Consider the following 66,808-nt stretch of genomic DNA (forward strand, 5'->3'; position numbering starts at 1 on the left):
AAAGAGATAATCCGCATGGGGATTCCCGTGTTTATATTTACGTTTCAGCAGTCGTATAATCAGATAGTAGAAGCCATCAAAGGTGAACATGTACAGGTACAGGTAGATACAATTATTATTCGGATTCGGCATCTTAAACGAGCAAAAAACTGGGGAAATACAAAGGCAGGATGGACGTAATTGGCTTTTTTCTTTGGATTGATTACCTACATGCGATGCGAAAGGTATTTTAAACACGGGCGTGCGTACCATGGATGGAAGGGAAATACTGCATTCCCTAAAATGTGTTTTAAAAATATACTCACGGACAAAAATATTGCATATGCATGTGGAATGAAATTTTTTGTACTGCCATCCTTAGCCCCCTGTATCATAGGAATAGGATTTATTTTCTGAATGCGATGTTTTAAAGTAGGTATCATATAAATGCTATAATCGGATTTAAATGTGATCTGGGCTATATGCTGGCCAGTATAATTTTTAAATTAAATCTCATCAAGGTAAGTATTCACTATGCTAACGGCACGAGGGCGTGCATTCATGATCTTCTAAAATGTTTTTAATGTACTACATGTGTAGTACCTACTCCAGTACCTGTAGTACTCAATGTAGTACCTACATATCAATTGGCATTCACCTAATCACATCAACGTGTTCGGTATGTCATTTCAAAGCAATACCGTTTTGTAGCACTATGTCGCCACCACCAAAACTAATGCTGTGTATGAGGTTACAACTGACATAGTGTTTGCCATTCTTCTGTAGACAAAGTTTTGTAAATCTTCTACCATATGGTGAACGGTATGGTATGTCAGATGTAAGATGTAACCTCATACAGAGTCAGAGTGTTAATTTTGGTGGTGACTGCATAGTCCTAGGGAGTGCTATTTCTTGGAAAGGAGAGACCGAACTTGTGGAGATGATTGGGTGAATGACAGCTGATAACTATGTACCGGGTGACCCAATAAGAATGGCTCTCGGCCATATCTCAGGAACCGTTTATAGTACAGCTTTGAGAAAAAAATATTTTTAACCAAAGTTGCCTCGGGAAAAGCCTGGAAATTATTTTCATAATTGTAGGTCCACCGCTAGAGGGCGTAATCGAATATCAAAAATTAAAAAATCAAAATTTTACAAAATTTACCTAATAAAAGGGCACTGGAAATCCAATCATCGTATTCTTCATAAATTTCTGCGCATATTTGATTTCACAAGTTTAAGTCTACCTTTGCAAATAAGAGGGGGGGAGTGAGTGGGAATCTTTGAAAAAATGGCTGTAAGTCCGGTTCCGCTAAATCGAATTTTGCATACTTGGCCTTGTTGAAAACAGCTCTTTTTCGTGAATGTAAGTGTCTTATTTTTGAAATAGCCTAGTAAATAATATGCAAACTAGGAGGCGTTATTTAACTATTTTCAGAAATCTGGTTTTCTTTGGAAAATATTAAATACAAGTATGCATTTTTAATTCTGTATTACAAAATAAGACCAAATTAGCAACATAATACCGAAAACCGCATGTTGATACCTTTTTTCTATCTCGAGATATCTTAAGAAATGTGTAAATTTTAAACATAACTGTTACTTTCACCGGTAAACGAGGTTAAGGAAAAGTCGTGTGCTATGGAAAAAACAAATAAACATTTTCCAGATGTAAACGTATATAATTAATTAAACAATAATACAAACAACACTATAAAATATAACAAAGAAATAAAAGCAACTACTTACTTAGTGACTGCCTAAATGTTCAAACTGTTGCCCATCATTTTGGATGCAAGCTTTACTCTTTCAAGAGTAGATTGAATAGCAACAGATTTAACTGTTTCAGACTTTTATTTGTGGGGACGGATTAAAGACCTTGTTTATGCCGCTAGGCCCACTACTCGAGAAAACATGATCTAGAATCTAGAGAATACGAAACGCAATTCAAAGCATTGCGAAAGCAGAAATTGAGACTGCTGTTCAATCTACTCTTGAAAAAGTAAATGCTTGCATCGAAAATGATGGGCAACAATTTGAACATTTAGGTCATCACTAAGTAAGTAGATACTTGCTTTTATTTCTTCGTTATATTTTATAGTGTTGTTTGTCTTATTGTTGTTTTAATTAATTATGTATATACGTATACATCTGGAAAATGTTTCTTTGTTTTTTCCATAGCACACTACTTTTTCTTAACATCGTTTACCGGTGACATTAACAGTTGTTTAAAATTTACACGTTTCTTAAAATATCTCGAGATGGAAAAAAGGTATCGACATGAGGTTTTCAGTATTATGTTGCTAATTTAGTCTAATTTTGTAGTACAGGATTAAAAATGCATATTTGTATTTATTATTCTCCAAAGAAAACTAGATTTCCGAAAATAATTAAATAACGCCTACTAGCTGGCATATTACTTATTAGGCTATTTCGAAAATAAGACTCTTACATTGACGAAAAAGAGCTGTTTTCAACAAGGCCAAGTATGCCAAATTCGATTTAGCAGAACCAGACTTACAGCCATTTTTTCATAAGAAGGTTCCCACTCACCCCCCCCCCCCCCCCTCTTATTTGCAAAGGTAAACTTAAACTTGTGAAATCAAATATGCGCAGAATTTTATGAAGAATACGATGATTGGATTTCGAGTGCCCTTTCATTAGGTAAATTTTGTAAAATTTAGATTTTTTTAATTTTTGAAATTCAATTACGCCATCTAGCGGTGGTCCTACAGTTAGGAAAATAATTTCCAGGCTTTTCCCGAGGCAACTTTTGTTGTAAATATTTTTTTTCTCACAGCTGTACTATAAACGGTTCCTGAGATATGGCCGAGAGTCATTCTTATTGGGACACCCGGTACATTAAAAACATTTTAAGGGTGGACGGTATTACATTTTTACGACTTAGTTTATGGATGCTCCCTTACCCAATTGCCACTGCACGCCTATGATTTTAAATCAACTGTTAGTTCGGGCTACCAAGAAGAATTCTTTATTGATGGACTATAATCATTCGGATACTGTCAGTTTAGGTGTTATTATACAGATATCAAGAAACTCGTGGAAGTTATACCTATTATTTAATAATTACTGATATTATGATAAAAACACAAATTATTATAACTTCCTCATGGTATGTAAATTTAAAATATCTTGTTAATATACAAACATGGTAAAACCTAACATCGAGTAAAATCAGTAATATTTATGGAGTAATATTATTTTAAATTGTTAATAATTAAAAGAATTAACCGTTCAACAATATTAATGACCGCTTAAAATTCTTTTGACTAGAGATAATTAATTATTGATTTAAGACGAGGAAAAAACATTTTTTTAATTAATATTTAGCGGTTTTTACACATAGGTCTGGATCCCGCATATGAAAAAAAAGTTGATTAATAGCAATAGTCCAAGTAATGAAGCTTAAATTAGTTCCAAACCTCGCAATTTTTACAGAATGGATCGATTTCCTTGAAAATTTGAGAATAAGTAGTGGATAGTCCAAGGATCAAAATCTATATGATGCCAAAAGGCGCTTTTACCATGGGGGTGGTTGTCACCCCATGTCGGGGGTGAAAATTTTTTATTATATTTTGACCACAAAAGTTGATAAAAACATTCATTCTAAGCAAAAAATGTTCTATACATTTTTTTGATAAAATTAATAGTTTTCTATTTATTCGCTATCGAAAGTGTTAGTTTTATATTAAAAAAATTAATGTTTTTAATCAGTTTTCTGCAAATAACTCAAAAAGTTTTTGTTTTATCAAAACCACTTTGCTTAAAAAAATGTACCTTTTGAAAAAATCAACAAAACCGTGTTTTTAAATTTTCTTTAAGACCAATAGTAAACCAATAGTAGTCTTCTTCGGCAAATGCTAAATACTGTAGTTTCAAAGTCAAAAGACGGGAAAACTATGCATTTTTCGAGGATCACTTGTTTAAACTAATTTGAAGTATTTAAAAATATATATCTTCAGAAATAAAAAAAAGTCTTTAGCTCAAAATTAGGTGGCTTAAAATGAAAAGAATATCAGACCCTATATTTTTCAGAGAAAAAGTGATCGAAAGCAAATCCCTAATCACCACCCTGATTAAAATTAGTCATTGACCTTATTTCGTCTCCTTTACTTATGTATTATTAATAGGTTCTAGAAGTTTAACTGGTTTAGAATGATTAGTTTTTAAAAAAATGGAGTCAAAAGCAAATATCGAATTTTTGAAGTTTGGTAAAAAATTCCCTTTTCTTCAGAATAGAAAGATTATCATCAGAGATGCAGAAAAATATTTAAATATAAAATTGTAGCTTATTTAATTCCCAAGAAACTGGTTTGCCAAAATTTCCTCTACGGTAAAAATTGAGTGAGCTATTGACAATTAAAACTTGTAATAACATGCAAAAATCACCTTTACCAATCCTTTCAAAGTCACCACTTTTTGAGACTGAGGATTTTAAAAGGATCTGGTATTAACAGTCTTCTAGACCTTGTAAAAACCTACCAAATTATTTTTTAACAAACTTTCTAAGATAAAAATTAAAAAGGTTACGGTTAAAAAATCAATATATTTTTTTCAAAAAAAAAAAGAAATCCAGTTGGAAGCATAATAATATAAGTTAGCTTTGCTTTTAGTCATTCGCCTTATTAATTCTTCTTTATTTATGTATTATTAATAGATTTTAAAAGTTTGACTGGCTTAGAGTGATTAGTTTTTAAAAAACTAGAGTTAAAAGCGAATAACGACTTTTTGTAGTTTGGTAAAAAATGCCATTTTCTTCAAAATAGAAAGATTAGCATCAGACATACGAAAAAATGTTTTAATATCAAATTGTAGGTTATTTAATTCCCAAGAACTTGGTTCGAAAAAATTTTTTCTACCGCAAAAATTGAGTGAATGGTAAATGAGTATATATCGCAAAACATTGATTTTTTCTATATAAAACTAACACTTTCGATAGCGAATAAATCGAAAAGTATTAATTTTATCAAAAAAATGTATAGAACATTTTTTGCTTAGAATGAATGTTTTTATCAACTTTTGCAGTCAAAATTTAATAAAAAATTTCCACCCTTAAGATTGGGTGGCAACCGACCCCATGGTAAAAGCGCCTTTCGGCATCATATAGATTTTGACCCTTGAACTATCCACTACTTATTCTCAAATTTTCAAGCAAATCGATCCATTCTGTAAAAATTGCGAGGTGAAAAGCTTCGGTTCCTGGACTACAAGCTGAAAATTTGTTAATAGTTAAGGGTGTCTAGTCAGATAAACTTTGATATATGGGAACACTGGAACAGGAGCAGTTATTTTAATTGTGGAACAGGTTAAAAATTTGGAACAGTCAGACTAGGAAAACGGCACATTTATTTTGTCCGACAGAACAGACTTTAACTCTCCGAACAGAGATTAAACTCTCATGCAAAAATCAGACTGCTATTTATCACCTGTCATAATTCCTGTCATTTGACATATTCTACATGTTCCACTCATTAAAACGCCCATTTGGTGATAAATAGCAGTCTGATTTTTGCATGAGAGTTAAAGTCTGTTCTGTCGGACAAAATACATGTGCCATTTTCGTGGTCTGACCGTTCCAAATTTTTAACCTGTTCCACAATTAAAACTTCCCCTGTTCCAGTGTTCCCATATATCAAAGTGTCCGACTAGACACCCTTAAGCTATTAACAAATTTTCAGCTTGCTATTAATCAACTTTTTTTTCATACGCGGGATCCAGACCTAACAGTTTAGGTCTTATTTCTGAAAATTGGTTAGGAAAATAATTGTTATGATCTGTGATACAGACCATGGACTAAAGCCTATGAAAATGGTAAAAGGCGAAAAAAAATTTCCCATATAAATAGTTAATCATAAAAATACCACAAAAAAAATAGCTTCAGAACAACAGTGAAAAAAATAGTAACAGGATAAAACCCATTGAAAAAGGAAAAAAATGTAACACAAATTAAAGAAAATATCGATTACGAAAGATCCAATTAGATGCAAGCTCAGGTAGAGGGGAAATCTATATAACAGCTAAACCAGTTCAAATATCTAGGTGTAGACTTATCAAGTTATCTTGACCCAGCCAGAGACCTAAGAGGACAAATAAATAAGGCCGCGCAATCATGTCAGAATGTTTGAGAGATGTGGTCTGGAATAACCCATATATGACAATGGACAGCAAAGTTAGAATTTATAAAACCTATGGTACTGAATCAAGAGAAGAGCTAAATAATACCAAAAGCATGCTACGAATGGCCGAAATGAAGACACTAAGAGCAATAGCAGGGAAGACAAGAAGGGATAGAATACGAAACAACATCATCAGGGAACAATGTGGCGTGCAAGATGTTGTAAGATGGGGTAGGCAAAGACGACGAGAATGATTCAGTCATGTAAAAAGTATGGAAGAGCACAGACTACCAAGAATTTAGCTAGAAGAAAAACCAGCTGGCAAGCGTCCACCAGTTAGACCACCAAAAAGATGGAGAAATCGCTGGCAGTCTACCTCTCAAGAAATACTTCAACGACGGAATTAACAGATCGATAGATCTACAAGTATAAGAAGACGAAAGAAAATAATTTACGGGCGATCTGATGTCGGAAAGTGGAAGGGGGTGAGTTTTTCAGGGTCAAAATCTTTGAATAATTAAGAATTATCTAGCTCGCTTTTTCTTTATTGTTCTGGTATTTTATTGTGTCTTTTAATCTTGTTAATTAATGTTGTCAGTTGATCCATCATTGCCGCTCTACCATATTTCAACAATTCATTTAGGCCTGGTCTTCTCACCTCCGAATAACTGGTTATTGGCAAGTTTATCTGGAAGATTACATGGATTACATGTAAATCTGCCAGATAAACTTCCCGATAACTAGTTATTCGGAGGTGAAAAGACCGGGTCTTAGTATCCCATCTTTACCTCAGAGGCGGCTTTACCTATTGTGTAGGGTGGCGATGCACACGGGCGCCGGGATGTTGGGGACGCCAAGCGCCAAACGGCGGATCCTTTACTTTGTTGCAATATAAAATATGCTTTAAAACGATTAATGAAAAATTATAATGGCACTTTTGGCACATTAGCGCGATCTATAGATTGCCGCCCACCCGGCTGTCCGTCCAACGGACGGGTGCAATCTTTTGATTCTGATCTTTTGATTTGATGTTTCAGAAATCGGTTGTGGAACCTATAAAGGTCAAATTGCTTGGGACTTGCCGGGCATTTTCAAAGGCGCTTGTACACGTGTCGCAGGGTAATTTTGTCAAATAAGCTTTGACGGATTGAATTAAGTATTATACAGGGTGTAACGAAAATACAGGTCATAAATTAAATCACTTATTCTGAGACTAAAAATAGTTCGAATGAACCTATTGCCTTGGTACAAATATGCACATAAAAAAAGTTACAGCCTTTTGAAGTTACAAAATAAAAATCGATTTTTTCGAATATATCGAAAACTATTAGAGATTTTTTGTTGAAAATGGACATGTGGCATTCTTATGGCAGGAACATCTTAAAAAAGAATTATAGTGAAATTTGTGCACCCCATAAAAATTTTATGGGGGTTTTGTTCCCTTAAACCCCCCCCAAACTTTTGTGTACGTTCCAATTAAATTATTATTGTGGTACCATTAGTTAAATTCAATATTTCTAAAACTTTTTTGCCTCTTAGTATTTTTTCGATAAGGCAGTTTTTATCGAGTTGCGTCTTCTTTTTTAATATGTTTACATAAAAATTTTATGGGGGTTTTGTTCCTTTAAACCGCCCAAATGTTTGTGTATGTTCCAATTAAACTTTTAATGCGATACCATTAGTTAAACACAGTGTTTTTAAAACTTTTTTGCCTCTTTGTATTTTTTTGAGAAGGCACTTTTTATCGAGATATTACTTCTTTTTTAATATGGTTCAAAATATACCTAAAAATGTAAATCATAAATAAATTTTCATATTATTACCAAGTCTCCATAATCGTACTTAGCCATATACAAATATGTAGTGGATTTGACAAATATTCAAAATATCTCGATAAAAACTGACTTTTCGAAAAAGTACTGAGAGGCAAAAAAGTTTTTGAAATATTGTGTTTAACTAATGGTACTACAATAATAATTAAATTGGAACGTACACAAAAGTTTGGGGGGGTTAAAGGAACAAAACCCCCATAAAATTTTTTTGGGGTGTCCAAGTTTCACTATAATTTTTTCTTAAAATACTACTACCATAAGAATGCCACATGTCTATTTTCAATAAAAGATCTCTAATAGTTTTCGATATATTGGAAAAAATCGATTTTCATTTTGTAACTTCAAAGGGCTGTAACTTTTTTTATGTGCACATTTGTACTAAGGTAAGTTAGGTTCAATCGAACTATTTTTGGTCCCAGAATATGTGATTAAATTTATGACCTGTATTTTTGTTACACCCTGTATTTAAGTTACCAAGTAAATATAAAGTAAAGCGGCTCTTCTTTTGATTAAAATTATTTAAAAGGAAGATTTTCTTTTATTACTACCACAATTATTGCGACTTTCAGCGGAGTCAGAGCGCGGAGTCAACATTGTCGCAAAGTCGATTGACAAATTTATCACTAGTGACAAGTGATATTATTCAAGATTTTGCTAATGCAAAAGCACGAACAGTATCTTTTTTATAAAAATTCCTGTAGCCTGTAATAATTCGTTGATAAATTATTTTTTTAAATAATCACAAAGTTGTCCTTTGTTGTTCATCTAACCAATTCTTTCCTAAAAGTACTATTTACTCGTGTACTCAAACTTATCAAATTTCCTCAACCAATTTTCAACCTTACCTCATAGATAAGAAAATTCATTTTTAATTAAATATTTTTAACAGATTTGGCTAGGTTGTTATGACGCCGTGAATACCTATTGTCTCCCGACATCAACGGCGTAACCAGTTGAACATCGTTGAATACTCATAATGATGTTAAGCGTATGGAGCCCAAAGTATATCCCAGTGGGGTAGTTATAACCCCCAAACCCCCCCGGTTACGCCACTGTCCGACATTATTTAATATTGCACTATTTGCATCTGGATTTTTGTTTACATTATAAGCGTACCTAATAGCCTCTAATACCCTATGTACTAGTGCTAGGTAGGTACCTATTCGGCTATTCCATTTTGACTGCGCGTCTACCAAAGGGTGCCAGGGCATCGACTGCACACGGGCGCTACATGGGCTCGAGCCACCTCTGACTTTACCTGCAGCTTTTCTGCAGTGTTTGTGGTTCCAATCCAATGTCATTTGCAGTTATCCTATCCTCTGTATATAACTTCTCTAGACTATCAATATTATTAGGTATATTATAGTCAATCCAGGCATCCTTATTTCGATGTGCTTTGAGTCTATAATTCCTTCACCTTCTCTATTTGACCTCTTATAAATGCCCTTATATTTCTTTGTGTAAATCATAAAAATCATGCTCCAGTTCTTTTGAGAAGAGTTTCCAGTGATCGTTTTTAATTCTTCTTATAAGTGTATGTCTTTCATTTCTTATTCTCTTGTTATCTTCGTACACTACTTGTTGTGTCTTGCTGACATGTGTACGCTGTGTACGTACTTTAGGCGCTTTAGGTAAGCTTTTTTTCTTTTCCTTGCATTTTTCTTTCCCCTCTGTATAGAACTACGGAGTTTTTCGGTTTGGAAGAGACTTTGGCAGCCAAGAGGCTTGAAAGAGAGTCTAAGATGTTTAAGTTTTATTTCGGTAGATACGTTATTGTACGCGTTGTACCAACAATTGTTGAATGAAAATAAGTTGTAAAGGACATATAAAAAACGCCATCGAAGAAATGGAAGGATTGTTGGTAATCCATCTTGTAAGAAATATAACAATGAAATTAAACTATCGTAAAAACAACAAGAAGAAGAATTTATTTAAATGTTTTGCAAATCTAAATGGTGACTGTACAGCTTATAACATAAAAGGCTGGAAATTTTTAACTGTCTTCCTGTCTAACAGGAACTACTGCTAACTTCACTTTTATTATGGAATTTAAAAGTAGATAAAAAGTATCATGCATATTTTTAAGTTTTAATAACTATCTTAAAACATGTTTAAGTTTAATTTTAACTCAGACGATAAAGATGATAATAAAGAAGGTAGGTAAATATCTAATGACGTATTATCAGTCAAAATAAACAATTTTGATTTCACTTTGCAACCTCATTAAAATCTGGTTATTTAAAATGTTTAAATGCAATGGTTTTTATGACTAACTAAAGTATGTTAAATTATATACTGGCAATAGAGTGAATAGAGTCCTTTACCTTTTCATATAGGATCACATTGTTATTCTGCAGATAATGAGCTAACAAATACTTGTTTTTGTGCAGTGTTGATTGCTGTACTAGTTTTAAATTTTGTCTTCAGCTTGAGAATATGATACATTTGTGTTATTTCCTTCTTCTTCTAAAGGTGCCTATCTTCTAGTGATGTTAACGACCACATTAACCCATCTTATTCTATTCACACCAGCTCGAAATAGATCAGTTCATGTTGGACCAGTCCATTCCCTAAGATTGGCCAGCTAAGATATATGTCTACACTCAGGGTTTCTCTTGCCTTGTAGAATCAACTGTAGAAGTCTATACTTATTTATTATTAGACATATAATGTGGCCGAAGTAAGCCAATTTTCTGTTCTTTATGGTGTTAATACCAAATAAGTACTTCCAAACTATTTTTGTTAGAGACTTTAATCTGCCAAACATTTTGTGGTCTAATGATGAACTGTCTTCCAATGTTACTTTTACTCAATATTGTACTCCTAATGAAACTCAATCTGCTTGGATATTGTCAAATCTATGTAATTTTCACAATTTATTTCAAATCAACACAATATCCAATTCTCATGGGGTTTTATTGGACTTGATATTTGCTAACGACAGTTCTATTAAAGTTGTAGCTTAGATTAGTTCCATTAGATATGCCTTGAACATTGCCATAAAAGATTTTCATTGTAGTAATAACTGCTCAACAAACCAGAACAGCTCTTACTCTTTGGATATTAATAACACTGATTTTAATGCCTTGAATGATTACCTTTCTTATATTAACTGGGATCAAATTCTTGAAAATCAAAGTCAGATACTATATACATTCTACGAAGTCATGTACTGTGCTTTTGAAATTTTTGTGCCAAAAAAAATAATGTTAACAAAAAAGTTTCCAAAATGGTTCTCGCCAAAACTAAAGAAACTAGTAATTGAAAAAAAGTTATCACATTTAAAATTTAAAGTTAGTTCCTCTCTAAATGATTATAATGCATTCTTGAGCCTTAGAAATAAATGAAAAGCTCTAACAAAAACTTGTCATAATAACTTTATAGAAAAAACTGAGAATTCCATTCATAGTAACATTGAATCGTTTTGGTCATTTATAAATTCTAAATGAACGAGGATGGGTTTACCAAATGAAATGTCTTTGAACAGTATCACTTATACAACTCCAAGTGATATTGCAAATGCATTCGCATTATATTTCTCATCAGTTTATTCTGAGAAAGCAATCAGTAAACGTGTTTCACCTCCCACCACCAATATAACGATTAATTCCTATAATATTACAATATCTCAAGTATACGAAAAATGATGACGTTAGATGTGAACAGAGGTCCTGGTCCTGACAAAATACCTGCTATAGTTTTAAAGAAATGCAGTTTTATTTTGGCAACACCATTGTGGAAAATTTTTAATTCTTCTTTGTATACTGGTTACTTTCCGGATCCTTGGAAATTAAGTTTTTTAACGCCAATACATAAAGCTGGTAGTAGATCCGACATTACAAATTACAGACCAATTTCTATACTAAGTACTATTCCTAAGTTATTTGAAAGCTTAGTGTCGGACTGCCTCTCGGTATGTTTCAAATTGTTTCCAGTAGATGAGCAATATGGTTTTCAGAAACACAAATTATCGGAATTAAATCCTCTTTGCTATTTGGATGCGTTTTCAAGCTCTTTGGAGGGTGGGTATCAAATTGATTCTATTTATACAGACTTCTCCAAGGCATTTGACAGGGTAAATCATAACATCCTATTGTCTAAATTAGAAGCTGCTGGAGTAAATGGGAAACTGCTTGAATGGCTGGAAAGCTACCTAATAGGAAGGCGCCAAGCAGTAAGGATCCAGGATTGCCTATCTCAGGATGTAGTTGTCAGTTCTGGTGTCCCTCAGGGTTCACATCTGGGTCCGCTATTATTTATTATATTTATAAATGATATTGCAGATATAAACTGTGATAAGCTTTTGTTTGCGGATGATTTAAAAATCTTTTCGAAAATATCTAGTCCTGACGATTCCGAAAATCTGCAAATCAATTAAATAAAATACAGCATCAGTGTAAAGAAAATGAAATGGAGCTAAATGTCAAAAAGTGCCATAAAATTAGTTTTTATCAAGGTAGAATGTATATTGTTTGAATATAAACTTGATAACACACCACTAGATTGTGTTAATACAATAAGAGATCTTGGAATACTGTTTGACAAATCGCTAAAATTCGCAGATCATATCGATTCTATCGAAACTATTCTATAAACGAAACTGCTATGGTTTTAAAAGTCTTAATACCCTAAAATTGTTATACTGTTCTCTTGTTAGACCTCACTTGGAATACTGTTGTAGTGTTTGGTCACCTTACTGTAATGTTTACGCAGAAAAAATTGAAAAAGTTCAAAATAAATTCCTTAGGTATTTGGGGTTTAAAAATTAGAGCTATTAATGGAAGTAACAGGTTTTACAGTTATGACGAAATTAGAGCATTTATAAATATCAACACCCTGGAAGAACGTCGTTATCACCATGATTTGAAAATTCTGTATAGTTTGTTAAATGATACAGCAAATAGTCATTATTTATTGTCCAAGGTTGGTTTTAAAGTTCCTTCATACAGTACTCGAAATGCAGTTGAAACCACTTTTCATGTACCATTTTATCAATGTAATTATGGCCTCAATAAACCTATAACTGGAATGTTACGTCTAGCAAATCAAAATACTGAGAAGCTTAATTTTAGTTCCACACCTCAATTTATACGCGACTTGCAACAAATTAATATTGCCCCTTAATTGTTTTGTCTTGTCCATCTTTACCAGTCTGTTTCTAATTTGTTCTGTATGTAATTTAATTCTTTTAACTATTATATTTTATGTGTTATATATATGACTTATATTTAGTATACTAAAATGTTCCAAAATTTGTAAAAAATTGTAACTGTATTGGGCTTGTCCCGTGGAAATAAAAAAACAAACAAAACAAATAATTTCTTTGTCTGTTCTTAGCCTCAGGACGATAGTTACGTTAATTATGTGGTGAATATATGACACCTTTAACTTATGTCAGTAGCACCACACTTTAAATGCCTCTAATGGTTTTACGACATCTTATTCACTTTCTACTCTTTAGTATCCTCCTCTGTAGATACTAAATACGTAACATCTAAGAATTCTTATGTGTATATTGATAAGTTGCAGAGAATCTTCCCAAGATTGTTAAAAGAGCTTCTAGCTTTTTCTATATGAGTTTTTACTTCTTAGCTATGATCCCAGGTATCCTAAATATTGCAGCCCAAATAGCATATTTTCTCCACTCTTTCTAGTGGTGTATCGCTTATTGTAATTTAGGCGTTTATATTGGTGTTTTTACTAATGATCATTATTTTTGTCTTCTTACAATTTAGTTTAAGGCCATATTTATTACATGTTTCTACAATATTATCCATCATCCTTTGGAGTCCCTGTACACTATCTACCAGCAATACTATATTGTCTGCATATCTAATATTGTTTATAAGTCATTTCCATTTACTGCAATATCATCTTCCGATTTGTCTAAGGCTTTTCTAAGGATGTTTCAGAGTATATGTTAAATAATGCTGGTGACAGTATGCGACCCTGTGTGACTCCTTTTCCGACAGTGAAGATCTCAGTAGTTCATTTTCAAATCCCACTGTTGCTTTTTGTTGGAGATATAAGTTTGAGATCAGTCTTATATCCTTACTGTACCGAGAGAATTCTCCACGTTGCAAGTTGCAAAGAACGCCGGTAAAATGTGAAAAGTTTGTTGTGGTGTTTTACGGTAGCTGTTCACTCAAATGTTCATATATTATTCTATTTCTTGCCCGTTTCAAATTCCATTACAGTTCTAACAAAATAGCAAGTGTTTTTTTTAATTAACCAATTCAACAGGCGAGAATTACAGCACCTTATGAAAGTTCATTAAAAGTTTCTCTACGGAGCAATCGAAGGCTAGCGGCACATTGAACTTACTGCAAGTAAAAACCGCTGAAAGAGACACTGTTATCAATTCAAGACTCTCCCTGAAGAGGTATTGAAAACCGGCACCCCTTCACTTACCATTGAGTCCTAATGTTTTTAGGATGTCGATTAGTTTCCCATATGGTACTTTGTGAAATGCCTGTTCGAAATCAATTAATCATGCATACACATCACAGCTGACATCCCTAGCTCTCTTTATTAGAACTTCCAAACTGAAAAGTGCTTCCCTCCTTCAGAGTCCTACTTTGAATCCAAACTGAACTTCACTTAGGTGTTCTTCTAATTTTGTGTAGGTATATACATGAGCTATATACGAATAATAAGGGCGAAAGCAGCATACGTTAGAATGAGACCCATTTTCAACAGTCGAAACATAGCATTAAAAACAATTTACCGTCTGTTGAAATGCTACATATTGTCAGTTCTGCTCTACGGAATGGAAGCAAGGACACTAACTGTTGCATCTATGAATCGGCTGGAGGCTTTCGAAATGTGGTGTTATAGGCGCATCTTACGTATATCCTGGGTTGACCGAATTACCAATGTGGAAGTCCTGCGTAGAATGGGGAAAGAGTGTGAAATTCTCATAACCATAAAAACAAAAAAAATTAGAATATCTACTACATGTAATGAGAAATCAAGAACGTTACGGCCTTCTCCAAGGGAAGGTAAATGGTAAAAGGGGACCGGGAAGAAGACGCATTTCCTGGCTTCAAAATTTACGTAAGTGGTATAACACGACTACCACTGAACTGTTCCGCGCTGCGGTAAACAAAGTCAAGATAGCCATGATGATCGCCAACATCCGGAACGGATAGGCACTTTAAGAAGAGATATACATGAGTGAATGATAGTAGTAATGATACTTTAAGTACATGACTCATCAAACTAATTAATCTATGTTCTTCACATTTCCTAGCGTTGATTTCTTTGGAAAGTGGGATGAATATTGATAGTAGCAAGTCTTGATAAGTGACTAGTCTCATATATGTTGTTGAATAGCTTCGTAAGAGTTATGATTTGGTGTGCCTCTAATAGATTCAAAAGTTCACCACACACATTATCAACTGCACTAACCATTTCTTAGTCCTTTTTAACCATTTATATTCTATGTATTACCTACTTAGAAATGTATTACTGAGTATGATATATAATGTAGATTTGAAGGTTGAAGATGATGGTACATGTTTTGCGGAATGTAAGGAAATACAAGCTTCGGCAAATCGACAATACGATTTAAAGAATGTCAAAACGAAACTCCTAAACATAAACAACACAAACATCCAGTACGTTTGCAATGAATCTTTACTTGATATTTTAAAATCTAATCAAGATTTAAGCGAAGACTCCATATTGAAAGCTGAAGAAAAACACTCCGATCTATTACCCGCAGTATATGAAGGTAATCTATTAAGTTTTACCATATCTTTGACTAATAAGGATATTTTTTAGGTGGTTTGAAGATATGGGAGTGTACTTATGATCTTTTGGATTATCTTTCAGAAAACCAAGTGGATTTTAAAGACAAATCGGTTTTGGATTTAGGATGTGGTGCTGGAATTTTAGGTATATATAGTTTGCTACATCAAGCACGATGTTGTTGGTTTCAGGATTATGTAAGTTGGAGTATGAGAAGATACTAGTTTTTATTTTAAAGTTAATGGTATTTAAAGAAAAATGAATTTTATATAAAATTAGATATATGATATGTGTAGGGGTAGTATCAAGACTTTTTTGTTTTTATTTCATGCTCGAATTTTTGTGCCAAGTAAGTTACAAGGATATTGTTGATATACTTACTACTTACATGAAACGGTGTATCTTAAATTTTTTTATAAGTGGGGGTATGAACACATGCTTTTTTGTGAAGTTTACGACACCGCGCCGGCTGGAAGATGATGTTAAAGCCAATTTATCTAGGATTGGGGTACAACAATGGGAAATGGCAGCGCAAAATCATAGAAGATGGAAGGCTGCAGTGGATGCAGCTAAGATTCACCCCGAGTTGTAAAACCAATCAAGAAGAAGCCTGCTGGAAGGTTAATCTCATTAGCAGTTGAAATTTCAAAAGACCAAGACTCAAAGTGGGCTTAGCAATAATATTGAGGAAAAAATGTTTTGCGCATACTTAAGTATTAATATTTTTTGATAAAGTTTCTATTTGTTTGTGATCTTTTTAGAACCAAGACGTTATAGACAATATAACCATACCGAATATTGAATTAAATTGTAAAGAATCACTGGACAGATGTAGGTTTTTCTCCGGAGATTGGCATTCTTTTGTTGATTTATCAGAAAAGAACTATCCAGACAAAAAATTTGACTATATCCTTACTTCTGAAACCATATACAACACTGGTTATTATAAGAAGCTGCATTTGGTGTTTGAAAAGTTACTTGCCAAAAATGGTGTAGTGTATCCTTACATAAATCTATATACAGTCGAACCCGCTTATTGGAATAGCCTTTGTGCAAGGCAAAAATATTCTTATAACCGGGATATTCTAATAACCGATCATTGGTGGCTAGTCGAAATAAGTGTTACCGAATATACGTAATAATATTATTTACATACTGTGCCAATGTGTAGTTTTACATACTATACCAATATGTAGTTTTATTACATAATATGCCAATATGTCTATCATATTATATGTACCTACATATTCAGTGTATGTAAATGGTTTTAGGTCTTTTTACGTCAATAATACAGTAGTGTAACTAGTACTTATCTATGTATGTGTTAAATACCAAATTACATTACATGTATGTGAATGAATACATTATATAATTAATATGAAATGTATGCAATATGTAGATATGTAAATATTTTCTTATTAAAATGCATACCTATATAACAAAATTACTTTTTTTTTCTTGAGAAATTATTGGTAATTATAGCTTTTTCGTTGTTAATCCGTGTGGTCATCCTTAATCCATTGGTTGAATAGAAGTTTTATTGGCGTCAAGAAATGGATTGTTACATTCTTGTTCTTTTCTCTTCTTTTCGAATTTAACAAAGCCATAATTCCATCTTGCAAACAAGTAGGTACTCTCTGAGTGAATTCTAACTAAACTGCTTCTAACAATTTTATAACAGGCAACAGTGCCTTTGTGTAGACAAATAAAAATTATTTTATGACCCATGCATTTGTCGGCTATGCTAAAGATCGAATTGGTATTCCTAACAAAGTAATAAATATTTATTACCCTAATAATATCTAATCCAGCACTACCGGCCGTTGACGACAAACTATAATACCAAACATAATTTAAATTTTTAGTAAATTGTAAAAAAAATATTCTTTGACCTGCAAAATATGCTAATAAGCGGTATTATCTAGTTAGATCCTATTCCAATAAACAGATAAATTTATTAAGGAGTAAATGGAAATGTTTCGGGAACTTGAATTTATATTCCATAAACCGGGATATTCCTATAACAGGGATGCTAATAAGCGGGTTCGACTGTATATTGAAAATATAAGGCAAATTTTTTTGACGTGGATTAACTAATGCTATTTTTTAGTTGAAAAATCTTCTACTAGATGGCAGTTTGAAACAATAGGGTGGTTTAACATAAAAAATATAAATTAAGTACGAAAATATATGATTATTGTTATTTTCTTTAGTTATTTATTTTTTAACAGTATTTTTCAAGTTTTCATCTCTGTTTAAAAGAAATTTTGGTCAAGATCTTCAAAATTGTGTCAAGTTTCGAATATGAGTTAATTGCTTGTTGTATCACGGAATCTTGCAGTCATTTTTTTGTGTTTGGTAACATGAAACATACAGAGCTAAATGTGACAGGTGCTCGACCAATTCATAAACCAATTAGTGTAATATTCCGAAGTGTTTTGTATATATACGTCAACACTGCTTTTTCATTTTCCTTAATAAAATCTATAGACTTTTGGCAGCCAAATCTTTCTATTTTGGAGTAGGAGGGGGAGTGCATCTTTACCAGGATTTCATGGACAGCCAAAAAGTTCTGAAACATACCAGTTGTTGGCAAAGTACAGAAGGAGTGAAGAGGGAAATTTTAAAACTAGAATTTTTGTAATACTTTTTATACCATCTTAAAATAAACTAGCTATAGAATTTGTTTTAAAGTTACTCTAGAAATCCTTTTACCATTTATGCAGTGAGTTTTTTTGTATTCGGAAATATGGGATATAATATGGGAAAAATACTTCAGAAAACTCTACAAAGGTGAAGAAGCCAATGACTAACACGATTACAAAACAGAGACAGGTATATCACTAAAGAAACTGAAGTAGAATCGAGAATGAAGATCTTAAAGAATAGACGATCGCCAGGTACTGATGGAATACCGAACGAACTGCTGAAATACAGCGGTCAGGAACTCACTAATTGTCTCACAACATTGTTTAACAAAATCTTAGACAAAGCAGAGATACCACAAGATTGGCACACCAGTATCACAATACCGATTTTTAAGAAATGACAGAACATTTACAGAGGAATAACTCTCTTAAATACGACAATGAAATTATTCAGAGGCACACTCAAGGATAAATTGGAAACACAGATAAGAACAGCAATGTAATGAAAGAATGCATTACCACTGCGAAAGATCCAATTAGATGCAAGCTCGTGGTAGAGGGGAAACCCATAGAACAGTTAAACCAGTTCAACAGGGTTGAAAAAAAAAAAACATGTTTTTTTTATTTTATACAAAACAAACGTTTTTTTCGTTTTAAACGTTTTTTTTTTGTTTTAAACATGTTTTATTTTTCGTTTTTATATTACGTGTTTTAAACAAATAAAACGTAGAAAAAAACACTGTTTAAATCATATTTCTTAAAATGAGAAGGATCTGTTTGAGGAATTAGGCAGCAAAGATACATATAATAACTTATGGCTGTTCAGCCCATATTCTGAACTTACTTGCCCACGATATAGGAGTGCCAGGAATAAAGAACAGTGTCAAAAAATTGCAAATATTTCAGAAAAGTACATTTTGCTAGCGCAAAATTCCGAGAAGCTGGTGATTCTGCTCTTGTATTGCATTAGGATGTTCGTTGGAATACTTTATCGGAATGCTTAGAAAGTTAGTTGAAAAACTGGCCAATATTATTTCACATTAATTTGCTCTAAACCTAAACAATAGAATAAGTATTGATAAAGATGTATCAAAGCTTGTAAATGATACAAAGTTAAAGACAAATGCCCAAGACTAGGTATTTATAAAAACTAAAGTATATTGCAGTGCAGGGACAAAGTCCAAACAAATAATACTTGCACTAAAGGAGAGGCTACAGAGATATGGCTAGAACTTCTGGAAGCATTCGAGACTGAACACACAAATGGCGAATTTTTGGTAAATGATACGAATAAAGTCAATGAGCTTATGAAAATGGCTTTGATCCTGGCTCATTTCTTGACAAGTTTGCTTGCTCATCGCTTTAGTGGAAATAAATTTAGTCAAGAGCAAATAAAAACTGGTACGGAATATGTAGAAACTTCACTTCACATCCAGAAGCATTGCCAATTATTATTAATTACCAGGCAAAGTGTGTACCCTTTAATCCATATATATTTTCTAAACATCTAATGTACAACCATTGGCATGGTGGCATTCTATGGTTATACAACATAAAAAAACTCTTCTCATCATACGCTTTAGTCAATTCCAAACTATGTCACCGGCTAGGCAATGTCAAAGCTGCTAAGTTGGTTTCAATTTTTAAAGAGCTTAATTCTATAAGTGACCACGTGGCTGATAAAATTGATGACTTAGATTACAAGATTACTATGAGACTGAAACAATTTGAGAAATTTATTAACTCTTGTATGCAAAATGTTTTGAGTTTTCCAATTTTTGTTGTGTTCCGATTATTAATAAATAAAAATATATTTGTTACAAAGTCTGCATAAAAATATGTATAAGATTTTTTTTCATATTTATGTATTATTCACAAAAAAAATGAAAAAAAACGCTTGTTTAATTTAAGTGTTTTAAACATGTTTAAAACAGTTGTTTAAAACAAAATGTTTAAAACAAAACAACCCTGCAGTTCAAATATCTAGGTATTCATTTATCAAATCATGATCCAGCCATGGATATAAAGGACAAATAAACAAGGCCGCAGTCATGTCCGGATGTTTGAGTGATGTAGTCTGGAATAACTCATAATATATGAGAATGGACAGCAAAATTAGAATTTATAAAACTTGCATCAGACCTGTTATGACCTACGGTATTTAATCAAGAGAAGACACCAATAAAACCAAAAACACGCTACGAACAGCCGAAATGCAGACACTAAGAGCAATAGCAGGGCAACAAGAAGGGCTGGAATATGAAACCATATCATCAGGGAACAATGTGGCGTGCAAGATGGGGTAGGCAAAGACGAACAGAATAGTTCAGTCATGTAAAAAGAATGGAGGAGCACAGACTACCAAGAATTAGGCTAGAAGGAAAATCAACTAGCAAGCGTCCACTAGGGAGACCACCAAAAAGATGGAGAGATAGCCACTAGGAAGACCACCAAAAAGATGGAGAGATAGCTGGCAGTCTACCTCTCGAGAAATACTTCAACGTCGGAATTAACAAGTATAAGAAGAAGAGATTTTTAATACGTAAAATATTGACATTGTCACGGTCCCAGGCCGGCCCTCTTAATTCCGGAAGCTTCTGGCGGCGGACTGTCTGAGACCCTTTCTGTGAGCAAGAGAAACTTACGTACAATCGGCGTATCTAGAAAACCATCGATAAACCTTTTTTTATTGCTCTGTAAATAATATTTACCTTTCGATGTTTCTGGAAATCAGTAGACTAATTGTACATAACTATATAAATAGACATTTTTGGAATTAGAGTTTAGTTGTGAATTTGAAACCGTCGGTGTACTTTGATATGTAACGGGCGCGGTATTTTTGAATTTGTAATTAGATAAATTAGTAGATTTGGTGTAATAAATAAATTAAATATCGTAGTTTGTAAAATAAAAGATATAAATTCAGTGTTTTTCATTTGTTTAGTTGTAAGATATTAAAAATAAATAAAGTCAACTAAAATTAAACATTAGCGCCTAAAAGATCATAGAAAAGTCAAGACAGTTTTGTAACAATATTATCAATTGAGTGGTGGCATTGGGTGTGAAGAGAAAATGATTACAACCACAACTTGTTTAATATATTTAATAAAAGCTTATAATAAAATTTGACAACTACCTACCTCAATCTTATTCAAATAAATGTTTAAAATAAGTCTTCGGATAAATATAGTTTAAGGGTTCAGCCTCTCGTATACCCATCCATCTTCTGCTGGGTGTGTTACAATACCATCTGGTTCATTTGGACAACTAGGTTTTCTAAAGATGATTCTATCGTGAATTCTGTCTGTCTGGCCTTGCCAAAATTCGAAACGTCTAGGTTTTACTAGATAACCACCCCTAAATGAAAAAAAGATATCAATTTTTAGAAAATATTAAGTCACTATTATAAATTTAATAATATTTACAGTCGGAAAAATGAAAGAATACCCATGAACGAACATATAAAACACGCTGTATTTTCCTGTCAGCGTGCCATACAAAAAATTGGCCAGCGCAAGTACATGTAATGATTATTGTTACATGTACTTGCACTGGACAATTTTCTTTGTGACACGGTGACAGGAAAATACAGCGTGTTTTATATGTTCGTTCATGGGTATTCTTTCATTTTTCCGACTGTATAAATTTTTATTAATTGATAATTATGTTCTTTTTGGTAGTTGATTTTCTCGTGATCGGATTAACGGATTCTTATCTTTTGAGCTTATACCGGGTGGAAGAAAGGAAATGTTTTTCTTACGTTAAGTTTGAGACAGATTAAAAAACAGAAAAGCCCCAGGATCCGATGGGATACCAAATGAACTCCTAAAATACGGAGGAGAAACGTTATTCGAAATTCGAGAGATTCTCTTTCAAGAAATAATATGTAGCCAGCGTGTGCTAGACCAGTGGTAAGTTTTTGAATTCCCTCTTGTCTTATTCGCTTCAGCATCCATCTGGTTTGCAATTTTTGGAAGCCATGGAGGTGTTACCTGGAAAATGGTCCAATGTTACCTGGAAAATGGTCCAATAAGTTTTCAATTAAATATTTTTTAGGAATATTTTTCAATATTTTAACATTTCTATTAGGTTGAAAACTTTGACTTTAAATTAAGAATACACAATTAGTGAGGAACCACATGGTTTTCCGAAAAATAGGTCCACAATATACGTCATATTCATATCCAGACAAATTGCTGAGAAAGCACTGGAATATAATAAACCTTCATTTATGTGCTTTATAGATCTGACTAAAGCCTTCGATTGTGTAAGATTAGAAGATGTGCTAAAGGAGAAAAATCAGCCCAATAGATTAGAAGATGTGCTAGAGGAGAAAAATCAGCCCAACAAGATGATAGGATAATTAAAGACATTAATACGAAGAACAAAACCAGAATAAAAGTCGAGAATTAACTAACATCGGAAGTAGAAATCAACTCTGGATAGCTTGAGCCCATTGCTTTTTAATTTGGTAATGGACAAAACCATAGAAGACATTAAAAGTATAGAAAAATGATATAAGATGGCAGAAAAACAAATAAAAATCCTCTGTTATGCTGGCAACGCAATCTTAATCTCCAATAACGAGGATAACCTACAGCGAACGGCACAGACTTGCAATAGATTGGCGAAGAACTACAGCATGAAAATATCAACAGCTATGACCAAATCCCTGGTAGTGTCAATGGAACCCAATAAGATGCAAAATAGTAATTAACAATGAAATAATTGAACAAGTCTCGAGATTCGAATATCTGGGAGTCGAAATATGTAGTTTAGGGTGGCCCTTAACATATGTGAGAAAATTTAAATTTTGAAATTTCACCCTCTCACCCCCCAAAAGTGTTCCATTATACATCAAACTGCAACGTACGAAATTTCATAAAAATCGGTGAATATTTAGAGGTGGCCCCGGGTCTGGAAGTTTCGTATATTCGTTATTCATGTTAGTATATTGCCATAATAAAATAATGGGATATATAAAATAATTTTAATAATTTATTAATAAAAATAAATAATTTCTATGATCTTTAACACCTATAAGAAAGATTCACTACAGTTATTACTTCTTATGTTGTTTTGTTTTCAAGATTTCGCTTTTTATAGAGCCCGGAAACATTTTTCGATGCTCCGCGACTACTTGCAAGAGGTATTGTAACTGTTCTTCCTTATTAATGAGTTTTTATTAATGTCTTCAATTAGTGCAACTCCTCTTTCTGTCCTTGTGCAACCCCAATCATTTGTCGTCACGAAATTCTTCACCATCTTTTAAGCTGCCTTGAAAGTTTCATCATCTCTCCATTGAACCGGATCTCTTTTTAAAAAGTCATCAGGAAGTCCAAGCATGTTGAAGAATTGTTTGGAGTTTACAGTAAAAACTTCTCCAGGCCTTTGCTCTCCAAAAATGCACAAGATTTCATATCAGTAGGACGTTTTAGAGGGTGTTTAGCAGCTTCATTCTCCATAACTGCAACCATTAATCTTTTGGTTTCTGGAAGTATCCTGGAATCAAAAAGACTCATCGGAAATAGATGTTCAGATAGATGTCATAAGTGTTTTTGAAGTTTTTGGCTCGTTACGATGGCACTTCTTTCGTTAAGGAGCTGCTTCCTAAGTCGAAATCATTGAATGGCGCTTCAATAGTTAATGGTGCTTGTATCTAATCCCTCAAGTATACGCTGACTGCGAAGAGCGCTGATTTACAATTCCCTTCGGTTCCGAAGCTGTGATTAATTGGCTGTGAAGCAACCACATCTTAATAGCATAAATAACTTTAGACCTCCATCTCGCCTCTGCATGGCTCCAGGATAGAAACGAACCAGTTGGAAGCCAGTTTAAAAGTATTTTTGTCTATAATTGAACAGCTGCCTCGAATCTTTCGAAAATACTTATTTGGAGGCTAGATGATTTACTACTCATTACCTCATCAAACACAGATCCAACTGTAAGTTCCGAAATGTGGTGGCGGCAGGCTAAAAAAAGTAAGTCCTTTCTGGAGTTATGCTGAAGAATGGTACATGTTCCAGACTTCGGCCCTGAGTCGCATACAGTAGTATCGAAACATAGACCTGCGACTTCATGAATAATACCCCATTCCTACAAACATTCCAAAATGGCATTTGCCTGGGCAATTCCCCTCCCATTGTGTAATTTTGGAACACCCAGCAGCTGTTCATATCCACAATTGACATTTGACACAACAACAGAAAGGCGATCCACATGTTTCTTGGAAGTTAAGTCATCCATTAGCTTACCGTCCAAATGAACAATAACAGGTCCAGAAATTAAAAAGTCTTTTTTTAAATTTTGTTGCAATCTTGAATCGAGTTATCTCTCTCTCGCGCTGAATATAGTTGCGATTGATGACTAACGAGCTTACATCATGACCAAGACTGGATACTACATCACTAATAATAAATTTGGCTGTCTTGTACGATACATGGGTTCTATCGAGGGAAGACGAAAGTTCAGAAGTCATGATTTTGATTCGTGCTCTTTTAGGTAAGGTTTCACCTTCAGAAGTCACAGCCGCACCAACGTTAGCATCATCATTGTTGTCTAAGTCCATTTAACCTTCACTAATTCAAATATTCTTAATTCCTGTGCTTAATTGTAACTGATAGGCGATTAATTATTAATATCTTTAACATTATTGGCAGAAATTCGTAGTACATGGCTAATTTCAATTGCATGGGGTCTCAGGGGCCCGGGGCCACCTTTAAATATTTTCAGATTTCAATAAAAATTTATATTTTTAAGTTTCTCCATAATTGGAACAATTTTAGGGGGTGAGAGGTAACAATCGTTAAATTTCATTTTTAAGGGCCAGCCTAAATGTAGTTATGGAGAGGTTAAAGAGACCGTCCGAAAGCAAGCAAATAGAGCCAATTACGTATCAGGATGTCTAAGAGATGTCATCTGGAGAAATAAAATTATGAGCCTGGAAGGGAAAGTACCTACGCATACACAAATCATGACGTACGCGATAGAAACAATAGAAAGCAAGAGGATATTGAGAACATACGAAATGAAAACGTTGAGATCAATAACTGGGAAAACACTGAGAGACAGAATACCGAGAAGTGTACATTGAACAAACAAGTAAAACATATCTTCAGATACCCAAATGGTGTTAGAAAAAACAACAATTACCATAATGGTGGCCTTGGTACTTGTCCCTCGCTATATTTACTAGCTAGTTCTTCAGCTTTTTGTTCTAGTATGTGGCGTCCTTCAACCGGTATACTTTGGTTACTACAAAGAGCTCCAATCTGGCTTCTGTATGGTCGTTTACTAAAGTATTCATCTGCATCACTAAATGGTAACTTTTCTACATCACCTTCAATCCTAACCTAGAATAATTAATGTAATGGTAGAAATGCAATTACATTTAATATTTTCTGTATGTATTTTTACAATAACTTTTATATGATAATAATAGTTTACCTTTTATACCGCTAACGCGGTTTTGGGATTGTAGCAAGCAAGTCTGCTATAGACGAGTCTGACATATAAGAGGGCTCTGCACAAGAGATTTGAAGTTGGAGCTAAGAGTTAAGTTGGTTAGGTATATTTTCTCGAATTTGTTTTATGGAGTGGAAGCTTGGACCTTGAATGCAGCATCGATGGAAAACGAATCATTCGAGCTGTGGGTGTACAGAAGAATTCTGAAAATATCGTGGACAGGACAAAACATGTCACACAGGAGTTTGAGAAAGATGAATAAAGAAATAAAAATCTTAAATACTATCAAAACAAAAAAAATTGTAATATTTCGGACATATTACATGTGGACAGAGATACAACTTGCTCCAATTGATTATGCAGGGAAAGATTCATGGAAAAAGAAGCATATAGAGACGTAGAATATCAAATGAAATTTTCAGAGCAGCCGTCTCTAAGTCCGAATAGCTATGATGATTGCCGACCTCCGTCGCGGAGATGACACTTGAAGAATCTGCTATCTCTAGGGCCTACGGTATACAAGGAAGGTAGCAGGGCCAGTGCTACACTTCAAGTGTCTATTATCACCCTTGGTTTTACCCAAGATACTCGTTTTATTCAGGTTGAGTCCACCTGGGGCCTGTAGACATTTTTAAAGATGTCTACATGTTCTCGCCTGCGCTGGGATTCGATCCCCAGCCTTCTGTATGGAAGTCAGACATTCTACTGCCTGAGTTATCCTGTCCAGCATATAACTTTTATTATAAAAGTTAAAATATTGAATAAAAACTAGTAGTATAGGAAAATCAGTATTAAAAATCTTAGGGCCGGTTGTTCGAACGTTAATCAAAAATGATCATTATCAAATATTTAATTACTGTCACCAACTGTCAATGTCAACTTTGTTTGGGTTGCTGAAAACATAATTATGGATTAAAATTATGAAATTAGTTAATCAATTATGTTAATAATTGTTATGTTAATTGATTAACTAATCTCATAATTATAATCAATTATGTTTTCAGCAACCCAATTAAAGTTGACATTGACAGTTGGTGACAGTAATTAACTATTTGATAGTTATCATTGTTGATTAGCGTTCGAACAACCGGCCCTAAGATAGCTAACTTTTTAACGATTCTAAATATACTTACTGATCTATTGAAGTGTTCCCAATAAAATGTAAGAGCTGCACGAGGGTTTTCCTCCTAAAAACACAAATTGGAGCAAAAATCCCACTATAGTTCGTTTGCTTTGAAGGTAAGCTAAGACACCGGTTTCAGACGTCTGACCGGTGGCTTTGTCTTGTCGTCGCAATCTTGTCATTGATTAGAAATTAATTAAAATTGGTTAGAAATTTCTAACCAATGACAAGCTGTGACGAAATTTCTAAACAATTTTAATTAATTTCTAACCAATGAGAAGCTGTGACTATACGACAAACCCACCCATCAAGTGTCTGAAACAGACGTCTAAGCTTCAGAGTTGGCAGCTTTAAACCAACATGCTTGAAACTTTGGTTTGAACCAACTGGTTTTTTAAGAAAAAAGGTATTTTTGTATTTTTGAAGTTATACTTCTTTAGGCACGAGGGTAAATGTTTACATTCCCTGGCGCATGCGCACACCAACATTAGTCGCTCAAACGTTATACGGGATCTGATTGGGTGTTAAAATCAGCTGTCAATTGTTCAATATGAAGATTATAGATAAACAAAAATGTTGTGTATATTAGTTTTTATTGTTGTGATGGCAGAGAAAAAAGCAAGTTTATAATTGTAGTGACTTTTTAAATAGTTTTTAAAAGCGACAGGTACGTAATAATTATTGTAAATGTTTCAGTATCCGAATACAAAATTACATAGGTACCTACCTATTTGGAAAATTTAAAATGAACCTACCAAAATAGTATATGTAATGCTTTGATTTTCCGAGGCAAATGTTCAGGTTCTATCTATAAAAAGGAGACAAACTCCAGTGCAAAAACTACCGTGGAATCTCTCTACTATGTACAGCATATAAAGTCCTCACGTATATTATAAACCAGCGGCTCCAACTACTAGCAGAAAATATTATCGGAGAGTATCAGACGGGCTTCCGACGAGGAAGATCGACACTGGATCAAATATTTACAGTCAAACAGATCTTGAGCAAAGCATGGGAACACGATGTTGATGTTCACAACGTGTTTGTAGACTTCAAACAGGCATACGACTCAGTCAAAAGGAACAAACTGTACTATATATTGGTTGAATTGGCAATACCACACAAGCTAATAAGACTCATTAAAGCCACAATGGATGAAACTCAGGCATGTGTACGAATACAAAACCACCGGACAGACTTTTTCAACATTTCGCAGGGACTAAAGCAGGGAGATGGGCTGGCCCCAACATTGTTTAACCTGGCACTGGAGTATGCGGTTAGGCAAATGCAAACTGGACGAGGAAATCTACTGACCAACCGAAAGGTTCAACTGGCCGCTTATGCTGATGATATTAATATTATGAGTAGAACATCAACAGGAGCACAGGAAACATATGCAGAGTTAAAAACACAAACAAAAAGGCTAGGTCTGGAAATTAACACAGAAAAAAACAAAAATAATGACTCAGACGAGAAGAAATATAGTCCCAGAAAACATTATACATGCAGATGGCATTGAAACGGTTGAAAAGTTTACATACCTGGGAGTAGAAATATATGCCGACGGATCAGAAGATGGAGAAATACGGAAGAGAATAACGCAGGCAAACAGAGCTTATTTTGCCCTCTCCCATATATTTCGGTCTAAAAGTGTCCACCGAAATACAAAGATGAGAATCTATAAAACCTTAATTCTACCAATAACATGCTATGGCAGTGAAGCCTGGGTCCTGAAAGAAACATCCAAAAACAAACTCGACACATTCGAAAGGAAAGTACTTAGGAAAATACTAGGACCTGTGAGGGAAAACGGAATCTTCAGAAGTCGATACAACAACGAGCTTTATCAGGAATCAACTTTATAAGGAAACGCCCCTGTCAGACTTCATCAGAATACAAAGATTGTAATGGGCCTGACATGTGATAAGAATGGGAGAGGATAGGCTACCAAAACGAGCACTGAATGCTAGAATGCAAGGAAAGAGACCGGTTGGGAAGCCACGAAAGCGCTGGGAAGACACAGTAAACAGCGACGCACAAGCCCTTTTAGGAGTCCGTGTATGGAGAAGAGCAGCCACAGACAGGCAAGGGTGGAGGCAAAAAATAAAGGAGGCCAAGGCTCAATTTGGGCTGTAGTGCCGTAGAAGAAGAAGAAGAATGCTTTGATTTTACATACTTTGATTACCATCAAAATTTCTACCAATATTCACCTAATATATTGTTATTTCAAAATGGTACATATAAAAACACTAAAGACATGGTATTTCAAAACAAAAGCCGCCTGAAAGGTTCCAAAATGTTAATTACGGAGCTACTCACAAAGGAAAATTTAGAAATCTATAAAAGTGCTAGGGAATTATTTAAAAATTCGGCATGGTCGTATAATGGACTGGTATATATTTCAGATTCTGTCGGATCGAAAAAACTAATTCGCAAATTTCCAGAACTTGATGTTTATCGCAACTAAAACAATATAAACAACAATGGTGGCTAAATATTTGTGTGCGTAAATTGGTGTACGCGAGTGATGTGCCATAAAGTATAAGTTTGGATTATAATACCATCAAGGTCTGTACGTGAATATTTATAAATAACATTTTTTTGCATCACTACATTATTAAAACTCATTTGTTCGATCTGCAAAATAATTCGTAACATAACTGCCTGTTTTTAGTATATTTATATTGGTCTGTATTACTTATGTTGGGTTTATTTATTATTATATACTATTTTGGAACACCGCTAATTGTGCTATAAGGGACAGTGCGATCTGTTGTTTTATATTTCTTTTTTATATTGCAGTTTTTTTATTCTTTTAAGACGTAAACACACTTAAAACCAAGTACTCTTTAGTTCTTCTTAATTCTTTTGGAGCTAAGCCCATCCGAATTGTGTATTTTGTGTGGCTGAATTGCGCAGCAGTGTTGATTGTAGTTTATGTTTATCGAGTTTCTTACACCTTGCAACAATAAAGTTTTACCTACTTAACGTTTCTCCGTGCAGCAATATGTACAAAACAGAACAGAACATTAGCTTATCATGATTTCTCCTTTTTGTTATTCTTGAGTTGATTAGTAAAATTATATTATGAAATTTGCACATATTAATATTAGGTCATTACTCCCAAGCTTCAATGAGCTTTCAAATTTAATTCGTAGTCAATATTATGATGTAGTACTAATAACAGAAACTTGGCTTTCTTCTAACATCGATAGTAACACTGTAAAAATTGATGGTTATAATTTTTTTAGAGCGGACAGGCAAACTAGAGGGGGTGGTGTAGGTGCTTACATAAGAAATACATTACAAACGCAAGTTATAAATTTCAGCTTTCAAATAAATCCAATTTTGGAGTACTTGTTTCTTCAAATTTCACTTTATATGAAACAAATTGTGGTTGGTGCGTTCTATAGACCGCCTAACTCAAATCCTAACTCTTTTATATCTGATTTTGATAATATTTTTTCATATATTTGTCCTATCTTTGATCAAATCGTTATTCTGGGAGATTTAAACATAAATTTTTTCAATTTAAACTCTCCTATTTTAAACTGTTTTGAGTCTTATGGTCTACTGCAAATTCTTAATGAACCCACCCGCATAACAAGGACAACGAGCACACTTATTGATCCTGTTTTTGTAAATTGTCCGGACGTTGTTGTTAACCAAGGTACTCTTCCTACAGATAATATTTCTGATCACAATCTTGTGTATCTAACGCTTAATCTTAAATCACATAAACCACCACCTAAATTTATAGAATATCGCTGCTTCAAAAATCTTAATTATCAACAATTTTATAATGATTTAATCGAACTTAACTGGAATAACATTTTTAGAATACCAAATATTGACAAAAAGATCGAATACTTTAACACACTATTAATTGAACTTTTTGGTGTTCATGCCCCATATAAAAGATGTCGAGTAACAAAAAATAAAGCACCTTGGTTGACGGATGATATTAGACTTTTGCAGAAGCAGAGATCAAAGGCGTTGCAAAAATTTAAAAAAAGTAAGGATCAGGAAGATAGAGATAATTATAAACTACTAAGAAATAGAGTTGTAAACTTAACTAGAACTGCCAAAAAGAATTACTTAGAAAATATATGTTATGAAAAAAATTCAAATAAAACTTGGAATGCAATAAAAAATTTAAATATTCGAACTAATAAAAACTACGATCTTCCTCCTAAATTAGCTGACCCCGAAGCTATTAATAAGTATTTTGAACAATATTTGTCCAATGTTTCTAATAAGGGTAAAAATAAAGTACAATTTTACAATAGTAACAAATTTAATAATAATCTAAATTTCGCTTTTTCGCTCACCTCACTGAATAGCATCAACTTGGCATTGCATTCCATTAAAACAAACTCTTGCGGAGTAGATAACATATCAGCGAAAATGCTTCAACTTTGTAGCCCCTTCATAGATATTTATATTCTCCATATAGTAAACTCTTGTATAGAAAAAACATATTTTCCCTATTTATGGAAAATGGCTATTGGTAAACCATTAGCCAAAAACAACAATCCTCAGACTTTCTCTGATTTACGAATTATAAGTATACTTCCAGCCCTTTCCAAGGTATTGGAAAGGATTCTATATGATCAAATATATCTTTACTTTACAAACAATAAAATACTGTCTGATAAACAATGTGGATTCCGGAAAAACTATAGCACAGCTACTGCTTTGGTAACGGTTATGGATGAGATCCTAAGAGCATCTGATAAAGGTCAAATAAGTCTGCTCGTTCTTTTAGATTTCTCCAAAGCGTTCGATACCGTAGACCATGAGTTGTTATGTTCAAAATTACGATACTATGGGTTTGAGGCAGAGTCTGTAAACCTAATACAATCTTTTTTATTAAATAGAACACAAAAAATATCTGTAGATAACAAACAATCTACCCCAATAAATATTCTTTCAGGTGTACCCCAAGGGTCAATTCTTTCTCCATTATTGTTTTTAATTTACACTACTGATATTATTAACTCTTTACAATACTGCAGCATAGTTGCTTACGCTGACGACACTCAATTGTACCTTAGTTTCGATAAAGAAGATTTATTTAATGCTTTGGATAAAATTAATTCTGATCTTGAAATAATAAAAGAACTCTCTGACGAACACAACTTAAAACTTAATTCCACCAAATCAAAACTATTATGTATCGCAAATGAAGTCCAACGTCAACTTGTAAAAAACAATTCAAGCATAAAAATCGATCACGTTAGTTTACCATTCACAGCCTCAGCTAGAAACCTTGGAATTATATTTGACGAAAATCTAAGATTTCAGGAACATGTCAAAACAAAAAAGCTTTTTCATCATTGAAACTCATTTTTATGAATCGTCACATTTTAAGTAAAGACTTAAAAAAGCTTCTTTGTGAGAGCCTTGTCCTGTCTCATTACTCTTATGGTGATTTTATTTTTATGCCATGTCTACTGGAGGCGGAGAAGAATAGGATACAGAAAATGCAAAACTCCTGTTGTAGACTGATTTACGGGATTAGAAAATATGACCACATTTCACATAAAATAAAAGAATGCGGTTGGCTTAATATGAAAAATAGAAGCACATATCATCTGGGTAACTTTATTCACAAGTTACTTCTGATGCCAAACACCTCCACTATCCTTAAACAAAAGCTCGTCCGAAGAAAGGAAATCCATATGCGAGACGTGAGATTGAAAGACACTTTCACAATGCCACAACACAGATCAGCCTGGTTCCAAAGGAGTTTTACCTACAACGCAGTAAAGCTGTATAATTCAATTCCTCATAATATTAAACTATATTCAATTAATCAATTCAAGTATAAATTTCGTTTATATCTTTTTGATAAACAATAACATTGCTTAACAATTGTGTTGTGCATTGAGCTTCACGGACATATTTTTGGTTGGGCTGTTTTGAAAGAATTTTTTTCCCAATGATGAGTTTGAAAAAAAATATTTTTTTTTAGTACTTGGTTAATATTTAGTTTTTTCCCCACCTTTTTTTGTAAGTTAGGTTCCTTTTTAATTAGTTAGTTTAGGTTTATTTTTAGATTAATTAGAAGCGTCGGGGATTAACATTTGGTTAAGTAAGAGTAGCTTTAGCTAGACTTCGCCAGATGTTATCCCAATAGGGTTTAACTTGTTTGCTTTTGTTCTATACTCTTCAATGTGCTGTAACTATATGCTTATTTGTTTTACATACCAAATGAATAAAAAGTCTTTATTATTATTATTCCATAAAATATTCCTTTAATTCCACAAAAATCAAACTAATTTGATTAAATTCATATACAGTCGGAAAAATAAAAGAATTCACAGTCATTTGTTTCGACCTTCTGTCATGTGTCACATAATATTAATATATCTACTTCATACGTTATTGGCATATACCAATGATACAAACCAAAGACGTATGACGTAGATATATTAATATTATGTGACACATGACAGAAGCTTGAAACAAATGACAATCGATGAAAAGCCCTATACCCATGAACGATCACATCAATCACATATTTTGTATTTGCTGTTTTTTTTTCCATAAATATCAAACGGGAGAGATAGATTATTAATAATCTGAATAATATGTGATTGATGTGATCGTTCATGGGTATTCTTTCATTTTTCCGACTGTAAGTAATAAACAACTATCAAAAAGTTTATGGTGTAAACGTTCAGTTGGTGTATATTCCCACATAACAGATGCGCGAATTTGGCGCAGTGGGAAAGCGCTCTGATTTTTGATCGAAGGGAACTGGGTTCAATCCCAATGCAAGTTACTATTTTTTATTTTTTTATAAATTTTATGATTGTAAGTATATTATTATATAATTTTTTTCAGAAAATACGTATTTAGCTAAAATTTTTGGCAGCAATTATTGTTCAGAAATCATTTCTTTGTGATATTTTTGAAGATATTCTTCTTTAGCGGCGAATCGATTGAGGGTAAAATTTGATTGATCCCCGCGCATGCGCACACCGACAGTATGGTATTAGTGGTTACACGGGCTCTGATTGGGTGTTGAAATTTTGAAATGATCTGTCAATAATTGTTCAATATGGAGGTTATCGGTAAACAAAAATATTGTATAATATTAGTTTTTATTGATGTGTGGACAGAAATAAAATCAAATTTATAATTATAGTGACTTTTTAAATAGTTTTGAAAAGCCGCAGGTACGTAATTCTAAATGTTTCAGTTGGAAATACCTAATTGTTTCAATACCTATCTATTTGCAAAATGTAAACAAAATAATGTAGTTACCTATTAGTAGGCAATGCTTTAATTTACATAATCTGATTACGAACAAACTTTCTACAAATCTTCATCTCATATATCGTTTTCTTACTCTATATTTTGTTGTATTTTACGTCGACAAAAATCAAACTAATAATTTTATTAAATTCATATGAATTTATGGTGTAAACGTTTAGTTTTTGTATATTCCCACATGACGTACACGCGAATTTGGTGCAGTTTGAAATGTCGTCAACTTTCGTACGGCGCGGTAGACGTGAAGTGGGTTCGAGCCCCAAGCAAGTTATTATTTTTTTTATTTTTTTTTATAGATTTTATGATTGTAAGTATATTATTATATAATTTTTGAAGATATTCTTCTTTTTTGAAAGTGGTAGATAAGAAAGTTAGTTTGATTTTTAAATAAAATAAGTACAAATAACCTTTTAAGTATATTTACTTCGTTTAAATTACCTATTATATAATAGAAGAATATCTTCTTACGTGCGTACAAAGTACACACACATTCTTTTTTCAATGTGTTTGTGTGTGTTTTATTCTCTTATTTTTTAAATTTTTGGTATTGTTTTAAAAAAATTTTTTGGAAAGTAGTAAGTATTAAAATTAGTTTAATATTTAAATTAAATATAAATAAACTATTTAAATTATATTGATTTCGTTGAAATCATATAATAGAAGTATAACTTCTTATGTGCGTACAAAGTACATACATTCTTTTTTTTTTCTATTTTTGTATTTTCGAACTTAGTTATTTTGAATATTATTACGTTTGAAGATGTTTTTTTTTGTTATCTTAATTTTTTGTGTGTGTAAATAAAAATAAAAGTTGTCTTAATCATTTTTTTCATTTTATATTACTATTATTTTATAAAATATGTAGTTTATTCATTTTTAAAGTAATTATACTTATAATACTTTGTATCAAATAAACCTTTTTTAAACCAAAAAACCCGTTTTTTGGTTTTTTAGAAAAACCTTGGTTTTTGCCAACCCTTCTTAGCTTACCTTGGAAGTGAATGAAGTATAGGTTCCAAAACTTACCAATTCTTTTCCTTTTCTGCTAGTATAATGTGTGAAAAATATAAAACCATCTTTAGTAAATCCTTTGAGAAGGCAATATCTTGCAGATGGAAATCCATCCCTAAAAATTAAAACTCTGCAAATTAAAACCCAAAAAAATGATACGATGTGTAAAATGCGACTATTGAAGGAGAATGATTTGTTCAGATCTTTATAGATGGTAAAACAACAGTCAAAACTATTGAAGGAGAATGATTTGTTCAGATCTTTATAGATGGTAAAACAACAGTCAAAAAACTGTTTTAGACAAAAGTTTTAAAAAAATAACCTTCACATATATCAGATTTATATCCCTTTTAGTTATCAGATTGAACTCTTTTTTTCTGCACTCTAACCTTACACTTGACTGTTAAGAAGGTTGCTTTCACCAATTTCAAAAAGTGTATTGGGATATTGAATTCTACCATAACTTTGTATAGTGAATTTCTCTCTACCTTGTCATAGGCACATCTAAAATATACAAAGAAATGGGGAGTATCAATGCCATACTCATATGTTTTTTCGAAAGCTTGTGTTAGAAGGAATATTTGATGGATAGTTGATTTTTCTTAGCGAAACCCACACTGATATTTGCCTATTATGTTTTCACAATATCCCAATAGTTGATTCTTATACATTGCCTTCAATAGTTGTTAACATCTTTAACTATACCACCTGTACAGTCCTCTAGCTTACTTTCCAGACTTCCCTCAAATTTCTTAGCTAAAGCTGAGTTTTTTAATTCCTCTATGTTAAACCTTTCCTCTTTAACTCCTCTGACTTTCTTTGCATTGGAGATTCTGTATGTTCTGTACCTTAATCATTGATTTACTTTTACTTTTTGACCATATTATTCTCTGTTCGCTTAAATTATGTCTCAATTGTTAATACTTCATATAATATTACCATTTATTAAGTACCTGGACTTATTTCATTAGTAATTTGTTCTATTATAAAATCATTAAAATATTGTTAAAAGTACCACCTACTTTGTAGCAGTTGACACACACATGGCATTTGCTTCAACTGTTCTTGGATCTTCCTTCACCAACTTAAACCACTTCTCGAATAGGTCATACGGTTCTTTAACTTCAATGTCCTTTTCTAAGAAGGATGCCAATTTGCTCTTATAATTGGCTCGCATTCCTAAAAACAGATAATTTGTAGATCTTTAGATATTTACAAACTACTAGGATACCACTAATATAGTCGGTTCGCTAAACTCAGACACAACTGGCTAGTGATTTTAGTAAGTAATTTTGCCAATTTGGTAAAATTGGCAAAAAATAATTACTAAATAGTTAATAATTACTAAATAGTTAGTAATTTTGCCAATTTTGGCAAAATTGGTCAAAAACAAAACAATTGCCTACTAAAATCACTAAGCCAGTTGTGTCTGAGTTTAGCGAACTGACATTACCACATTAATAAACAAAAAACGAACAGTTTAACACGTTGACGGACAGTGCATCAAATGTATAAGCAAGTGTTGTGACACTATATGAATTTTGCTAAGTAGAATAGGGAACTTGCTGAATTTCTTTTAGCGCTTATAGTTTATGCAAACAATAAGTTTTTTAACATTTTTTACAAACATGTGGATGACAACCATGGGCGTCGTGTCACATTTCATATGCATCTGTAGATATAATGTCAGAATGTCACAAATTATTTTACAAATGTCGTCTATACCGTGTCACATTACATCAATGGAAATTAGACATCTATAGACGTTCTGTCTGTCAACGTGTTAATGTTTAGAACAACCAGATCAAACATGGAGTATCCAAATGATCTTCTGTTAGATGATACAAACAATGAGATTGGGACTAAAACTACATTTTTAGGCATGACAATTGATGCAACTTTGACATGGGAAAATCACATAGAGCAACTTAGTAAAAGGTTGAATTCAGTGTGCTATACTTTAAGGGTATTATCACAATATTTGAACCAAGAAGACCTAAATAAATAATGTAAACATTAGCAAACTATATAAAAACTTAATTCACTACAAGATAAACCTTCCAATAGACCTAAATTGTATTATTTTTTCAGGAAATAATGATATACTTTATGTACTTCATCAACACATCATAAATTGTAAACTAAAATTGTAAAATTACTAACCAATTTTGTAAGCAATTCTGCGAAAGAAACTAAATGTAGCATTATTATAGGAAAAAAAATTAATAAACCAATTAAAATAAAAAAATATAAAAAACAAAAATAAAGAAATAAATAAAATAAAAAAAAACAAAAAAAAAAATAAAAAAAAAATTTAAACAACAAAAATTAAACAAAAAAACAAAAAACACACACACAAAGAGGGCTGAAACCTCCGGGGTGTTGAACCGGGTTGATGAACTAGCGCAGTGAAGAAAAAAAGAAATTAGAATAGAATAGAATAGAAATATGCTTTATTGTCACTGAAAATTATACAATTTTATGGACAAAGCTTAACATAGATTCACGAAAAAGATATATATAACAATAACAAATACAATTTTATAAAATTAGATAAATCGTCAATAAAAAAAATATAAACAAGTTAAAAAAGTGAAGTAAAAAAACAAAAACCAATATATTGCAAAATTACTATAAATTGCAAAATTGAACATACAACATAATATAATAAATCACAAACAAAGGAACTAATAAGTTTAAGCTGCTGTATGTGACACCCAAATATATATATATATATATATATATATAAATACACTTTAGTTACTTGTACATTACTGTGATTTCTTAGTTAGTCATTAAGAAACTCTTCTACTGAATAATATGGTCTTTTAGATAAATGAGCTTTTGTCATTTTACGGAACTTGAGAAAGGATGTTGCAGATTTGAGTTGTAAAGGGAGATGGTTGTATAGTTTTTTTGCGGAATATAGTATAGATTTCTTTACTAACTCAGAAGACGGGATCGGTAAATAGACATCAAAAGTTGAATTTCTGGTGGAGTAGTCATGATGAGGCCTTACTGGAAAGACATGCATGTGTTTACGAATTAAGCAAACAGTTTCTAAAATATACAAAGATGGAAGAGTTAAAATTTCGTGATCTTTAAAGTAACTTCTGCAATGGGTTGTTCTTCTGAGGCACAACAGATATCTTATTGCTCTTTTTTGTAATTTGAAAATAACATCAAATTGGGCAGCTGTACTAGACCCCCAAAAAGGAAGACCATATCGAAGATGAGACTCGAATAAAGAAAAATATGTTATTTTAGAAGATGCTAAATTGAGTTCCTTCGAAACAGATCTTATGGCATAGCAGGCCGAGGCGAGTTTCTTACTTAACAAATCGATATGAAGGGACCATTTGAGGTTGCTGTCTAAAAGAATACCAAGAAATTTTACAGAATCAACGGTAGAGATCTGGCTGCTATTCACAAGCAGGGGTTGAAGAGCACCTTTATATGATAATGCTACCGTTTTATCCACGTTAAAGGAGAGTAAATTAGAGTCAGACCAGGTTTTTATCGTAAGAAGATCAGAAGTTATAGTTGCATGAAGAGTTGCAATAGTTGAGTTGCTCCAAGTGATACTGTTATCATCAGCAAAAAGAAAAAATTTTCCATCGATTTTTAAATTAGTGATGTCATTTATAAAGATCAGGAAAAGTAGAGGACCCAATACTGAACCTTGTGGTACTCCACATATAATGTTTTTGAGACTAGAGTCAGTATCATTTGCTCTAACCAATTGTTTCCTATTATCTAAGTAAGATTTGAACCAATTCAAAGAAATACCTCGAATTCCATAGTAATTAAGTTTTTTAATCAAAATGTTGTGATTTACACAATCAAAAGCTTTGGAATAGTCACAAAAAACAGTGGTAGTATAAAGATTATTGTTTAGTGCTTGGTAAATCTCGTGAAGTACAGAAAACATGGCATCAGTTGTACATTTATTAGTTAAGAAGCCGAACTGATTTTGTGATAAAATATTGTTATCAAAGAGAAAGGACATAAGTCGGGTTTTTATGAGCCTCTCAATAATTTTGGAGAGTACCGGTAGTAGGGCAATAGGTCTATAGTTGCAGGCATTAGATTTTTCGCCACCTTTATGAAGAGGAATAATAATGGCTGTCTTTAGGCACTCTGGAAATTTACCGTTTTCAAAGGAATCATTAATTAGTGACACGAGGAGTTCTAACACATTATCTGTGAGATTTGAGAAGATTTTTATGGATAGTCCATCAGTACTACAAGATGATTTGCTTTTGATACTATTGATCGTTTGGATCAATTCAGATTTATAGATTGGTCTTATAAAGAATGAATTCGAGACCTAACAGCGAGACCGAGAATTAAACAGCTTACTAATGCTACATATTACTAACAAAACAAATGAATACATCGTGCTCAAGTTTGATACTATGAAACAATTTACACAAATTAATTATTCAATCTAACATAGTCTGGCTAATTGGTTCTCACCAAAGCCATAAATTCCACGAAAAAAAAAGATGACCTAAAAACAGTTTATTTTTCAAACTTTGAATCTTTGGTGCGTTATGGAGCAATTTTTTATGGTGGAAGCAATAAACTTGATAAAATAAAGGAAGACCAGACAACAGCTGGGAAAGAACTATGAGATAACAAGAAAAAATTGGACTAAGGTGGGGTCAGAAACTGAGCAAGAAGTAGACGAGAATGGAAGGAATTATACATATATAGAATGGAAGGTGATTTATTGTTATTAGTCATTAAATTCTAATGAGGAGTGACAATGAATCACTGTCTTATAAAAATTGTCTGAGTATAATACACAAAAAGGACCCCGTAGAAACTTTATGGGAAATGGCTCTCTGTCAAATGCTCTGAAACTTTGGGTTCTGGTAGTCCTTGATGTGTAGAACAAAAGACTCAATGGGCGCGTAGCTCCAAAAAATCATGGATTTAAGATATAAGCCTCTGAGGTTATAAGTAGGTACATTGAGGACGTTAGAGTTGGAATAAATTCATTTTCTCGAGAATGGGCGACTCTGGAGATAAATTACGAATCAGGTCAATTTTTATTTTTAGAAAAAAATGTTAATTTGAAAAATAAACATTGTTTTTCGCTTAAATTAAATGTTCAAACTGCTAAGAGGCAGGTGAGTGGCAGCTTTAATATTGAATTTAAGCTAAAAACAATATTTATTTATCAAATAAACATTTTTCGGACAACAGAAAAATGTATTTCAAATTAAATAAATTATATACATTCTTCTTTTTGTCTCAATTTATTTAATTCAAAAAGTTTTTTGTGCACCCTGTATAAATAATTATGTTAATGTTTATATTACTGAATAGAGAATTAAATAACCCTTCAAATGAGTTATCACACGACCCCTATTTTTATTTAAATAAGCAATTCGATTGCGTCATTACGCCCAGATGGATGACGTCACTAGTATGATGTATGCCAAAAAATTATAATTTAAAAATAAAAACTGACCTGTTTCGTAATTTATCTCCAGAGTCACCCATAAAATGAATTTATTCCAACTCAAACGTCCTCACTGTACCTATAACTTCAGAGGCTTATTTAAAACCATGATTTTCTGGAGCTACGCGCCCATTGAGTCTTTTGTTCTATGCATCAAGGACTACCAGAACCCAAAGTTTCAGAGCATTTGACAGAGAGCCATTTCCCATAAGGTTTCTGTGGGGTCCTTTATCTTCAGAATAAACAAGAAAGAAGATGTGCTAACCTGGACAGTCAGCAATCTTACTCTTTTGGCCAAGAAAGAAATAAACGCTCAATACTCTACAAGGAGGGACAGAACTATACTGCCCTGCTAAGAAAGAACTCCGTATCTCCAAAATTTTAAAAATTGAGATTTTTGCACCATTTGAATAATTATGATTTATATAACATATTCACATAGAAAAAAATCCGTATTTTACATTTCTAATTATTTTATGAAAGAAAATAGTTTCCCCGTAGACGCCAAAAATTACTAGTATGCTTAGTATAAACCTGGCATTTAACGATTCATAGTAAAAACCGGGTATATGCTGAGCAGATATGGGTTTTTAACGTAGGATAAACCATATGCGAGATTTTTTCTAAGAAACAGAGCAACCCCGCTAACAATGGCACTGTCATTACAATGTTTTAACTAAGCATATTGTCGCGTAACTCGACATTGTATTATCTTGTTTCGACTTGTAAAGACGTTGTGTGGTATTGAATTAGTGTCGTTATTAGTGGAAAAGGTGGAAAATAATTCGTTTGGTAAGTTTGCATTTTTATAATAAAATATATTATATATATATTATAATTATATAAGCTGATGAGGGATTAGTTGACCCCGATAGTTTCCACCCTCCTTTATGCTTTAATTTAAACCGCGGAGATGTTTTAACTGATGAAATGAAAGCTGAAGGCTTTTTCTACGACTTTAAATCAGCAAATTTTCAAGGTATTTCTGATTACTTAGACACAATATACTGGGATGAAATTTTCAGAGACAAAAGTTTAGATGATATGGTCAATATACTTTATGATGTCTTATATGGCGCTATCGATGTTTATGTACCAATGAAAAAGTTTTATACCGGTAATTTTCCTAAATGGTATACCCGAGAGTTAAGAAACTGCATCATTGCTAAAAAGAAAGCTCATAAGAAATTTAAAGTGACCAGGTTACCTCAAGACTATAATGAATTTTCTAGATTGAGGTCGATATGCAAGTCCTTATCAGGTCAAGCATACAATCAGTTTGTAGCAAACATTGAACATACACTTCCTAGTAACATTAAAAGCTTCTGGAGGTTCGTAAATTCTAAAAGGAACAATAATAGCATTCCGAACTCTTTAAACCATAATGGCCAAACCAGTTCCGATGGTGCTACCATAGCCAAGATGTTTGCTCAGTACTTTGCTGCAGTATATAGTGAGGACGAATGTCCTATTCCAAATAGTGCAAGGGCTAACACTAGTTTCAACATTACTGGTTGTGACTTATCTATTTCAGAGGTATATACCAAATTATCCCAGCTAAACATACATAAGGGTCCAGGGCCTGATGGAATCCCACCCAAGTTACTGAAATACTGTAGTTTTAATCTTGCTCGTCCCTTATTCTTTATTTTTCAAAAATCATTACAAACGAGTGAATTCCCTCCCGTTTGGAAAGTTAGTTTTATATCACCGATATTCAAGAATGGAGATAGAAGCAGGGTACAGAGCTACAGACCTATTAGTATCCTTAATACTATACCTAAACTATTTGAGAGTTTAATATGTGACAAAATTAAGCCTACTATACAAAATGTAATCATTGAACAACAGTATGGTTTTGTTATGGGGAGATCAACTGAAATGAACTTGTTAAATTATACCTCCTTCTTAAATGAAGCATTGGAAAGTAAACAACAGGTAGATGCGATTTATACAGATTTTTCCAAGGCATTCGATAGAGTCAACCATACGTTATTGTTACATAAGATCGAACAGTTGGGTTTCTCTGATCCTCTGCTTACTTGGATTCGAAATTATCTATTAGATAGAAGGCAGATAGTTCGTATTAAGAATTATTTCTCTAATGAAATTATAGTTACATCGGGTGTACCTCAAGGCTCCCACTTAGGACCTATCCTTTTTAATTTATTTATAAATGACATAAATAAAAGCTTCAATTTTGCTCAATTTCTTCTATTTGCTGATGACCTTAAATTATTTCACATAATTACCTCTGATTTGGATCACTACAATTTGCAATCAGATCTTAATGGTCTTGTGGAATGGTGCTCACTTAATGGTATGGACTTAAATGCAAACAAATGCCATGCTATAACTTTTACTCGACTAAGACACTTTGAGAATAATTCTTACTTTATACGGGACACTAGGTTACAATTAGTTGACTCAGTTATAGATCTGGGTGTTATTCTTGATACTAACTTGAATTTCAACCTACACATTAATAGCATGGTTTCTAAGTCATTAAAAATGCTTGGCTTTGTTAAAAGATGCAGCTATGACTTTACGACTGGTCGTTCTTTAAAATTTCTTTATTGTTCTTTGGTTAGACCACATTTAGATTATGCATCATGTGTTTGGTCACCTCAATATAACTGTCATATTAATAAAATCGAACAAGTTCAGCGTAAATTCTTACGTTATTATGCTTATAAGATGCATCTCACTGGTCAAAGTTTATGAGTCTTTACTGCAAATTATTCGACTTGACTCATTACAGAGTCGTCGTCAACATAAAGATCTTTGCTTCTTATATAACTTAATTCATGGTCATAAATTCTGTATCCCACTTTTAAATAAAATTGGTCTACATGTACCTTCAAGAACCACCCGTTCTGTGACCACCTTCCACGAGGTCATTAACCGCACAAATTATGGTTCAAGTTCCTATCTCTCTAAAACTATTAAATTAGCAAACACATTATCTCCGCAAATTGATTTCTTTGTGAACAACTTTACTGCGTTTTCCACACAATTACATTTATACTTAACTTAATGTTCTAATTTCAAGACTGATTTGTCAACTACTGTTACTGTTATTGTCTTTGTTCTAGGATAAGTTGTATTTGTCAATTTCAAAATGTTCTAGCTCTCAATTGTTAAATGAGAGCAAGTAATTTTATTCTTTATTATTGTTTGTTATGTATTTACCAATTTTGTACCTACTAGATCTTATTTTTCTAATTTGTGTGACATTTTAATTTAATTGTATCATGTACTAATGGACTTCGGTCCGTAAATAAATAATAAATAAATAAAAAATTGTATTATATTAGAGGTAACCTAAATTGTTTTTTTTTTATTTTCAAATATTTAAATTATTTAACAATAAGATTGTTTTATTAGAAAAATCATAGAAAATACTTATTTTTTAAATTAACTTATGTTGTGTGTTAATAATACATACTATAGGGTGTTTTGTCAACAATTTTAAATATTTGAAGAATCTTGACCTCAAAATATTAAAATTTAACACAAATCACTTAGATAAAATATGACTGGTTACTGAGTTACAGGGTGTTTTGGTTGTATGGTTGTTCGTTTTTTGATATGTTTATTTTTATATACATACAGTAGGAAAAATTAAAGAATACCCATGAACGATCACATAAATCACATATTATTAAGATAATTAATAATCCATCTCTCTTGTTTGTTATTTATTGAAAAAGAACAGCAAATACAAAATATGTGATTGTATTCTTTCATTTTTCCGACTGTATATGCCTTTATATAAATATTTATATAGAACTATTATTTATTAGATATGTCTTCGAAGGCAATGAAAATGATTGCAATGGCGCAAAAGGTAACTGAATTAGATCCAACGTCGAATTCCTCTATTTACAAAGAAGATGATGTTCAGCTAGGTGTTCTGGAATCATTACCGTATCACTTAACTTCTACCACAGTAGAAATAGACCGGGTTCAACCTAATAATACTGATGAATATTAAAATTGGCCGTTAAAACATGTAATTTGAATCGTGTAGTGGTGAAAGAAATGGGGGTTTCCGATTTTTTTTATCTGGAAAGGCGTATCATCACAGGCACAGCCGAAATTAAAAAAGGCAGAGTCACGTGTTTACCTATCACAAGTTGTTATAGTAATTGTCATGATACTATAAATAACATGTTATTTACACGTTAACACGTTATTTATAGTATCATGGTAATTGTAAAGAGAGAGAGAGAGCAAAACTTTACACGTTAAGATTGACGATAACGAAGAGTTGATGGAGGTTGACTTGTTGCAGAGCAGAGTGTTAAAATCTGGGATAAAGGACCCTTCACCTGTGACGACACCTTCTGGGATTGTTCAGAGTAGAAAGGACCAAATAATAAAAAACTTAGGTGAAATTATACCGGAGAACCGCCATCAATTTTGGGAAGAATTACCAACTTCCGATTAAAAATAATTAATTTTCATTAATTCAATAAGTAATTTTTTCTATTTTTCAATCAAATTTTTCATAAATACTTATGTTTTATTCAACAAGTCTTCATAGAAAATATCATTAAAATACCTATTTAAATGTTTTGCCTCTCGAGGTAGTTATATAAATTTTATAATAATTACATAGTTAAAACTGCGCATAAGACAAATTTGGATTATACGTGGTTTTAGCTAAGTAAATTTGACATAATTCTTTGCATTGTTAGACCGTATGTCGCATAACTAATATCCATATTGTAATTTTGCAATTTTTTTTTGAAATAAGTTAACTATGATGCTACATACTCTACCCTAAATGATTTTATGTTATTATTCTACCAAAAGTACAACGGATTAAATAAAAACCTGTAATTGCATTTTTCTCAAAACTCGCTATAGTGGAGATATGGAGTTCTCTCTTAGTAGGGCAGTATAGAGGGAGAAAGATATTCACAAACTACATTGTTTAAACTATATTAAGTAGTTTATCTAGAGTGCTAGTCATATACTTAGGCACTTAGTTACAAATTCACATACTTAGGCTCTCTGATCACCAAGGAGAATGTCATAACAGAAGAAATCAAGCGAAGAATAATGCTAGCAAACAAATGCTATTTCGGACTGAGTAGAAACATGAGAAGCAGAAACTTAAGCCAAAAAACAAAAATAACCAAATACAAAACCCTTATACAACCAGTGTTGACATATGGATCGGAGACATGGACCATCTCCAAGGCAGATGAAAACCTTCTGCTTATATTTGAACGAAGGATCCTGAGAGGAATATTCGGTGGCATCTGTGAAAATGGTGTGTGGAGGAGGAGGTACAACTACGAAATATACCACAGATATAAACATATATTTGGTGGTAAAGACATTGTATCTCTTATAAAAATAGAAAGACTAAGATGGGCAGGACATCTAGCAAGATCACAGCAGAACAACCCTCCTAGAAGAATCTTTATGTCGCAACCTGTGGGAAGTAGAAATAGGGGTAGGCCAAAACTCAGATAGAAGGATGGTAGAAAAATAAGCGTAGCAAACTGGCAACAGTTGGCAATGGATAGAACTGACTGGCGTAAAAGACTTGGAAAGGTCGAGGCTCTTTTATAGGGCTGTAACTGTAGCACCATTGATGATGATGATCTAGAGTGCTCATGTAACTCATTTAAATTCATAAACAATTGATAATTCAATTGATTAACTTTCATAACCTTGTGGTATAAGTATCATGTCAGTAAAATGCAAAATAATTTATTTATTACCCATCAGGTTAAGTACACGAGCACATATTTTATTTGGGGCCAAAATTGTTAACATTTTGGCTTTAAACATCGCAAAATCACCCTAACAATACTTATGTTTTGAACATGGCTGCTGTTTTACAGTAGGTTATTATTGTTTGTACAGATAGATATCAGATATCTCAGCTCAGGTGCTTAGCAATTTTTTAGTTAAACCTGCAGAAAAAAAAGTCGTAAAGAGACACTTACCAGTTAAATCCATTTTGTTTTCAATTCTAACCTTTGATTTACAACCGGGTAAAGCTTATTCAGAAGATTATCTCAACAAGTATGCAATAGTAGTAAACATATTGCAAAATTGTGCATTATCAATTATCATATTGATTATTGTAAAGTTTATTTGTTTTGATATTAAAACATCTTTCCAAAAACATAATTTCTGATGAAACAATGTCTTAAACGTAGGCAACCAATTAGGCAATCCAAACCACGTGATTTTTAATGACAGGACGTATGGCAGGCAATTCAGCGTTGCCAGAGTTGTTAAAATTGTACCAATTTGATACAATTAACAACCAAACTTTTGATACTAAAGTCTCCTAAAGTAAAAACCTAAAATTTTGTGACATAAGAAATTTGCTTCAAATAATATTAAACGACGTTTTTTTAAGTTTTTGTACAAAATGTGTTGGTTTAGTACTTTGTGTCACTATTCCAGTCATTCCGGTGCATTTACAAAAATTTCTCTGGCAACACTGCACACAAGCGATTTTATTGGATACTTTATTTAAATTAAAATTTCAAATTTAAGATACAATGTGGTATTACTAAGTACCTAAAATAATAAAATATATATTACCCCGATGATTTTACCTAAAATCTATTTTAGGGATGCTCAATATTATTTTTTATTAAACTTATAAAACATAAAATTTGTTAACCTAGCTTTCTTCAATCTTCCAAATTACTTAGTTAAAACTTTTTAACTACTTATTAAAGTTTATTGACGTAAGCAATATTTGTTACTATGTCACAGAAGTATTTAGCAATACTTACATGGACATAAAATACGAAAATTACTTTAAAATACTAAAATAACAGTATACTATCATATGCCTTCAATGTATTGCATGCCAATCGCCAGACATATTGGAATAGTTTGACAGATCGTTGGATTCCCTAATTATGCACTATGCACCTTGCACCTTCCGTCAAAGAATACATATCTCTCACAAGAACCGACACGGACGGCGATTCTTTTGTTGTTAGCATGTACTTAATTTTAGTATCGAGTTGGCAAGTGTACACGCGAGTACACTGAGAAAAGTCTCGCACATTTCTGGCGTGTATCAATAAAATTTTAGTTGCACTGAGAGAAAGGTTGCATGCAGGGCCGGCTTTTGTTGACATTCTTAATGTGGTGGAATTATTTTTGATTTACAAAAGGTTGCAAATACAACACAAAGTAATGGTGAGAATTATATTGATTAAAACCATGGATAAAATACCTTTTTTAACCTGATTTTAGCATTGAAAGACCAATAATAAAATATATTATAGTGGCGTGACATTCACTAATTATTCTTTTTGGCTTATATTGATACAACGATACAAAATATAATTTGTTGTTTTCACCAATTTTGAAAAAGTGTGAACAAGCTGGTGAGAATTTGAACGACTTGGTGTGACCTAATAGGCTGTCTGTCCGTCCGACCGCGAATATAACTCCTTCAGTCACTATACCAGGTAGAATGACAAATGAGGTGTCAAATGAAAGCTTATAATCCATGGATGGTACTCAAGGTGAGACATTTGACCTAGACTGTCTGTCCGTCCGACCGGAAATGTAACTCCTCCGTCACTATACCAGATAGAATCACAAATGAGGTGTCGAATGAAAGCTCATAATACATGGATGGTACTAAAGGTGGGAAATTTGACCTAGGACTTTCGGTTTTAGAAATGCGACCGGAAGTACTCTTTTAAAGTCACCGCAATAGCACAAGTGATATATTATTCGACGCGCATTCGCAAGACGAGAACAAATATATACTTCTGGTTTCATGACTGTCTGTCCGTCCGACCGCGAATACAACTCCTCAGTTACTAATACAGATAGAATGACAAATGAGGTGTCGAATGAAAGCTTATAACCCATGGATGGTATTAAAGATGAGAAATTTGACCTCGGACTTCGGTTTTAGAGTTACAACCGTAGGTACTGCTTTAAAGTCACTCAAAATATGATATGAGTGTAAAACAAGATGACAAAATTAGTAAAATCGTAGATCAATCGACGCAAAGTTACACGAAGAGTTCCAATATCGACTTCCATTTCTACTTTCGATTACTTTGGGTGAAAATATTCGTTATTTCGTAAAATAAATCGAAAAATAACAGCCGTTGTAACCGTCACGGAATCCAATTCTTTTTGGATGACAAATGTTCGTGATCAACAACAAGAAACTGTATGTTAAAATCGAATGTCAATATTTTCAATTTTTATTGTCTTGGAAACCAGCCAAAACATTCCGTACATTCCAGCCAAAACCAGCCAGTACATTCTTTAAAGTCGAATATCGGGGTAAATAAATAAAAAACCAATAAGTATTGGTTTAAAACGTATAAATATAAAGATGTAATAACTGAAAAAATATATATAGTATACAATAAAAACTAATAAGCAATCGAGAAAAGAGAAAAAGTAATTTTTTTAATTAATATATTAATTAATATATATATGGAAACGTTTTGATCCTTATGGTCAGAAGCTTATATTCCATATGAAAGCAGCCTTTAGCTTTTTTTTTGTTGGAACGCAAGTATAATCAAGAGAATGTAAACCTATTATGAAGAGTGTATTGTCAATTATCAAGCATTAACTTGAATGTTGAAACAATTTCAAGTGATATTGGATCAAACTTTTTGAATTAGCTAAATTATATAATGTTACTCCTGAAAATCCTGAATTTCAAGTAGTCAGTCATAAATTGTTTTATATATTTGACCTAAGTTATTGTTTTGTACAAACTACAGAAACAATTTAATGAAACATAGTTTATTAAATTTAATTTAGGTTTGCTGATAAAAGTACTTTATGGAAGTTTTTGTGAGTATTGGATTCTCAACTTTTTAAACACAGCACGTGGTTTGTGGAATGAACACATATAAAATATGACTTTGTGCTCTTCCTGCAGATGCATTTGGTACAGTAGAGGTCAAAGAAAGGTTAGAGAATTTGTATGATATTTTAGATTCAAATTCTTTGTGAAATCCCAATAAATACAAAATTAATTTTTTATACGATAGTTTATAGTTCATGAAAAAGCTTAAAATAATTAATTCACATAATCAAGATATCTCAAAAAGAATTAAATTGTATAAAAGTTGGAAAATAACAATTAATAGTTGTAGGCTATATAAGAAAATATATATAGAAAATAAGTCTATACAAAATATTATGAGCTACAAACTGATACAAAAACAAAATACTAACGCCAAGCCAAGCCAAACAAACAACTGTGACAACAAACGCCGATCCTGTACAAGACAAATGTCACCAAAATTATTTGCTATTCATACAAATTGAGAAATGGCCGATCTGGCACATGCGCATAAAAATTTAGTTCATAGATAATCCGTTTGTGTCGGTTCTTGGGAGATATGTATTCTTTGCTTCCGTGATAGTGTGACGTCAAAACGTCAAATTTTTTCCAAATACGTTGTGTCTAGATGTTGCTACCGTGTACGCAAATAAAAAAGTTAGGTAGAATTAAACGTCATAACAAATATTTTTCTATCAAACAAACACTAAACATATCAAAATAGCGTATATCAAAATATACAGTCACTGCCCACGCTAAATAGTCACTAGCTTGATGAAGTTTAACTTTTTTATTTGCGTACATTTTAGCGTGTACCTAGACACAACATCATCATCATCATCATCATTCTCTTTGCCTTATCCCTATGCGGGGTCGGCTTCCCTAATTGCATTTCTCCACACAATTCTGTCTTGGGTCATATCAATGTTAATCCCCTTTACCAACATGTCCTGCCTTATCGCCTCCCCCCAGGTCTTCTTTGGTCTTCCTCTCCTACTCCTTCCAGGAATCTGCACTTCAGCTATTCTTCGTATTGGGTGATTAACGTCTCGACGTTGAACATGACCAAACCATCTTAACCTATGCTCTCTCATTTTGGCATCAATTGGTGCCACACCTAGACTTCCCCTAATATACTCATTTCTAATTTTATCCTTCTTTGTCACTCCACTCATCCATCTAAGCATTCTCATTTCCGCCACATGCATTCGTTGTTCCTCTTTCTTTTTCACTGCCCAACATTCAGTTCCGTACATCATAGCCGGTCTTATGGCTGTTTTATAGAATTTTCCCTTCAGCTTCATTGGAATTTTTCTGTCACACAACACACCACTCGCTTCTTTCCACTTCATCCATCCAGCCCTAATTCTACTGCATGCATCTCCATCTATTTCTCCATTACTCTGTAATACCGATCCTAGGTACTTAAAACTATTGCTTTTCACAATCATTTCACCATCCAAAGATACCATTTTATTTGTAGTAGCTCCATCTTTAAATGAACATTCCAAATACTCTGTTTTTGTCCTACTAAGTTTTAAACCTTTTTCCTCCAGAGCTTGTCTCCACTGTTCCAGTTTTTGTTCTAGGTCTCTTTCACTATTTCCTACTAACACGACATCATCAGCATACATTAAGCACCATGGAATGTTACCCTGTAGTTTCGTTGTTATCTGGTCCACAACTAATGAGAATAAATACGGACTAAGCACAGAACCTTGGTGCAATCCTACTTTCACATGAAATTTATCAGTCTCTCCCACACCTGTCCTAACACTAGTCGTTACTCCCTCATACATATCCCTCACAATCTTTACATATTCACCAGGGACTCCTTTCTTATTGAGTGCCCACCACAGAATCTCTCGAGGAACTCTATCATATGCTTTCTCAAGATCAATGAATACCATATGAGCGTTTGTTTCTTTACTCCTGTATTTTTCCATCAATTGCCTTATAATGAAAATTGCATCTGTTGTTGATCTACCCTGCATAAAGCCAAATTGATTCTCGGATATTTCGGTCTCTTCACGTATCCGTCTGTCAATTACTCTTTCCCATATTTTCATGGTGTGGCTAAGCAGTTTTATAGCCCTGTAGTTTGTACATTGTTGTATATCTCCCTTGTTTTTGTAAACAGGTACCAGTATACTGCTTCTCCATTCGTCTGGCATTTGTCCGACTTCCATAATTCTATTAAATAGACCTGCTAGCCACCTTGTTCCTGTCTCTCCCAATGCTCTCCATACTTCCCCAGGAATATCATCTGGTCCTACCGCTTTTCCTTTCTTTATTTTTTGAAGCGCTTGAGCCACTTCCTCGTTGGTTATTTTGGTGACCATTGCTGCTACTGTCTCCGTTGACTCTACAGGCTGTCTGTCAAATTCTTCATTTAATAAGCTGTCAAAGTACTTTCTCCATCTCTTTTTGACTTCCCTTTCGTGAACTAGTATTTTATTATTTTCATCTCGGATACATCTAATCTGATTAAAATCTTTTGCTTTCTTTGCTCTCTGTTTGGCTATTTTATATATCTTCGTTTCGCCTTCCCTGGTATCAAGTTGATCGTATAGGTTTGAATACGCTTCTGCTTTGGCTTTTGCTACTGCTACTTTCGCTTCCTTTTTCGCCACCATATAGTTTTGAAGATCTATGTCGGATCTGGTTTCTTGCCACTTTTTATATAATATTCTCTTCTCTTTTATTTTTCCTTGTACTTCGTTTGACCACCACCAAGTCTCTTTATCCTCAAACTTTTTTCCTGACGTTTTCCCAAGTATTTCAATAGCAGTCTCTCTAATACTACTGGCCATTTTTCTCCAAATTGTATTAGGGCTTCCTTTCATGTTCCAACATATTTTTTCTACTATTCTTCTCCTGAATAGACCTTCTTTCTCATCTTTCAGCAGCCACCACTTGATTTTTTGTGGTCCTCTCCGATATTTTTGTTTAGTTTCGCTTTTTACTTCGATGTCCAGAAGAAGCAGCTTATGTTGTTGGCTTACTGTCTCACTCACTATTACCTTGCAGTCCTTACATTCACGTATGTCTTCTTTCCTTATCATGAAGTAGTCTATTTGGGATTGATGTTGTCCACTTTTGTAGGTAATAAGTTGAGTTTCTCTCTTTTTAAAGAATGTGTTAACAATCGCCATATCCAATGCTGTTGCTAATTCAAGCATGTCATCTCCAGCTTCATTTCTAGTTCCAAAGCCTAATCCCCCATGTATTGTTTCATATCCTGTCTTGGTTTGGCCCACATGTGCATTGAAATCACCTCCTATTATAACTTTCTCCTCTGCTGGAATATCACTCAGTACGTCTCCTAATTGATCATAGAAAGCTCTTCTTTCATTCTCACCCAGACCTGTTTGGGGAGCATACACACACACAACATTCAATACCTCTTTATCAATTACAAATTTCACTGACATCATTCTATCACTCGTTCTTACAACTTCTACTATGTTATCTTTCATTTCACTATCAGCAATTATACCAACTCCATTTCTAGTGTTACTACTCCCTACATACCACAATTTGTATCCTTCACCTAGTTCTTTCGCCCTTTGTCCTTTCCACCTAGTTTCTTGAATACAAGCAATTTGAACTCTTCTTCGTTTGAGCGCATCCACTAACTCCAGACTCTTACCTGTAAGACTGCCAAGATTCCAAGACCCTATCCTAATTTTTCTAACCTGTAATGGTGTTCCCCCTGAGATAGTCCTCACCCGGAGATCCGAACGGAGGCTCATTTTACTTCCGGAACATTTTACCTCAGGAGATGCCATCATTTCAGTATAAGTTTTTATTGCGTTTGGAGAAGGTCTTTTCATTATTATGGCCTGAAAAGATTTTTGGATATTTGATGCCTGAATGCCTTTTCTATCAGCACCATACCCTGCCCTGCACGTTTAGCCAATACACCACCAATGCAACCAAAGTGCAGTATTACCCCACACCCGCCTGCATTTTTCTGTATAGGCCAGGATCCCTACTGTAAGGACTGCCCTATAAGCCAATGTATTGTTGCCCGTATCCCGCCGCTAGGAGGCACGTACTTTGGTTATTTCGGGATACTAGACACAACGTGTTTGGAAAACTTTTTTTGACGTTTTGACGTCACGACTATCACGGGGCCTGATTCTAATTCATTTCGACAGTCGCAATTTCATTTCGACACCGCCATGACAGCCGGAGAGTATAGCGATTCTTGGGGATATTAACCTTATCATGTTGAGACTGCTCAGAATTTGGGTTGGCGCTTCGGTTTCTTGGATTTTGTTGATAGTCTGGGAAAATTATCGAAAAAATACCATTTTTGGGAAAAATTATTTACCAGCTATTTTATTGCTAAAATCGAATCTTAAGATTGCATATATTAGTAATATGGGGTATGACAAGTCCGCAGAAAGTGTGTTATTTTATTTATAAACAAATTAGCACTCCTAAATCTTCTTTTTTTTTTCAATTAGTGGTCTGTAACTCCTATAACTTTTCCTTTGAGCCAAAAACACTCAAATAAAAATTCACCGTAATTTAGTTCTGCACAAAGTTATTTTTTTTCCGATTTCCTTCAACAAAAATTTTACTCAGAAAATCCGAGTTTTCCCAAAAAATCTGCCATTTTCAATTAAAATTTTAGGGAAGTACCTAATTATTTATCAATAATTAAATAATTGAAGACATGAAAGATTTATTATAGTAGATTATACAGAGGGGCTAAATTATGGAATAAATTCATTTCTTTAAAACGGACGATTTTGGAGCAAAATCCCGAAAGAGGTCGATTTTTATTTTTAAATTACAATTTTTTGGCATATATTTCATACTAGTGACGTCATCCATCTGAGCGTGATGACGTAATCGATAATTTTGTTAATGGGAATAGGGGTCGTGTGGTAGGTCATTTGAAAGGGCGTTTAATTCTCTATTCAGTAATATAAACATTAATATCATTAGGTATTTATACAGGGTTGCCAAAAAAATGTTGAATTAAATTAATTGGCGCAAAAAGAAGAATGTATGTAATTTATTTAACTCAAAATACATTGTACTGCTGTCAGAAAATAGAAAAAAAGGTTTATTTCACAAATAAACATTTCTTTTCGCTTAAATTAAATCACAAACAGCCTCCCTCCTACCTATTGGCAGTTTGAACTTTTAATTTAAGCTAAAAGCAATGTTTATTTGCAAAATAAACATTTTTTTCTATTTTCTGACAGCAATAGAATGTATTTTGAGTTAAATAAATTACATGCATTCTTCTTCTTGCGTCAATTAATTTAATTCAAAATTTTTTTTGGCCTCCCTGTATAAATAATGATATTAATGTTTATAATACTGAATAGAGCATTGAACGCCTTTGTAAATGAGCTACAACACGAACCCATATTCCTATTTAAAAAAATAATTACGTCATCACGCTCGGATGGATGACGTCACTAGTTTGAAATATATGCCAAGAAATTTAATTTAAAAATAAAAATCGACCTGTTTCGGGATTTTTCTCTAAAATCGTCCATTTTAGAGAAAATGAATTTATTCCATAATTTAGCCCCTCTCTGTATATCAGGAGACCGGCGACAATCTAACCAATAGTTTAGCAATAATTAAAATGTTAATTAAAAAATTTCGGTCGAAATAATAACCAGAAAGATTATGATACACCAGAATAACTATGATTTTCATATAAAAAAGCACTATACCTATTCAACGTACCTTACAGGATTGAAATTGGACCATTTGAGCGGTCTCAGGAATGTTATAAAGAAACAATTTTTTGGCTTATAAACAAATAGAACCCCTCAGAAAATATTAGATTAAATTAAATTAAGTTAACGCTGTTGAAAAGAGCACGGCTTCTGTGTCCTTTTCGAAGAAAAACAAATTGAATTGCGAGGAGTGATTCCAGGTATAACCGGTCAAATTTGACCGGCATTTGCGACAGAGTTATAAACAACAGGATTTTAATCTTTGAACCATTAGATACCTTTTAATTCCGGTCCTCTTTGTACATACAAATTTTCATATCTTCAAGACACTCGTAACAAAAAAGATTTATGTCACTGTCACCAAATTATTTAATTATTGATAAATAATTACTTCCCTCAAATTTTAGTTGAAAATTAAAGATTTTGTTTGGAAAACCCGAATTTTCCGAAGAAAATTTCCGTCGAAGGAAATTGGAATGAATTATCAATGTGCAGAATTAAATTACTGTCAATTTTTATGTGAGTGTTTTGGTTTAAAGTTAAAATTTTCGGAGTTATAGAGCAATAATAAAAAAAAAGATTTCGGAGTGCTAATTTGTTTATAAACAAAATAGCACACTTTCTGTGGACTTTGCACAGCTATATTACTAATATAGGAAATCTTAAGATTTGATTTCAGCATGTCCAGCAATAAAATAGCTGGTAATTAATTTTCCTTGTTTTTTACTAATTTTCCCAGATTATTACCTCACATCTTTCATTGAGTTGATGATTCATGTTGTGGACATTCTCAATTATTATATTTCTAATTTAATACTATTCTATCTAATTCCTCAAAACAAGCAAATTTCAATTAAACCCAGCTATATTATAATACCTTTTGATTTAGTTTTCCTTGCAAGAAATAAACAAAACACATCTAAACTAAACCTAACCTCGCTTTTGGCCATTCATTCATCTCCGTGTCAAATAATTTCGACAGTCGCCATATTGAAAGCGACTTGTTTTTGGTCGAAATTTGATTTAGAATCAGGGCCACGGTCTATGGACCGTGATAGTGTGACGTCAAAACGTCAAATTTTTTCCAAACACGTTGTGTCTAAGGTATACGCTAACGTGTACGCAAATAAAAAAGTTAGGTAGAATTAAACGTCATAACAAATATTTTTCTATCAAACAAACACTAAACATATCAAAATAGCGTGTATCAAAATATACAGTCACTGCCCACGCTAAATAGTCACTAGCTTGATGAAGTTTAACTTTTTTATTTGCGCACATTTTCGCTGTGTCTAGGTACACGCTAACGTGTACGCAAATAAAAAAGTTAGGTACACGCGAATTAAACTTCATCAAGCCGATGACGTCATTATTTAGCGTGCGCAGTGACTTTATATTTTGGTACACGCTATTTTGATATGTTTAGGCGCGGTACTTTATGTCTCGATTAACAGCCGGTTATCTAACTGGGGTTTAATCGGGACCACTTTAGGGTCTCTTGCCTTGTAATAAAGGCAATTACAAGTATTATTAAATATAATTATAAATAAGGATAATAATAATTAAAATTGCATTTATTACAACGCAAGAGACCCTAAAGAGGTCCCGGTTAACTAACCGGCTGTTAATCGAGACATAAAGTACCGGTCCTTAGTGTTTTTTGTTTGATAGAAAATATTTTTATTAAGGGAAGGGGAAGGGAAGCAGAACTATTTAATTCAGATGTTTCAAACTTAATTGTAATAAAACAACTGTATATAAAAGTATATATTCAGGTTAGCAAAATAAATATTAGTTAACATGATATTATAAATACAAAATACTGCTAAAGTATTATTTATACCTAAGTTAATTATACCAGTTTATATTGGTGTTTATTTTTGCTGTGGTGTTTATTTTTATTTATACAGGGAATTGAAGTTGTTACGATTTTCATAGAAAATTGGTTATAACTTTGTAAATACCCTGTATAACATAATAAACCTTTATATTTTTGTGATATGGAAGTTAAGAAGATTTCGAACATAAAATAAAATATAGGATGTTTCATTTCCATTTAAAAAACATAAGTTTGGCCTGCCACTATATTATCGAACGCCCTGTAACATTCTAACATTCTAATTTTAGTAATTTTGTAATATGAAGCTCAAAGTTTGCTAAAATTTTTGTTACTAACTTTTATTGCTATCTATTACTATAGCGGATCTACTGAGCTTTATCACACTAATCAATCACCCCGTATATTTTGTCTTATTACTTCTGCTACCCTTAATCTCGAATTTTTGTCTCTTATCTTTTTCATACTGTTTTAGAATGCTGTTAAACTCATTAAAAGAACTAAATAATTGTCCACACTCCATACTTAATTTAAAAAAAAACACTAAACAATTAAAAATAAGGAAACTCTTTACAAATCAATATATTATACTGTAAACATAACGCGATTAGACAAATTCTAACCAAACTCTGACATTCGCGATACTTACATATTACAGATACTTAATACCACAGCATACACGTAGCTCAAATTAGCGTGTACCAAAAACCCAGTCATAGTACACGCTAAATAATGACGTCACTGACTTGATGACGTTTAAGCGTGTACCTAACTTTTTTATTTGCGTACACGTTAGCGTGTACCTAGACACAGCGGCACATTTTAGCGTGTACACTTCGCGTCAAAAAAAACTGGTACACTTTTTTTTCCCAATGTAAACCTGTGTTCAGACTGGACACAATGGCTCGTGAATCACGGCGTTGTTGCCAGCACAGATAATGGAATTGCACTAAATCTAAATACAAAAAATAACGTTCAAAAATCATGGTGGTGAATCGTAAAACGGGCCATAGGTAACTCAATGTAAAATTCTAAACTGTTAAATTCCTGCTTCCCTAATCATTTTACAACAAAAATCATGAGAAGCTATTTGTATGGGATTAAAATCTGTATTAAAAACAAAAGCTAAAATTGTTCTTCTTCTTCTTCTTCCTTTATTGGGAGCTAAAATTGTTCTAGGATTTAAACACATTCCAACATTTTGAAAAATACCTACATTTGCCACAGTAGGCATGTGTGTAAAAGTTAGGCCCACGTTATGATTTACCTTATTGTTCGCACACTATTGACTGAATAAAACATCTTCATTATTATTATTACTTTCTCCTCAACTGAGGCTATCTTATCAATTTTATTATTATTTTAAACAAGAAATGATAAACTAAAAATTTTGACAGTTCAAATTGTCAATATTTATAATAACTTCACTGTGACGGAACGCAACCGATACACATTATGGTAATGTGTGTGGCCTAACTTTGGCGTATTTCTGTGAAAAATTCTTATTATATTTCTCATGATTCGAAAAAAAAAATGAATACATTTAATAAAACACATTGAACATTTTGACAGGCGACATTTTCCACCTATGTGCTTAATATTTCAGCAGTTTCGAATTTTATTGTAATACATAATATTTAAGTTTCACAAGTGTTTACTGTAAAAGTTATTCATTTTGTATTAATTTCAAATTTTAATTTTTCCAGTGTGTTTTATTTATTAGTATCCCACAACTTTACGAGAAACCCTTCACATTTCTCGATTTTAAATTAAACATAATAATTTAATATCATGTCTAGAGTTATTATGTGTCATTCATATCATATCTGTCATAAATTATATTAGAACACGAATTCATTTATGGGTACTTAATTGAGATGATGGAACATTACAAAATTAATAAGAGAATTTTTTAGGATGCATGTTTAAATAAATGTGACTGACTAATCGAGAATGCTCGATGTTGTTTTAATTTTTAGTAAACCTACTAAAAACTTGCGGTCTGCCGCACAGCCCTTCTTTTACCTGGTTTTTTTATAATATTTTAGTTGAACCGGCAACGTTACCTAGAAATAAGAATGACATATGTGACAAGACCAATTTACACAACTAGAAAAACACGATTTTCGGTTATAAGACTTGTACACTTCGCGTCAAAAAAACTGGTACACTTTTTTTTACCAATGTAAACCTGTGTTCAGACTGGACACAATGGCTCGTAAATCACGGCGTTGTTGCCAGCACAGATAATGGAATTGCACTAAATCTAAATACAAAAAATAACGTTCAAAAATCATGGTGCTGAATCGTAAAACGGGCCATAGGTAACTCAATGTAAAATTCTAAACTGTTAAATTCCTGCTTCCCTAATCATTTTACAACAAAAATCATGAGAAGCTATTTGTATGGGATTAAAATCTGTATTAAAAACAAAAGCTAAAATTGTTCTAGGATTTAAACACATTCCAACATTTTGAAAAATACCTACATTTGCCACAGTAGACATGTGTGTAAAAGTTAGGCCCACGTTATTATTTTCCTTATTGTTCGCACACTATTGACTGAATAAAACATCTTTATTATTATTACTTTCTCCTCAACTGAGGCTATCTTATCAATTTTTTATTTTTTTAAACAAGAAATGATAAAATAAAAATTTTGACAGTTCAAATTGTCAGTATTTATAATAACTTCACTGTGACGGAACGCAACCGATACACATTATGGTAATGTGTGTGGCCTAACTTTGGCGTATTTCTGTGAAAAATTCTTATTATATTTCTCATGATTCGAAAAAAAAATGAATACATTTAATAAAACACATTGAACATTTTGACAGGCGACATTTTCCACCTATGTGCTTAATATTTCAGCAGTTTCGAATTTTATTGTAATACATAATATTTAAGTTTCACAATTGTTTACTAAAGTTATTCATTTTGTATTAATTTCAAATTTTAATTTTTCCAGTGTTTTATTTATTAGTATCCCACAACTTTACGAGAAACCCTTCACATTTCTCGATTTTAAATTAAACATAATAATTTAATGTCATGTCTAGAGTTATTATCTGTCATTCATATCATATCTGTCATAAATTATAATAGAACACGAATTAATTTATGGGTACTTAATGGAGATGATGGAACATTACAAAATTAATAAGATAATTTTTTAGGATGCATGTTTAAATAAATGTGACTGACTAATCGAGAATGCTCGATGTTGTTTTAATTTTTAGTAAACCTACTAAAAACTTGCGGTCTGCCGCACAGCCCTGCTTTTCTGGTTTGATATAATATTTTAGTTGAACTGGCAACGTTGCCTAGAAATAAGAATGCCATATGTGACAAGACCAATTTACACAACTAGAAAAACACGATTTTCGGTTATAAGACTTGTACCAGTTTTTTTTGACGCGAAGTGTACCTAGACACAACGTGTTTGGAAAACTTTTTTTGACGTTTTGACGTCACGACTATCACGGTCCATTTAATCTGCATTTTTTCTAAATCGTTTTTAAAATAATTATTGACATAAAAAATAGTGTTTATTGTTCATTTTTTGACTTCTTTTATTAATTAATACTATTCACATTTCCAACATTGTTTTATTTTCTTTTATCAATGGGATTTTGTTAAAATGACAACGGCCAATTAGTTATCTCCATTTTTTTGGTTTAAAATGACATAGAGAAAAGAATATAATAATTAATTATTTAATGCTCGCATCAAATAGTATGGTCGATAGTGATAAAATATGATGAGATGAATATGAATTTATTGTAGATGTAGATGTAGACTTGTGGCCATCATAATAGCATCTTAGCATCCCATGTAAATGTCACAATACATAACAGGATCCTGCTTTGTACTGTGGTAAATGTAATCAAATAAAAGCAATGAACTGTCAATAGGGCTTTTCATTCACAGTCATTTGTTTCGAGCTTCTGTCATGTGTCACATAATATTAATATATCTACGTCATACGTTATTGATATATACCAATGATACAAACCAAAGACGTATGGCGTAGATATATTAATATTATGTGACACATGACAGAAGCTCGAAACAAATGACAGTCGATGAAAAGACCTATACGGATGGAATGGGGCTTTTCATTCACAGTCATTTGTTTCAAGCTTCTGTCATATGTCGTATAATCCGTGTATATTAATATTGTACACAGATTATACAACATCTGACAGAAGCTCGAAACAAATGCTAATCGATGAAAAGCCCTATACGCTGTGAGCTCGTACGTAGAGGGGATATTTACAAATTCGCGAGCGCCAGTAGTGGCAAGTCTGTAAACGTTTACCGGAAATTTGACATAAATGTCAAAGTGATTAATTTAAAATTAAAATTAAAAACATTAATTATAAAAAATATTAGTTGGTCAAAGCTGTGGTATATATTTTTACCTTAAATATACTTACGTCTTAAATACTGAATTTAAGTTTTTTTAATGTTCCGTAATATGTAATTATAAATTAATCTTAGCGCCATCTACACGATAATTGTGAAAGTATCCGAAGTAAGAAATTCATATTTTATCAATAGAACGTCAAAATGATTAGCAAAATCTTAAAAAAATCTATTACAATTTAATTACTTTTTTGAGTTGTAAATATTAAGCGATGACAATTAAATAATAAATTTAAAAATTACCGGTAAAAGTTGAATTAATAACCGCTAGGAACGACACCAGCGAAGCTCAGAGCGTATACGCTCTGAGCTTCGCCGGTGTCGCTCCTAGCGGATTAGTAATGCAACTTTCACCGGTAATTTTTAAATTGATTATTTAATTGTTATCGCTTAATATTTACAACGCAAAAAAGTAATTAAATTGTAATCGATTTTTTAAGATTTTGCTAATCATTTTGACGTTCTATTAATGAAATTAATTTCTTACTTCGGATACTTTCACAATTATCGTGTAGATGGCGCTAAGATTAACAGATTAATTTATAATTACATATTACGGAACATTAAAAAAACTTAAATTCAGTATTTAAAACGTAAGTATATTTAAGGTAAAAATATATACCACAGCTTTGACCAACTAATATTTTTTATAATTAATGTTTTTATTTTTAATTTTAAATGAATCACTTTGACATTTATGTCAAATTTCCAGTAAACGTTTACAGACTTGTCACTACTGGCGCTCGCGAATTTTTAAATATCCCTTCTACGTACGAGCTCACAGCGTATAGGCACAAAGAAAATTAATGCGGCCACGATACAAGAGAGAGGTTCTAGAAAGAGACAGAGAAGGTGCTGGAAAATTTGACAGGCCGTGTAATTTCAGTTGCCTATATCAACTTAAATCGGGGAAATAGACCTCATATTTTTTAAATTTTATTAACTCAACTTAATTTTTAAATACAGCCTATCAGCCCTGATACCAAGTTAAAAAAATATGAGGTCCATTTCCCCGATTTAAGTTTATATGGGCAACTGAAATTACACGGCCTGTCAAATTTTCCAGCACCTTCTCTCTCTCTCTCTCTCTCTCTAGGACCTCTCTCTTGTATGTTGGTGGCAAATCTCGCTACACTATTTGAATGGGACAGGGCCATTCCATCCGTATAGGGCTTTTCATCGATTGTCATTTGTTTCGAGCTTCTGTCATGTGTCACATAATATTAATATATCTAGGCCATACGTCTTGGGTTTGTATCATTGGCGTATACCAATAACGTATGACGTAGATATATTATTAGTATACGCCATATACATATATATTATTGGTATACGCCAATGATACAAACCCAAGACGTATGGTCTAGATATATTAATATTATGTGACACATGACAGAAGCTCGAAACAAATGACTGTGAATGAAAAGCCCTATTGACAGTCATTGACAGTTCATTGAGTCAAAGGCATAATCATAGCCACCTTTACTTAAAGTAAAGTAAAGGTGGCTACCTATGGCATAATGCATGATATGTTTGGCGATCAAAGTACGTACATCTGGTTCCTAAAAAAACTGATACGACTCTCAGCAAGATTTGATCATTTTGAGCAGTGTATAATTGGTCTGACATTATATTATATTTATTATGACATACAAATAATAAAATAAACAAACAAACAGCCATTTTTTGAGGTCGAAGTTATCTGACAGGTCAAAATAATTGTCAAAGTTAATTTAAATTTGGAAATCTCTCCGAAAAATATTAATTTTTGGCGGATTATTTGACTTATACCGTTCTAATTTAGTTTGTTTAGTTTTGTTAAACTTTTTCTTATTTCGTTTACATTTTGAAAGTGTTAATAAGTTAAACGTTGCGTGAAAACTCCTCTATGGAGTCATCTTAGTGGAGGCGAACTGCCTGATATTGAGAATTCGATGGATAGAATTCGAGATGTTATAGGAAAATTAAACGCTGTGAAAATAGGCGATATCCTATTTACGTTACATCCAGAAATTGACAATTATATAAAAAAATATTGACTCAATCGGGCGCAACCGAGTTAGGGTCTCATTTAAAAATTATAGTAGCGCAAATACTTTAGTTACCTCCAAACTCCTTATTCAAAAAAATCTGGCCGCATACATTCCAAAATTTCAATTGTTTAAACTAGGTGTAGTGAGGGATATAGATTCTTAGATTCAGATATATCGGAAGAATATCTTAAAAATAAAATAAAGGAATTTGATCATCATTGTAAATTCTCGGTTGACTATGTTAAACGAATAACAAGAAAAACAATAGCAGATGACAATGTAATATTTAAACCAACAAAATCAGTTACTGTGTCTTTTAAATGCCAGAATATACCAAAATATGTAGTAATTAATCATGTTTTACACACTGTTCAAAGATACCAGCAAAAAGTAATTATCTGCTACCACTGCTATAGGTATGGCCACATGAGTAAGCAGTGTAAAAGTAATCCTCGTTGTTTTAAGTGTCATGAGTCTCACCTTTCCGATTCTTGTTCTTTATCATCGTTTAGCAAAAAATACCTATCCTGTGAAGCTGAACACTTCACTAATGAATGGGAGATATGCCCAGAATTTGATCGTCAAAAGAAAATAAAACATTATATGTCTGAAAACAGCTTGTCTTTTAAGGAAACAATTAAACTCTTTCCTAAAATAACCTATGCATCCATAGCAGCCAATAATTCCTCAATAAATTCTCATCAAATTCCAAATATGAATGCACCATCCTCTTCACATTCCTTTACTCAATTGTCCACATCTTCCAATAAGTTCGCTCTCCCTTCAGTTTCAAATAGATATACAATAATAAAACCCCCAAAATACAAACGACCTATCTCTTCCTCACCAGACCAAGTAGCAATGGAACATCAAAAAATAATAAAGTTAAACCCCATGTCCAACAGACCTGGTGGCATTATCACCTCTTCTTCGTATCAATCTACATTTAATCCAGAACAAGGATCTAAAATACATGAATCATCTAAAGAATTAACAGAATTAATATCAAATATAGTTACAAGTATTATCTCTAATATAAATCACAAAAATTTTGAAATTCCAGAAAAATCAGTTCTAATAAATTCAATTCAATCAGTTTTAAGTTCTCTCTTATATAATAATGAATAAATTGGTAATTTGTCAATGGAATTGTAGATCGGCTAACTCTAATAGAGAAAACCTTATCCACCTATTAGAAGACCAGAAAGTTGATATCGCATTATTATCAGAAACTAGATTTAAACCAGAAAAGTATTATAACTTTCACGGGTACAATATTGTCAGAGACGACCGCTATTCAGCAACTGTTGGCGGTGGCTCAGCAATTTTAATAAACTCGAACCTGTATTATGAGGAAGTCACCATGAAAGTAGATTTAATAAACGTTAATAAAGTAGCAATAAAAATAAAGTTTAAGTCATATACTGTCACATTTATATCTATGTATGTTCCCCCAGGAACCAAGTTATCGTTACAACAATGGAACAATTTCATAACATCTATAGAAAGACCATTTATAATAGGAGATGACCTTAATGCTCACCACATTGCCTGTGGCCTAGACAACCAAACAGATATGAAAGGTAAAATCTTGATGGACTGTATAGACGATAATAATTTAATATTCAAAAATGATGGCTCTCCTACTTTCTTTAGGAACTTCTCGAAATCGGCAATAGACCTGACCATTTGTACTCCTGACTTAAACTACCTGATCACTTGGAAAACACTTCAAGACCTATTTGGTTCAGACCATACACCTATAAGAGTATAGTTAGAGGATGAACCAACTCATACATATAATCCATATTCACAAAAGTGGAATTTTAAGAATGCCGACTGGAAATTATATGAACAGTATTCGGAAGATATATTCTCTCAATTTAAAGATATAAATTCTTATGAACAAATTTTGCACAATATAAATACAACTGCATTCTACTGCATCCCCAAATTTAAAATAAAAAAACCGAACTATAGAGGAAAATACTGGTGGGATTTAGAATGTGAAGAAGCAGTCAGAAGAAGACAGGAAAGTTTTTGTATCTTCAAAGAAAATCCAAACCATGAAAACCTACTTAAGTATAAAAAATATGATGCACATGTCAAGAAGATCACTAAACAAACTAAAAGAAATAGCTGGAGAGATTATGTCGGATCCCTAAATAGGTCAGTCCCTATTAAAGATGTATGGTCAAAAGTTAACCGAATAAAAAATAGAAAAACAATAAACAAAGTCCCTGTTATACTGTCGGAAGCTTCGTGGATAGAAGAGTTCCATCAAAATATCACACCACCGTCTGCAGAATTAGTAATTCCTGATTTACAACTAAATGCTCTGTACGACTATCCAGAACCAATCCGTTTCCTAGTCAAACCATTTTCTGCCACTGAACTTAACTTTGCGTTGATGAAAAACTCAAATTCAGCACCAGGTGCTGATAATATCCATTACTCAATGCTATCAAATCTTTCAAAAAGTGGTAAGGCTGCACTACTAAATATATATAATGAAATTTGGATGCACCGCACAAAGATTCCTGACGATTGGCACGTTTACACTATTATCCCGGTTTTAAAACCAGGAAAATCATCAAAGAATTGGGATTCTTACCGTCCAATCGGTCTGGCTTCCTGTATACTGAAAACATATGAGCGACTTATTAAAAACCGTCTGGAATTTTGGTTAGAAAAGAACGACCTATTCCCAAAAAGTCAGTTTGGTTTTAGAAAAGGTAAATCCACACAAGATACTCTGTCACTTTTTAATAGACATTTATAGTTCCTTTACTTACAAGAAAGCAGTTAGTGTTTTGTCCTTAGATATAAAAGGGGCTTACGACAACGAAAATCTTCACATACTATACGCGAAAATGTTGAAAATAGGAATACCCGAGATAGTAACATGGAATATCATTAACTAATACATTAATCGAGCAGTTCACGTTAGATTAAATGGAGATCAATCTAACTCACGCTACACATCTTTGGGACTACCACAGGGTAGCATCTTAAGTCCTATATTATATATACTGTATACTGCTGACTTAGAAACTAAACTTCCTCAACACATAAAAATTATACAGTACGTTGATGATGTTGCGATATATGTAGAAAATAAGTCAATAGATAGATGTAATGACTACCTTAAATCGACATTGAATATTATAAAAAAAATGGGCGACTGATAATAACTTAACAATATCAGAGAGTAAATCAACCATTGTTACCTTTACCAAAAAACGATATTTTCCTCAAAGCCATCTA

At 32.8% G+C, this 66,808-nt stretch overlaps 2 protein-coding genes across 5 annotated transcripts; one reads left to right on the plus strand and one right to left on the minus strand.

The window, feature by feature from the left end:
* The first annotated feature begins 9,971 nt into the window (after positions 1-9,971).
* Positions 9,972-18,382, plus strand: LOC126884143 (histidine protein methyltransferase 1 homolog). 2 transcript variants are annotated; one of them, XM_050650005.1, is made up of 5 exons: positions 9,972-10,104; positions 15,441-15,683; positions 15,734-15,897; positions 16,462-16,697; positions 18,191-18,382. In XM_050650005.1, exons 1-5 carry the CDS (start codon positions 10,056-10,058, stop codon positions 18,342-18,344), a joined length of 846 nt encoding a protein of 281 aa, XP_050505962.1. In that variant the 5' UTR covers positions 9,972-10,055; the 3' UTR covers positions 18,345-18,382. The 2 variants fall into 2 exon arrangements, with proteins under 2 accessions (XP_050505962.1, XP_050505963.1); XM_050650006.1 differs by having other exon boundaries at positions 9,975-10,104; positions 15,449-15,683.
* A 3,053-nt stretch (positions 18,383-21,435) lies between these two features.
* LOC126884144 (pyridoxine-5'-phosphate oxidase) lies at positions 21,436-47,501 on the minus strand. 3 transcript variants are annotated; one of them, XM_050650010.1, is made up of 6 exons: positions 47,480-47,501; positions 36,253-36,409; positions 35,246-35,345; positions 26,946-26,999; positions 25,501-25,700; positions 21,436-21,705 (listed from the first exon to the last, which is right to left on the minus strand). In XM_050650010.1, exons 2-6 carry the CDS (start codon positions 36,405-36,407, stop codon positions 21,540-21,542), a joined length of 675 nt encoding a protein of 224 aa, XP_050505967.1. In that variant the 5' UTR covers positions 36,408-36,409; positions 47,480-47,501; the 3' UTR covers positions 21,436-21,539. The 3 variants fall into 3 exon arrangements, with proteins under 3 accessions (XP_050505967.1, XP_050505966.1, XP_050505965.1); XM_050650009.1 differs by lacking the exon at positions 47,480-47,501 and adding an exon at positions 46,673-47,329; XM_050650008.1 differs by lacking the exon at positions 47,480-47,501 and adding an exon at positions 46,445-46,639.
* Positions 47,502-66,808: the final 19,307 nt, after the last annotated feature.

Source organism: Diabrotica virgifera, chromosome 4, assembly GCF_917563875.1.
Source record: "Diabrotica virgifera virgifera chromosome 4, PGI_DIABVI_V3a".
In the NCBI taxonomy this organism is placed as follows: Eukaryota; Metazoa; Arthropoda; class Insecta; order Coleoptera; family Chrysomelidae; genus Diabrotica; species Diabrotica virgifera.

Bases quoted from the DNA above. Each gene is read 5' to 3' on its own strand.
- LOC126884143 (XM_050650005.1), top strand. From the start codon at position 10,056: ATGTTTAAGTTTAATTTTAACTCAGACGATAAAGATGATAATAAAGAA. The intron at 10,105-15,440 runs GTAGGTAAATAT...TATATAATGTAG, and splicing joins TAAAGATGATAATAAAGAAG to ATTTGAAGGTTGAAGATGAT. The intron at 16,698-18,190 runs GTATCCTTACAT...TAAAATCTATAG, and splicing joins CTTGCCAAAAATGGTGTAGT to ACTTTTGGCAGCCAAATCTT.
- LOC126884144 (XM_050650008.1), bottom strand. From the start codon at position 46,514: ATGTTTAAAGCCAAAATGTTAACAATTTTGGCCCCAAATAAAATATGT. The intron at 35,346-36,252 runs GTAGGTGGTACT...TTTAATTTTTAG, and splicing joins TGTGTGTCAACTGCTACAAA to GGATGGATTTCCATCTGCAA. The intron at 21,706-25,500 runs GTAATTGTTGTT...TTTTTCATTTAG, and splicing joins GTACCAAGGCCACCATTATG to GGGTGGTTATCTAGTAAAAC.